Source organism: Silene latifolia, chromosome 11, assembly GCF_048544455.1.
Source record: "Silene latifolia isolate original U9 population chromosome 11, ASM4854445v1, whole genome shotgun sequence".
NCBI classification, from domain to species: domain Eukaryota; kingdom Viridiplantae; phylum Streptophyta; class Magnoliopsida; order Caryophyllales; family Caryophyllaceae; genus Silene; species Silene latifolia.
This window is the reverse complement of record NC_133536.1, coordinates 56,763,152-56,835,240: the sequence shown is the minus strand read 5'-3', so window position 1 is coordinate 56,835,240 and position 72,089 is coordinate 56,763,152.

The following is a 72,089-nucleotide window of genomic DNA, read 5'->3' as shown; positions in this document are numbered from 1 at the left end:
TTCAAACAAGGTACTCCATATTCTAACTTCTTCCCAGAAAGGAGTCAGAATGCCTATGCTAAAGATCCTCAACAAAATACTTATGTTATTCCTCCTAATCATGGTAACCAACCACAAGGAGGTTATCAAAGGCAAAATCAAGGAGGTTTTCAACAAGTGCAACCTGCTCCTCAAGCTCCATGTAATGAAGTGTCGGAGTTAAAAGCTCTCTTACATCAAACTTTGATGATACAACAAAAGCAAACAGCTCAAATCTCCAAACTCATGGCTCACAACAAGATGTTGGATACTCAAGTTGCTCAAATGGCGGCTCAAAATCCATCAAAACAGTCTGGTCTTCCTCCTTAAGGTAAATAAGCTCATGAGCAAGTCAATTCTATTTCTTTGAGGAGTGGTACTTCTTATCTAGGTCCGGACATGCCCATTAATGATGATGAAGTTCCTTACATGTATCCTAAGGGATTGGGTAACTTGGAGTTGAGCGATGATGAGAAAGAAACTTGCAAGATCAAACATGGGATTTGAAGAAAAGCGAAAAAACGAGAATTGCACAAGATCCTCGATCGAGCAACACAAGTTTCGATCGAGGAACCAAGCTACTCGATCGAGCACACCTTAGGCTTGATCGAGGAACCCCCTCTGACGGTGATTTTTCGCGTGTTTCAGCTGCGGTATTAGATAAAAATAGGTTCTTTGATTGAGTGACTACTAGGCTCGATCGAGTCACATCTAGAACTAACGATGATGCTTCTAAACGTACTCCTAATATAAAAGAAGTCGAGCCAATAAAAATTCAACTACCTTTTTCACCAAAGATTGCAGAAATCTTAGCTCGAATAATAACTTGGGAGGTTCATGGAGGTAGTGAAGAATCTTCAAGTGACAGTACCATTTACTGAATTGGTAACTAAAGTGCTGGCTTATGCTATGTTCTTAACAGAAATTTTGTCAAAGAAGTGGTTTTTTGATGAAGTGGATACTTTCGTGTTCACTCTACGCTGCATTACAAGCAGATTCTCCACCTAAGCTGAAGGATCCATGGAGTTTTTTATTACTTGTACTATAGGTCGTTTAACTATTGACAATGCTTTATGTGATTTAGGAGCGAGCGTTAGTGTCATGCCGTATAAAATTTGTAATCAATTAAATATGACTAAGCTTAAATATACTAACATGACTATTCCATTGGCTGCCAGGTCTATTAAGCACCCTATGGGTATTTTAGAGGATGTGCCAGTTAATATAGGAAAATTTTTCATTCCAGTCGACTTTATAGTGATAGATATAGTTGAGGATTCTCGTGTCCCTATTTTCAAGGGTGCCCATTCTTGCATACTGCAGGGCCGGTTATATATGTTAAACATGGGAGTCTTACATTCAACATTGGAGATGATATTATCACTTTTGGTCTTTACAAAGAATCACGTCCTCCTGATTTAAAAGCTTCTTGTCATATGATTAATGCCCTTGATCCTTCTGTTGATGATTGTCTTGCTTTGTGTTTTGACAGGAATCCACCTGACGCCCCTGCTGCTGCGTCATATCCATGGAGCAATGAAGTGGATGAGTTAGAGAAGTTGATATATGGAGATTAACCTCCTCCTAAGATGGTTTAAAGCTGTGATGAGAGCATTGACATAGAAGCCGAGTTGTATGCTTTGGATGCTGAGATATTCAAAGAGGGGCCAGTCAAAGTTTTTGATGAAGCTCCTACGACGGATGAAGTTCTCTATTGATGTGACCATAATTAGCGCATATTTAGACCCCGAATTAGCCTTGTTCCCATGCTTTTTAGTGCATATTTGGGTCATTTATTGTCTTTAGTTCTTTGTTTTGCATATTCTTTGAGGTTTTGTTGTTGGAATATGTGTCCTCCGACAATAATGCGATCACGACTGTTGATCATGATGATCACATGTTTAAATCTCATTATAAAGAATACAATTGGGAAGTAATTTTGTTCTTGTCAAGCAACTCGGTCAACATATATCGGTAATGATTGGTGACTAGAGTTTGACATTACGTAGGTCGTGACGGTGGTGATCAGTTGACCCCCTAGGTCATACCTATAGGGCAACACTCTTAATTGATTATTTAATTAATCGTATAATGTTACGAGTTAATTAAATTACTTGAAAATTGACGGACGATTTTGGAAGTGAAATTTACGTATCAAATTGAAATGTGATTAAATGAGATACGATCTGAGTAATTGAATTGTCTCATTACTCGGATGAAATTAATGTTTAAAGAAACAATCGAAATTGAATGAATTATTATAAATACAATCGGTTGTAATTTATAAATGGTAAAATATTTTGGCACAAGTAATTATGAAATTACTAAGTCGATTTTTGTATGTGACGTATTTTTATTAATACGTTGATTTTTAATATGTTAAAAATACATAACAAATTTATATCACATATGACATGTGACATATTGACAATTGACAAAAATAATATGGAATCCATATTATCAAGTGGGCCGAAAATTAGAGGGTTTTTGAGCTAATTATATGTTGATTGTAATTAGTGGAAGGCATGATGATTACACTAGTCACTAGCCATGCAAGCCTATTGTTCATTGTGAAGAACAATTTTTCCATGCATTGGCTCCCCTAAAGCCCTCCTCTTACACGGTTTTGAGAAGACAAAACCTATGATGGTTTTTTCCATAATTTTTACCTAATAATATACAAAAGGTTGTAAAAATATATTATCATTCATTCACTCATCCAAAAATACAAATTCTAGAGAGAACAAAATCCTCCTCTTCTTCTCTCTAAAACCGAAATATTTAAGAGTTTATAAATATTTTTGGTTCAATTTTCTACTAATTAATATTATACTAGTTCTTGTAATATTAATTAAATTAAGAGAAAGCTTTGGGTATTAATCCTAAGGAGAGATCCTATACTTGGATCTTTGTTCTTCCATAAGGGAAAGCTCAAGAACAAGAGAGAAAGGTGATCTCTCTTGTGCCCATTAAACCGAAATCATCAATGTAAGGACATGATTTCTCCTCTATTTTTAATATTGTTTGCATGCATAAAATCCACATTTAATTTTATGACAAATTAGTTTTGACATATATGAGTATGTTAGTATGTATATGAATCTTCATTTCCTTCAATCGGTATCAAGAGCCACGGTTGTTTGCATGCAAATCGGTTAAAATTTTTTCCGAGTTATAAGAATAACAAATAAAACTTGTAAAATTTGTGTTATTATGAGATATCACGAAATTAATCCATGCATGTTAATATTTCTGGTCCTAAAATGTTTTAGGATATTTTGGTTAATTTTACGGATTTTTATTGTTCATATTTCACTATAATGGCATTTAAATATGATTTTATGAGTAAAAATGTCGTTTTTGGTCTAAAATTAGCTATACTTTGAATTTTCAGTTGGTTTTTGGATATGTTGTCACATATATTATTTTGAGATAACCTGTAAATTTTCATAATTTTTGGACTTGTTATGCTCGAAAAATGAATTTTTCATTATTAAATTCGGATTTAGGTGAAAAATAGGTTAATATGAGTTAAATTTCGAATCTGGTCATAGAAAATTAATATGTTGTCACATGCAATTTTACAAGATGTGTTTAAAATAATTGGCTATAAAGAAGTCTTTTTGCATGATTTATGGATTTTTGAAGAAAAATAGCATAAATAGTGACATTATTAGTGGAAAATTAATAAAACATAATCTATGACTTAGGGAAAACGTCTAATGTTGCATTTTATTATCATTTTCAGATCTAAAATTGAAAAGTTAATGAAATTAATTTTTCCATGTTTTTATGATTATTTTATTAAAAATCGATAAACCGCAACATTGTTTTTCCGGAAAATTTTTGAAATTTTTTAACCTAAGATTTTGAACATTATGAGTGTCATGGAATTTTTCCAGAATGTTCATGAGTTTAAATTTCAAATTTCAAATTTATTTGAAATTTAGTGATTTATTTGAAGTATATGGCTTATTTTTGTAATTTTTGGTCCATTTATGAACAATTTTATAAAATAAGGGTTAATTATGGTCAAATTATTAGTGAAGACTAAATTTTGAGTCCAAAGAGGTTAGGGTAATTAACTTATGCATAAATATGAGTTTATGTATTTTTGTGATTATAAAATGTTGAAATCACGCAAATCCGTAAAAACCGAGTAATATACGATATTGGCTATTTAAAGGCGATTTAGCATTAAAATTGAGCATGTTCATACATATTATAATGCTGCATTTTCTTTATGATTGTCATAATTTTAATTTATGTAATTTTGAATTATGTAATTTTACTTAGTATGGCCTTAGATTTTAATTGGTATTTCCCAAAATGTATGGGAATACCGATTCGGTTGTAATTTTTATTGTGATCTCGTATCACCGTTTTGTAATTTAATAGATTTATTTTATTTTAGTTACAAATGTATAATAGGAAATTATGTAATTTACTATGTAATTTTATTTATCTCGGAGTTCCCAAAGACGGATTTCTTCAAGATGGCGATACATAAAGACGGTGTTACCTCGAGATGCGTGCCACAACCGAAGTTCAAGGGACCAATGGAGTTGGTTTCCGAATATGTAATAGTTAAATAGTTTTTCTATTTTAGGAAAGGCCATACTAGGATTTATTTATCTTTATGCTTGCATTTTATTTTATGTCGCATGCATCGCTAAATCGCCATAACTAAAACATGCATCTTTTTTTTATCGAGTTTATCGACCGTGTCAATTCGAATTATCGTAGTTCACCGCTTTAGTTCACTTAAAACGTGATAGATAATAAATTGACATGACCTCTCGCTAAAACAAACAATTGAGACATAGCCTTACCAAATAGTAGAAACCAAGAAAACCTATTTCGCGAGGGAGTGCACTCGGCCCTACCGGGGTACAAACCTTGTTACGTAGGGGAAGTGGGTGATAAGTGTTAATCCACCGAGTTCATGTTAATGAGGGTTTCATCGGCCATACCGTGCCCAAGTTGATGTGGATTTGGATAATGGACACATTTATTCGAAATTTGGATTGAGCTCAACGGAAGTATTCGCGACCGTAGTTGCATGTGTTCCGGGCTATAGATAATTATTAGAGTAATTTTATCGACCAAGATTTATAGAAGTAGAATCGATTAAAACGTTAATCCACCGAGTTATATTGATAAAGGTTTCATCGGCCATACCGTGCCTAAGTCGATATGAATTTGGGTCTTGGAATCATTTATCTAGTTGGGTAGAGGTCACTAGAAAAATGCATAAAACTTGTTTAAATCATACATTTTACAAGTATTATTAAAACGACATTTGTTTTACTCCTTATATATTTTTGTTTTGTAGACCACTTCTTTTTCATAACAAATGGCAACATCAACACCAACTCCTAATGCTACACCACTCGCTAGTTCGTCTTGGCTCCGATCCTTTATGGATCGATGTAAACTTGAAAAGAATGGGTCAAATTTCTCCGAATGGGATGCCCAACTCAAATTAGCCGCCGAAGGTGACGACAAGCTTCGTTACCTTACCGAGGCCTCTCCACCCGAACCCTCCACTAGGTCCACCGCGGCCACTAGGGAAGCATATGAGGCTTACCAAAAGGAGTCCGCCGCAATGAAAAATGTCTTAATATTTGCGATGGAGGCGGACCTCCAAAGGAGAGCCTTTAAAATGGGCAATGCTAATGAGATTTACTCCAAACTTGTGACCATGTTTTCACAAACTCCGCGGATCGTCCAATATGAGGCGGCCACGACATTCTTTGATCTCAACTTCAAAGAGGGCCAAAATGTTAGCCCTCATGTGCTCAAACTCATGGAGCTTGTCGAGACCTTGAAAATTCAAAAGGTTGAAATCCCCAAAGAACTCATCGTAGATAGGATTCTACACTCCTTGTCTAAAGTCAAGGCATATGTGCAATTCCGGGTGAATTTTAACATGCAAGACAAGGACGTGTCTCTTGAGGAGTTGCACAAGTTACTTGTGCAAGCCGAAAGGGACATGGGGTTAAATGTGAACCCTCCCAAGGATGTGCTTAATATAAGCACTAAGAGTAAGGGGAAGTTCAAGAAGAATGGGAGAAAGGGCAAGAAGCAAGCTCCCACATTCACCAAAGCTAAGTCTTGTGAAGCTAGCACCTCCAAAGTCAAGAAGGGTCCTCTTGATAAGTGCCATTATTATAATGGCATGGGACATTGGAAAAGAAATTGTTCCAAATACCTTGGTGATATCAAAGCTGGAAAGATCACTCCAGTAGGTAAATGACTATCCTTCTTTTATGTTTCAAATTCAACTATGGTAATATGATGCAAAGTTGTGATAATGTATCTCCCTTTTTATTGTAAATAGGGCCTCCACCAAGCAAAGACAAAGGAAAGGAAAAGCAAGCATGAGAAACCATGGAGAAGCTAAGGATAGCTTTTATGGAGCTTTGCTTTTCATTGTCTTATTTTAAGTTGTGTTTTGGATTTTTAGAACTTTAAGTTTCCGTGTTCGACATGGAAAGGTATTTTGGATAATGGTTTGTATTTTGGATGATGGTGACTTGGTTTGCAACCCAAGTCACCCGTTTTATCATTTATCCTTTTATGTTCTAAAAATTCATCTTTAAATGCTTGCACTTTGAAACATAAGATTAGTCACTTAAAGTGATCTAATAGACAAATATAATGACGGGTTTCATTATATGCCCACATGCTTAAGGCTTGTGTATGATCATTTATAAAGCGATTTTGAGTCTATGAACTCTCATAAAGGAATGTCAATCACCAAGTACACATATGATATCAATAACTATTAGTCTATATATGAGATAATTCTCCTTATACTTCAACATCATTAATTTGTGTCTCATATGCTATCTTTGAATATATAGTGTATTTATTCTAAAGATAGAGTGGGAGAAAAAATGAGGACACAAGAGGGCACAACACACAAGGCAAGATAAAATTGTGTACTTGTGTAAATGAAGATCTACGCAAGAGAGAATGATTTGAGTGAAGGTATATTTATTTACATAGTATGCCGAATAGATGAGATCTATGGTCTCAAGTTAGTTCTATATAACTAAAGAGACCCAGTGAAGTAATCATAAGAGTATATTCTCAAGATAACTACACGAGGAGACCAAAAGAAAGTTTTGGAAGAAAAATGACTAATGTAAAGTCTTAACAAGTTTTTGACTAAGTTTATGAAACATTTGACCAATAGTTTCAACCTTGAGATTTACTTAAGAGCCTAAATGAATCAAAGTTACATACTAGTTGTGATCGAGTTGCAAAGAATGATATACCGATATCTTCAAATGGCCAAAGTTTTAACCACGCAAAAGTCATTGCTTAACCTCCCTATGAAATGGTTAAACCTCCTTCCAAAAGGGTATTTGCGAAGGACATATTCTAGATATTGCTTATATTTTTGAATAATGACATTACTACACATCATTATGACATGAGTGTGTTGGAGATTTAAAAATCTCTTTCTGTAAGGTTTAAAATAAGACCACTTCAAAATAGGTATTTTGAAAGGATATGATGGGAACATATATGGTTTTATCCTAATAACTTGGCAATGCAATTTATATTTCAATCCTTGAATAAATTTCGATTGAGAAGTCAATTTCGAAATGTGTAGAATTGAGTGGGAGTTAGGAAATTCTCATGTGAAGACATGGAATTTAGTGGGAGTTATCATTCTTAAATGTATAAAACTCATTACTCATTAAGGAATGACGAGCTAATATCTTCTTCACAAAGAAGCATTTGAGTTTTCAATTCTGGATGAACATGGACTATGATGAATCCAATTACATCAAGGGATGTTGGATTAGTATTAAGAGATACACATCGTATCAACATTCACATAGGTTGTTCATGTAGATGAAAATGGAATTGCCATTAGCAATCATGGTTGTTCATTGAATCTATGAACGGTTGATCTCATGATTATTAGTAACTAATGTTTCCGCCATTAGAATGATCATGTACATGTCCAATTATGAATCATATGCATAAGAGCAAGATGATTGATTGGTAAGCCATAATAGAAACGTCATGAATTCTCAAGTAGAATCCGATGAGCGATTTCATTGTTTGACGGAATGTTCCATTGTGTGTTAAGAGGTTGCACATATTATAGAAAATCCGAGCACATATGAGGATTTATGAGAATCCCAATTCTTTCAAGCCTAGAAAGAGAAATGAGAAGTTTTTGGAAAAATGCTTGGTTGAATAAGAGGTTATTCAAAAATCAATCTTTCCTAGTCAAGCTAGGACTTGTGAGAAGTGCTAAGCTAAATAATCTTGTAAATTGTTACAAGATTCTACAAAACATATACCTAGTGCATTGTGTGTGGATGGAGTACTTGATCAGTACAAGTTATATCATTCATCACAAATTCGTTCGCTGTGTGATAGTCGATAAGAAAGTTCTTCCAAGATTAAAGAACCGAAACCAAGGTCGGGAACCTTGATGTGTACTTGGTAAGATTCATGCTATGAGAGAGAACATGAATGTGAAGGAAATTGCAAGTGTAAGAAGTTTGAACACATGGACACATGGGATGTCAAACTTCTGTTGCAATCAATAAGTGTTTACACTGATGATATACATCACAAGGTTGTAATATGATATTGACTACCCGAGTGTGATGTCGACATTTGTCGTTTGAGTTATTATTAACTCACCTTGTACATTGTTATATCCAAACAGGTTGTAGAGACAATTGAACCCCGTTAAAGTGAACATGGATTAACATTGTAATTGCCCATAGTTACTTATATGAGGTGACGTCTCGAAGTGACTAGAGTGTGATGCGATTGATGGCAAGTTCAAGTGCCATAAAGTCATGTGAGATGACTAGTCGATCACATAGGCAGACTTTTAGGAACATTTTGTCGGGCCTAATGACCGCTTATAGAGTTCTGGCAAATTTATATAGCCTGGTCGTGGCGAGAGCTACTATAGTATTCAAATGAGTCGATTCTTTTGACTAAAGACTATTCGCTTAAGATGGCACAGTTTCAGATTAACTTTGATTTGTGTTACTACGACCTTCGTAAATGGGGTCAAATGGGCATATTTTGGGTTATGATGGCTGTGGCTAGTCGAAGGGAATGAGTGCGATAGGACTTTTCCACCCCTAGTCAGGGTTATAACAATATCTCAGGGCCACTCGAGGAGTAATGAACTGGAAATGCGTGGCCACGCTCGGAAAGTATCTATGATAGATAAGTCCGGTCAATCAGTTATTCTCCAGATCGAGGAAACCACTCTCGATATGATCACTTGCAAGTACGACCTGAAAGACACCTTGCATTGAGTGGGAGATAGTAATAGGACAAGAGAATTGGTGACGCACACTTGTCGAGGACAAGTGGGAGATTGTTGGAATATGTGTCCTCCGACAATAATGCGATCACGACTGTTGATCATGATGATCACATGTTTAAATCTCATTATAAAGAATACAATTGGGAAGTAATTTTGTTATCACAACTGGTCAACATATATCGGTAATGATTGGTGACTAGAGTTTGACATTACTTTGTCGTGCGGCGACGGTGGTGATCGATTGACCCCTATGTCATACCTATAGGGCAACACTCTTAATTGATTATTTAATTAATCGTATAATGTTACGAGTTAATTAAATTACTTGAAAATTGACGGACGATTTTGGAAGTGAAATTTACGTATCAAATTGAAATGTGATTAAATGAGATACGGTCTGAGTAATTGAATTGTATCATTACTCGGATGAAATTAATGTTTAAAGAAACAATCGAAATTGAATGAATTATTATAAATACATTCGGTTGTAATTTATAAATGGTAAAATATTTTGGCACAAGTAATTATGAAATTACTAAGTCGATTTTTGTATGTGACGTATTTTTATTAATACGTTGATTTTTAATATGTTAAAAATACATAACAAATTTATATCACATATGACATGTGACATATTGACAATTGACAAAAATAATATGGAATCCATATTATCAAGTGGGCCGAAAATTAGAGGGTTTTTGAGCTAATTATATGTTGATTGTAATTAGTGGAAGGCATGATGATTACACTAGTCACTAGCCATGCAAGCCTATTGTTCATTTTGAAGAAAAAATTTTCCATGCATTGGCTCCCCTAAAGCCCTCCTCTTACACGGTTTTGAGAAGACAAAACCTATGATGGTTTTTTCCATAATTTTTACCTAATAATATACAAAAGGTTGTAAAAATATATTATCATTCATTCACTCATCCAAAAAAACAAATTCTAGAGAGAACAAAATCCTCCTCTTCTTCTCTCTAAAACCGAAATATTTAAGAGTTTATAAATATTTTTGGTTCAATTTTCTACTAATTAATATTATACTAGTTCTTGTAATATTAATTAAATTAAGAGAAAGCTTTGGGTATTAATCCTAAGGAGAGATCCTATACTTGGATCTTTGTTCTTCCATAAGGGAAAGCTCAAGAACAAGAGAGAAAGGTGATCTCTCTTGTGCCCATTAAACCGAAATCATCAATGTAAGGACATGATTTCTCCTCTATTTTTAATATTGTTTGCATGCATAAAATCCACATTTAATTTTATAACAAATTAATTTCGACATATATGAGTATGTTAGTATGTATATGAATCTTCATTTCCTTCAATCGGTATCAAGAGCCACGGTTGTTTGCATGCAAATCGGTTAAAAGTTTTTCCGAGTTATAAGAATAACAAATAAAACTTGTAAAATTTGTGTTATTATGAGATATCACGAAATTAATCCATGCATGTTAATATTTCTGGTCCTAAAATGTTTTAGGATATTTTGGTTAATTTTACGGATTTTTATTGTTCATATTTCACTATAATGGCATTTAAATATGATTTTATGAGTAAAAATGTCGTTTTTGGTCTAAAATTAGCTATACTTTGAATTTTCAGTTGGTTTTTGGATATGTTGTCACATATATTATTTTGAGATAACCTGTAAATTTTCATAATTTTTGGACTTGTTATGCTCGAAAAATGAATTTTTCATTATTAAATTCGGATTTAGGTGAAAAATAGGTTAATATGAGTTAAATTTCGAATCTGGTCATAGAAAATTAATATGTTGTCACATGCAATTTTACAAGATGTGTTTAAAATAATTGGCTATAAAGAAGTCTTTTTGCATGATTTATGGATTTTTGAAGAAAAATAGCATAAATAGTGACATTATTAGTGGAAAATTAATAAAACATAATCTATGACTTAGGGAAAACGTCTAATGTTGCATTTTATTATCATTTTCAGATCTAAAATTGAAAAGTTAATGAAATTAATTTTTCCATGTTTTTATGATTATTTTATTAAAAATCGATAAACCGCAACATTGTTTTTCCGGAAAATTTTCGAAATTTTTTAACCTAAGATTTTGAACATTATGAGTGTCATGGAATTTTTCCAGAATGTTCATGAGTTTAAATTTCAAATTTCAAATTTATTTGAAATTTAGTGATTTATTTGCGATATGGCTTATTTTTGTAATTTTTGGTCCATTTATGAACAATTTTATAAAATAAGGGTTAATTATGGTCAAATTATTAGTGAAGACTAAATTTTGAGTCCTAAGAGGTTAGGGTAATTAACTTATGCATAAATATGAGTTTATGTATTTTTGTGATTATAAAATGTTGAAATCACGCAAATCCGTAAAAACCGAGTAATATACGATATTGGCTATTTAAAGGCGATTTAGCATTAAAATTGAGCATGTTCATACATATTATAATACTGCATTTTCTTTATGATTGTCATAATTTTAATTTATGTAATTTTGAATTATGTAATTTTACTTAGTATGGCCTTAGATTTTAATTGGTATTTCCCGAAATGTATAGGAATATCGATTCGTTGTAATTTTTATTGTGATCTCGTATCACCGTTTTGTAATTTAATAGATTTATTTTATTTTAGTTACAAATGTATAATAGGAAATTATGTAATTTATTATGTAATTTTATTTATCTCGGAGTTCCCAAAGACGGATTTCTTCAAGATGGCGATACATAAAGACGGTGTTACCTCGAGATGCGTGCCACAACCGAAGTTCAAGGGACCAATGGAGTTGGTTTCCGAATATGTAATAGTTAAATAGTTTTTCTATTTTAGGAAAGGCCATACTAGGATTTATTTATCTTTATGCTTGCATTTTATTTTATGTCGCATGCATCGCTAAATCGCCATAACTAAAACATGCATCTTTTTTTTATCGAGTTTATCGACCGTCTCAATTCGAATTATCGTAGTTCACCGCTTTAGTTCACTTAAAACGTGATAGATAATAAATTGACATGACCTCTCGCTAAAACAAACAATTGAGACATAGCCTTACCAAATAGTAGAAACCATGAAAACCTATTTCGCGAGGGAGTGCACTCGGCCCTACCGGGGTACAAACCTTGTTACGTAGGGGAAGTGGGTGATAAGTGTTAATCCACCGAGTTCATGTTAATGAGGGTTTCATCGGCCATACCGTGCCCAAGTTGATGTGGATTTGGATAATGGACACATTTATTCGAAATTTGGATTGAGCTCAACGGAAGTATTCGCGACCGTAGTTGCATGTGTTCCGGGCTATAGATAATTATTAGAGTAATTTTATCGACCAAGATTTATAGAAGTAGAATCGATTAAAACGTTAATCCACCGAGTTATATTGATAAAGGTTTCATCGGCCATACTGTGCCTAAGTCGATATGAATTTGGGTCTTGGAATCATTTATCTAGTTGGGTAGAGGTCACTAGAAAAATGCATAAAACTTGTTTAAATCATACATTTTACAAGTATTATTAAAACGACATTTGTTTTACTTCTTATATATTTTTGTTTTGTAGACCACTTCTTTTTCATAACAAATGGCAACATCAACACCAACTCCTAATGCTACACCACTCGCTAGTTCGTCTTGGCTCCGATCCTTTATGGATCGATGTAAACTTGAAAAGAATGGGTCAAATTTCTCCGAATGGGATGCCCAACTCAAATTAGCCGCCGAAGGTGACGACAAGCTTCGTTACCTTACCGAGGCCTCTCCACCCGAACCCTCCACTAGGTCCACCGCGGCCACTAGGGAAGCATATGAGGCTTACCAAAAGGAGTCTGCCGCAATGAAAAATGTCTTAATATTTGCGATGGAGGTGGACCTCCAAAGGAGAGCCTTTAAAATGGGCAATGCTAATGAGATTTACTCCAAACTTGTGACCATGTTTTCACAAACTCCGCGGATCGTCCAATATGAGGCGGCCGCGGCATTCTTTGATCTCGACTTCAAAGAGGGCCAAAAGGTTAGCCCTCATGTGCTCAAACTCATGGAGCTTGTCGAGACCTTGAATATTCAAAAGGTTGAAATCCCCAAAGAACTCATCGTAGATAGGATTCTACACTCCTTGTCTAAAGTCAAGGCATATGTGCAATTCCGGGTGAATTTTAACATGCAAGACAAGGACGTGTCTCTTGAGGAGTTGCACAAGTTACTTGTGCAAGCCGAAAGGGACATGGGGTTAAATGTGAACCCTCCCAAGGATGTGCTTAATATAAGCACTAAGAGTAAGGGGAAGTTCAAGAAGAATGGGAGAAAGGGCAAGAAGCAAGCTCCCACATTCACCAAAGCTAAGTCTTGTGAAGCTAGCACCTCCAAAGTCAAGAAGGGTCCTCTTGATAAGTGCCATTATTGTAATGGCATGGGACATTGGAAAAGAAATTGTTCCAAATACCTTGGTGATATCAAAGCTGGAAAGATCACTCCAGTAGGTAAATGACTATCCTTCTTTTATGTTTCAAATTCAACTATGGTAATATGATGCAAAGTTGTGATAATGTATCTCCCTTTTTATTGTAAATAGGGCCTCCACCAAGCAAAGACAAAGGAAAGGAAAAGCAAGCATGAGAAACCATGGAGAAGCTAAGGATAGCTTTTATGGAGCTTTGCTTTTCATTGTCTAATTTTAAGTTGTGTTTTGGATTTTTAGAACTTTAAGTTTCCGTGTTCGACATGGAAAGGTATTTTGGATAATGGTTTGTATTTTGGATGATGGTGACTTGGTTTGCAACCCAAGTAACGCTTTTTATCATTTATCCTTTTATGTTCTAAAAATTCATCTTTAAATGCTTGCACTTTGAAACATAAGATTAGTCACTTAAAGTGATCTAATAGAAAAATATAATGACGGGTTTCATTATATGCCCACATGCTTAAGGCTTGTGTATGATTAATTATAAAGCGATTTTGAGTCTATGAACTCTCATAAAGGAATGTCAATCACCAAGTACACATATGATATCAATAACTATTAGTCTATATATGAGATAATTCTCCTTATACTTCAACATCATTAATTTGTGTCTCATATGCTATCTTTGAATATATAGTGTATTTATTCTAAAGATAGAGTGGGAGAAAAAATGAGGACACAAGAGGGCACAACACACAAGGCAAGATAAAATTGTGTACTTGTGTATATGAAGATCTACGCAAGAGAGAATGATTTGAGTGAAGGTATATTTATTTACATAGTATGCCGAATAGATGAGATCTATGGTCTCAAGTTAGTTCTATATAACTAAAGAGACCAAGTGAAGTAATCATAAGAGTATATTCTCAAGATAACTACACGAGGAGACCAAAAGAAAGTTTTGGAAGAAAAATGACTAATGTAAAGTCTTAACAAGTTTTTGACTAAGTTTATGAAACATTTGACCAATAGTTTCAATCTTGAGATTTACTTAAGAGCCTAAATGAATCAAAGTTACATACTGGTTGTGATCGAGTTGCAAAGAATGATATACCGATATCTTCAAATGGCCAAAGTTTTAACCACGCAAAAGTCATTGCTTAACCTCCCTATGAAATGGTTAAACCTCCTTCCAAAAGGGTATTTGCGAAGGACGTATTCTAGATATTGCTTATATTTTTGAATAATGACATTACTACACATCATTATGACATGAGTGTGTTGGAGATTTAAAAATCTCTTTCTGTAAGGTTTAAAATAAGACCACTTCAAAATAGGTATTTTGAAAGGATATGATGGGAACATATATGGTTTTATCCTAATAACTTGGCAATGCAATTTATATTTCAATCCTTGAATAAATTTCGATTGAGAAGTCAATTTCGAAATGTGTAGAATTGAGTGGGAGTTAGGAAATTCTCATGTGAAGACATGGAATTTAGTGGGAGTTATCATCCTTGAATGTATAAAACTCATTACTCATTAAGGAATGACGAGCTAATATCTTCTTCACAAAGAAGCATTTGAGTTTTCAATTCTGGATGAACATGGACTATGATGAATCCAATTATATCAAGGGATGTTGGATTAGTATTAAGAGATACACATCGTATCAACATTCACATAGGTTGTTCATGTAGATGAAAATGGAATTGCCATTAGCAGTCATGGTTGTTCATTGAATCTATGAACGGTTGATCTCATGATTATTAGTAACTAATGTTTCCGCCATTAGAATGATCATGTACATGTCCAATTATGAATCATATGCATAAGAGCATGATGATTGATTGGTAAGCCATAATAGAAACGTCATGAATTCTCAAGTAGAATCCGATGAGCGATTTCAGTGTTTGACGGAATGTTCCATTGTGTGTTAAGAGGTTGCACATATTATAGAAAATCCGAGCACATATGAGGATTTATGAGAATCCCAAATCTTTCAAGCCTAGAAAGAGAAATGAGAAGTTTTTGGAAAAATGCTTGGTTGAATAAGAGGTTATTCAAAAATCAATCTTTCCTAGTCAAGCTAGGACTTGTGAGAAGTGCTAAGCTAAATAATCTTGTCAATTGTTACAAGATTCTACAAAACATATACCTAGTGCATTGTGTGTGGATGGAGTATTTGATCAGTACAAGTTATATCATTCATCACAAATTCGTTCGCTGTGTGATAGTCGATAAGAAAGTTCTTCCAAGATTAAAGAACCGAAACCAAGGTCGGGAACCTTGATGTGTACTTGGTAAGATTCATGCTATGAGAGAGAACATGAATGTGAAGGAAATTGCAAGTGTAAGAAGTTTGAACACATGGACACATGGGATGTCAAACTTCTGTTGCAATCAATAAGTGTTTACACTGATGATATACATCACAAGGTTGTAATATGATATTGACTACCCGAGTGTGATGTCGACATTTGTCGTTTGAGTTATTATTAACTCACCTTGTACATTGTTATATCCAAACAGGTTGTAGAGACAATTGAACCCCGTTAGAGTGAACATGGATTAACATTGTAATTGCCCATAGTTACTTATATGAGGTGACGTCTCGAAGTGACTAGAGTGTGATGCGATTGATGGCAAGTTCAAGTGCCATAAAGTCATGTGAGATGACTAGTCGATCACATAGGCAGACTTTTAGGAACATTTTGTCGGGCCTAATGACCGCTTATAGAGTTCTGGCAAATTTATATAGCCTGGTCGTGGCGAGAGCTACTATAGTATTCAAATGAGTCGATTCTTTTGACCAAAGACTATTCACTTAAGATGGCACAGTTTCAGATTAACTTTGATTTGTGTTACTACGACCTTCGTAAATGGGGTCAAATGGGCATATTTTGGGTTATGATGGCTGTGGCTAGTCGAAGGGAATGAGTGCGATAGGAATTTTCCACCCCTAGTCTGGGTTGTAACAATATCTCAGGGCCACTCGAGGAGTAATGAACTGGAAATGCGTGGCCACGCTCGGAAAGTATCTATGATAGATAAGTCCGGTCAATCAGTTATTCTCAAGATCGAGTAAACCACTCTCGATATGATCACTTGCAAGTACGACCTGAAAGACACCTTGCATTGAGTGGGAGATACTAATAGGACAAGAGAATTGGTGACGCACACTTGTCGAGGACAAGTGGGAGATTGTTGGAATATGTGTCCTCCGACAATAATGCGATCCCGACTGTTGATCATGATGATCACATGTTTAAATCTCATTATAAAGAATACAATTGGGAAGTAATTTTGTTATCACAACTCGGTCAACATATATCGGTAATGATTGGGTGACTAGAGTTTGACCTTCTTGTCGTGCGACGGTGGTGATCGATTGACCCCTAGGTCATACCTATAGGGCAACACTCTTAATTGATTATTTAATTAATCGTATAATGTTACGAGTTAATTAAATTACTTGAAAATTGACGGACGATTTTGGAAGTGAAATTTACGTATCAAATTGAAATGTGATTAAATGAGATACGGTCTGAGTAATTGAATTGTATCATTACTCGGATGAAATTAATGTTTAAAGAAACAATCGAAATTGAATGAATTATTATAAATACATTCGGTTGTAATTTATAAATGGTAAAATATTTTGGCACAAGTAATTATGAAATTACTAAGTCGATTTTTGTATGTGACGTATTTTTATTAATACGTTGATTTTTAATATGTTAAAAATACATAACAAATTTATATCACATATGACATGTGACATATTGACAATTGACAAAAATAATATGGAATCCATATTATCAAGTGGGCCGAAAATTAGAGGGTTTTTGAGCTAATTATATGTTGATTGTAATTAGTGGAAGGCATGATGATTACACTAGTCACTAGCCATGCAAGCCTATTGTTCATTGTGAAGAAAAAATTTTCCATGCATTGGCTCCCCTAAAGCCCTCCTCTTACACGGTTTTGAGAAGACAAAACCTATGATGGGTTTTTCCATAATTTTTACCTAATAATATACAAAAGGTTGTAAAAATATATTATCATTCATTCACTCATCCAAAAATACAAATTCTAGAGAGAACAAAATCCTCCTCTTCTTCTCTCTAAAACCGAAATATTTAAGAGTTTATAAATATTTTTGGTTCAATTTTCTACTAATTAATATTATACTAGTTCTTGTAATATTAATTAAATTAAGAGAAAGCTTTGGGTATTAATCCTAAGGAGAGATCCTATACTTGGATCTTTGTTCTTCCATAAGGGAAAGCTCAAGAACAAGAGAGAAAGGTGATCTCTCTTGTGCCCATTAAACCGAAATCATCAATGTAAGGACATGATTTCTCCTCTATTTTTAATATTGTTTGCATGCATAAAATCCACATTTAATTTTATGACAAATTAATTTCGGCATATATGAGTATGTTAGTATGTATATGAATCTTCATTTCCTTCAATCGGTATCAAGAGCCACGGTTGCTTGCATGCAAATCGGTTAAAAGTTTTTCTGAGTTATAAGAATAACAAATAAAACTTGTAAAATTTGTGTTATTATGAGATATCACGAAATTAATCCATGCATGTTAATATTTCTGGTCCTAAAATGTTTTAGGATATTTTGGTTAATTTTACGGATTTTTATTGTTCATATTTCACTATAATGGCATTTAAATATGATTTTATGAGTAAAAATGTCGTTTTTGGTCTAAAATTAGCTATACTTTGAATTTTCAGTTGGTTTTTGGATATGTTGTCACATATATTATTTTGAGATAACCTGTAAATTTTCATAAGTTTTGGACTTGTTATGCTCGAAAAATGAATTTTTCATTATTAAATTCGGATTTAGGTGAAAAATAGGTTAATATGAGTTAAATTTCGAATCTGGTCATAGAAAATTAATATGTTGTCACATGCAATTTTACAAGATGTGTTTAAAATAATTGGCTATAAAGAAGTCTTTTTGCATGATTTATGGATTTTTGAAGAAAAATAGCATAAATAGTGACATTATTAGTGGAAAATTAATAAAACATAATCTATGACTTAGGGAAAACGTCTAATGTTTCATTTTATTATCATTTTCAGATCTAAAATTGAAAAGTTAATGAAATTAATTTTTCCATGTTTTTATGATTATTTTATTAAAAATCGATAAACCGACACATTGTTTTTCCGGAAAATTTTCGAAATTTTTTAACCTAAGATTTTGAACATTATGAGTGTCATGGAATTTTTCCAGAATGTTCATGAGTTTAAATTTCAAATTTCAAATTTATTTGAAATTTAGTGATTTATTTGAAGTATATGGCTTATTTTTGTAATTTTTGGTCCATTTATAAACAATTTTATAAAATAAGGGTTAATTATGGTCAAATTATTAGTGAAGACTAAATTTTGAGTCCTAAGAGGTTAGGGTAATTAACTTATGCATAAATATGAGTTTATGTATTTTTGTGATTATAAAATGTTGAAATCACGCAAATCCGTAAAAACCGAGTAATATACGATATTGGCTATTTAAAGGCGATTTAGCATTAAAATTGAGCATGTTCATACATATTTTAATGCTGCATTTTCTTTATGATTGTCATAATTTTAATTTATGTAATTTTACTTAGTATGGCCTTAGATTTTAATTGGTATTTCCCGAAATGTATGGGAATACCGATTCGGTTGTAATTTTTATTGTGATCTCGTATCACCGTTTTGTAATTTAATAGATTTATTTTATTTTAGTTACAAATGTATAATAGGAAATTATGTAATTTATTATGTAATTTTATTTATCTCGGAGTTCCCAAAGACGGATTTCTTCAAGATGGCGATACATAAAGACGGTGTTACCTCGAGATGCGTGCCACAACCGAAGTTCAAGGGACCAATGGAGTTGGTTTCCGAATATGTAATAGTTAAATAGTTTTTCTATTTTAGGAAAGGCCATACTAGGATTTATTTATCTTTATGCTTGCATTTTATTTTATGTCGCATGCATCGCTAAATCGCCATAACTAAAACATGCATCTTTTTTTTATCGAGTTTATCGACCGTGTCAATTCGAATTATCGTAGTTCACCGCTTTAGTTCACTTAAAACGTGATAGATAATAAATTGACATGACCTCTCGCTAAAACAAACAATTGAGACATAGCCTTACCAAATAGTAGAAACCATGAAAACCTATTTCGCGAGGGAGTGCACTCGACCCTACCGGGGTACAAACCTTGTTACGTAGGGGAAGTGGGTGATAAGTGTTAATCCACCGAGTTCATGTTAATGAGGGTTTCATCGGCCATACCGTGCCCAAGTTGATGTGGATTTGGATAATGGACACATTTATTCGAAATTTGGATTGAGCTCAACGGAAGTATTCGCGACCGTAGTTGCATGTGTTCCGGGCTATAGATAATTATTAGAGTAATTTTATCGACCAAGAGTTATAGAAGTAGAATCGATTAAAACGTTAATCCACCGAGTTATATTGATAAAGGTTTCATCGGCCATACCGTGCCTAAGTCGATATGAATTTGGGTCTTGGAATCATTTATCTAGTTGGGTAGAGGTCACTAGAAAAATGCATAAAACTTGTTTAAATCATACATTTTACAAGTATTATTAAAACGACATTTGTTTTACTCCTTATATATTTTTGTTTTGTAGACCACTTCTTTTTCATAACAAATGGCAACATCAACACCAACTCCTAATGCTACACCACTCGCTAGTTCGTCTTGGCTCCGATCCTTTATGGATCGATGTAAATTTGAAAAGAATGGGTCAAATTTCTCCGAATGGGATGCCCAACTCAAATTAGCCGCCGAAGGTGACGACAAGCTTCGTTACCTTACCGAGGCCTCTCCACCCGAACCCTCCACTAGGTCCACTGCGGCCACTAGGGAAGCATATGAGGCTTACCAAAAGGAGTCCGCCGCAATGAAAAATGTCTTAATATTTGCGATGGAGGCGGACCTCCAAAGGAGAGCCTTTAAAATGGGCAATGCTAATGAGATTTACTCCAAACTTGTGACCATGTTTTCACAAACTCTGCGGATCGTCCAATATGAGGCGGCCGCGGCATTCTTTGATCTCGACTTCAAAGAGGGCCAAAAGGTTAGCCCTCATGTGCTCAAACTCATGGAGCTTGTCGAGACCTTGAAAATTCAAAAGGTTGAAATCCCCAAAGAACTCATCGTAGATAGGATTCTACACTCCTTGTCTAAAGTCAAGGCATATGTGCAATTCCGGGTGAATTTTAACATGCAAGACAAGGACGTGTCTCTTGAGGAGTTGCACAAGTTACTTGTGCAAGCCGAAAGGGACATGGGGTTAAATGTGAACCCTCCCAAGGATGTGCTTAATATAAGCACTAAGAGTAAGGGGAAGTTCAAGAAGAATGGGAGAAAGGGCAAGAAGCAAGCTCCTACATTCACCAAAGCTAAGTCTTGTGAAGCTAGCACCTCCAAAGTCAAGAAGGGTCCTCTTGATAAGTGCCATTATTGTAATGGCATGGGACATTGGAAAAGAAATTGTTCCAAATACCTTGGTGATATCAAAGCTGGAAAGATCACTCCAGTAGGTAAATGACTATCCTTCTTTTATGTTTCAAATTCAACTATGGTAATATGATGCAAAGTTGTGATAATGTATCTCCCTTTTTATTGTAAATAGGGCCTCCACCAAGCAAAGACAAAGGAAAGGAAAAGCAAGCATGAGAAACCATGGAGAAGCTAAGGATAGCTTTTATGGAGCTTTGCTTTTCATTGTCTTATTTTAAGTTGTGTTTTGGATTTTTAGAACTTTAAGTTTCCGTGTTCGACATGGAAAGGTATTTTGGATAATGGTTTGTATTTTGGATTATGGTGACTTGGTTTGCAACCCAAGTCACCTGTTTTATCATTTATCCTTTTATGTTCTAAAAATTCATCTTTAAATGCTTGCACTTTGAAACATAAGATTAGTCACTTAAAGTGATCTAATAGACAAATATAATGACGGGTTTCATTATATGCCCACATGCTTAAGGCTTGTGTATGATCATTTATAAAGCGATTTTGAGTCTATGAACTCTCATAAAGGAATGTCAATCACCAAGTACACATATGATATCAATAACTATTAGTCTATATATGAGATAATTCTCCTTATACTTCAACATCATTAATTTGTGTCTCATATGCTATCTTTGAATATATAGTGTATTTATTCTAAAGATAGAGTGGGAGAAAAAATGAGGACACAAGAGGGCACAACACACAAGGCAAGATAAAATTGTGTACTTGTGTATATGAAGATCTACGCAAGAGAGAATGATTTGAGTGAAGGTATATTTATTTACATAGTATGCCGAATAGATGAGATCTATGGTCTCAAGTTATTTCTATATAACTAAAGAGACCAAGTGAAGTAATCATAAGAGTATATTCTCAAGATAACTACACGAGGAGACCAAAAGAAAGTTTTGGAAGAAAAATGACTAATGTAAAGTCTTAACAAGTTTTTGACTAAGTTTATGAAACATTTGACCAATAGTTTCAACCTTGAGATTTACTTAAGAGCCTAAATGAATCAAAGTTACATACTAGTTGTGATCGAGTTGCAAAGAATGATATACCGATATCTTCAAATGGCCAAAGTTTTAACCACGCAAAAGTCATTGCTTAACCTCCCTATGAAATGGTTAAACCTCCTTCCAAAAGGGTATTTGCGAAGGACGTATTCTAGATATTGCTTATATTTTTGAATAATGACATTACTACACATCATTATGACATGAGTGTGTTGGAGATTTAAAAATCTCTTTCTGTAAGGTTTAAAATAAGACCATTTCAAAATAGGTATTTTGAAAGGATATGATGGGAACATATATGGTTTTATCCTAATAACTTGGCAATGCAATTTATATTTCAATCCTTGAATAAATTTCGATTGAGAAGTCAATTTCGAAATGTGTAGAATTGAGTGGGAGTTAGGAAATTCTCATGTGAAGACATGGAATTTAGTGGGAGTTATCATCCTTGAATGTATAAAACTCATTACTCATTAAGGAATGACGAGCTAATATCTTCTTCACAAAGAAGCATTTGAGTTTTCAATTCTGGATGAACATGGACTATGATGAATCCAATTATATCAAGGGATGTTGGATTAGTATTAAGAGATACACATCGTATCAACATTCACATAGGTTGTTCACGTAGATGAAAATGGAATTGCCATTAGCAGTCATGGTTGTTCATTGAATCTATGAACGGTTGATCTCATGATTATTAGTAACTAATGTTTCCGCCATTAGAATGATCTTGTACATGTCCAATTATGAATCATATGCATAAGAGCATGATGATTGATTGGTAAGCCATAATAGAAACGTCATGAATTCTCAAGTAGAATCCGATGAGCGATTTCAGTGTTTGACGGAATGTTCCATTGTGTGTTAAGAGGTTGCACATATTATAGAAAATCGGAGCACATATGAGGATTTATGAGAATCCCAATTCTTTCAAGCCTAGAAAGAGAAATGAGAAGTTTTTGGAAAAATGCTTGGTTGAATAAGAGGTTATTCAAAAATCAATCTTTCCTAGTCAAGCTAGGACTTGTGAGAAGTGCTAAGCTAAATAATCTTGTCAATTGTTACAAGATTCTAAAAAACATATACCTAGTGCATTGTGTGTGGATGGAGTACTTGATCAGTACAAGTTATATCATTCATCACAAATTCGTTCGCTGTGTGATAGTCGATAAGAAAGTTCTTCCAAGATTAAAGAACCGAAACCAAGGTCGGGAACCTTGATGTGTACTTGGTAAGATTCATGCTATGAGAGAGAACATGAATGTGAAGGAAATTGCAAGTGTAAGAAGTTTGAACACATGGACACATGGGATGTCAAACTTCAGTTGCAATCAATAAGTGTTTACACTGATGATATACATCACAAGGTTGTAATATGATATTGACTACCCGAGTGTGATGTCGACATTTGTCGTTTGAGTTATTATTAACTCACCTTGTACATTGTTATATCCAAACGAGTTGTAGAGACAATTGAACCCCGTTAAAGTGAACATGGATTAACATTGTAATTGCCCATAGTTACTTATATGAGGTGATGTCTCGAAGTGACTAGAGTGTGATGCGATTGATGGCAAGTTCAAGTGCCATAAAGTCATGTGAGATGACTAGTCGATCACATAGGCAGACTGTTAGGAACATTTTGTCGGGCCTAATGACCGCTTATAGAGTTCTGGCAAATTTATATAGCCTGGTCGTGGCGAGAGCTACTATAGTATTCAAATGAGTCGATTCTTTTGACTAAAGACTATTCGCTTAAGATGGCACAGTTTCAGATTAACTTTGATTTGTGTTACTACGACCTTCGTAAATGGGGTCAAATGGGCATATTTTGGGTTATGATGGCTGTGGCTAGTCGAAGGGAATGAGTGCGATAGGAATTTTCCACCCCTAGTCAGGGTTATAACAATATCTCAGGGTCACTCGAGGAGTAATGAACTGGAAATGCGTGGCCACGCTCGGAAAGTATCTATGATAGATAAGTCCGGTCAATCAGTTATTCTCCAGATCGAGGAAACCACTCTCGATATGATCACTTGCAAGTACGACCTGAAAGACACCTTGCATTGAGTGGGAGATAGTAATAGGACAAGATAATTGGTGACGCACACTTGTCGAGGACAAGTGGGAGATTGTTGGAATATGTGTCCTCCGACAATAATGCGATCACGACTGATGATCATGATGATCACATGTTTAAATCTCATTATAAAGACTACAATTGGGAAGTAATTTTGTTACTGTCAACTGGTCAACATATATCGGTAATAATTGGCTTACTAGAGTTTGACATTACTGTCGTGCGACGGTGGTGATCAGTTGACGCCCTAGGTCATACCTATAGGGCAACACTCTTAATTGATTATTTAATTAATCGTATAATGTTACGAGTTAAATAAATTACTTGAAAATTGACGGACGATTTTGGAAGTGAAATTTACGTATCAAATTGAAATGTGATTAAATGAGATACGGTCTGAGTAATTGAATTGTATCATTACTCGGATGAAATTAATGTTTAAAGAAACAATCGAAATTGAATGAATTATTATAAATACAATTGGTTGTAATTTATAAATGGTAAAATATTTTGGCACAAGTAATTATGAAATTACTAAGTCGATTTTTGTATGTGACGTATTTTTATTAATACGTTGATTTTTAATATGTTAAAAATACATAACAAATTTATATCACATATGACATGTGACATATTGACAATTGACAAAAATAATATGGAATCCATATTATCAAGTGGGCCGAAAATTAGAGGGTTTTTGAGCTAATTATATGTTGATTGTAATTAGTGGAAGGCATGATGATTACACTAGTCACTAGCCATGCAAGCCTATTGTTCATTGTGAAGAACAAGTTTTCCATGCATTGGCTCCCCTAAAGCCCTCCTCTTACATTGTTTTGAGAAGACAAAACCTATGATGGTTTTTTCCATAATTTTTACCTAATAATATACAAAAGGTTATAAAAATATATTATCATTCATTCACTCATCCAAAAATACAAATTCTAGAGAGAACAAAATCCTCCTCTTCTTCTCTCTAAAACCGAAATATTTAAGAGTTTATAAATATTTTTGGTTCAATTTTCTACTAATTAATATTATACTAGTTCTTGTAATATTAATTAAATTAAGAGAAAGCTTTGGGTATTAATCCTAAGGAGAGATCCTATACTTGGATCTTTGTTCTTCCATAAGGGAAAGCTCAAGAACAAGAGAGAAAGGTGATCTCTCTTGTGCCCATTAAACCGAAATCATCAATGTAAGGACATGATTTCTCCTCTATTTTTAATATTGTTTGCATGCATAAAATCCACATTTAATTTTATGACAAATTAATTTCGACATATATGAGTATGTTAGTATGTATATGAATCTTCATTTCCTTCATTTGTGTCCTTGGTCGGAAAGGAGTGCAAACCTTGCACTTTCATGGCAAAATGAGAATAAATTGATTGAATTCAATGACCAAGCATCAAGGAGAGACAAGATTAGAAGGCCTTTGTACATATTATAGTAGATGGGCAATGTTGAGGAAAGATCCTTGCATCCCCGAGGAAATACCCAAGGAATTTATGAAGAAAAGGGAAGAAAAGAAGAAGAAACTAAGCTGAGCAGCAATCCGTGCGGATTGCTTTGAATCCGCCCGTCCTCCACAGCACAATCCGTGCGTCTTCCTTCAAAGACGCCCGGGCAGCAAGCCCAGAAGACGCCCGTGCCCAGCCTCACAAATCCGGCCGTCCCGTGCCTAGGATGCACGGATTCCAAGACAGCAAGATTTCGTTTCTTCAAGCCTCCGTGAAAGATGCCCTTCCTTCGAGAAATACCGGCGTTTCCCTGATCAAATCTAAAAAGTGTAATTACTAGTTTAGCCCTTAGTTAACCCTAATGCATCCTCCTAATTTCCACTATAAATACCCCATTAGTCTAATTAGAAGAGGATGTTCTTCTTATCAATTCTTAGAGTAGTTAATATCAATCAAATCTCTCTTTAGTTTTGTAATCAACAATTAATCAAGTTCTAATACAAGTTTTATTTCCTTAATCTCTCTTTTGTTCATCCTTTATTTTGGGTAATTGAAGATTATTTGGGTTATTATTGGGAGATTGGCAACCTCTCAATCAAGCATCAAGTACTTCTTTTATCTTTGCTTTATTATTGGATCATTAGTAGGTATAATTCTCTTAATCCCTTTTTAATTATTGCTAATTACTTTCATTTATTCATCATGTTTTACTTTGTTGGTATGATTGACAACCTTGCTAGCATGATCAACATGATAATGAGTGAGTAGTCACCTAGCTAGGGTTAATGGGTAATTAGGGGAAACCAACATGGGGAATGATTCATGCTTAAATTAATATGCTTTCATGGTTTATTTGCTTGCTTGTTTTGATCTCGACTCATGCACATGTTATGTTTGATGAAATGCGAGCCTATGAATCCTTACATTTTTTACCCATCTCCTATCTTTTCAATGAGACTTGTAAGACATAAACCAACTCGAGTCTCATTAGACCATGCATGTTGTTGAGTAGGGAAGACCAAGTCGACTTGTAGGTGTTGTACAATCTAATCGATTCGGCTCCGGGACCCAAACTTTCCTAGGATTGTAAGATATAACCCAACTCAATCCATCACAACAATAATTGCTTGCTTATAATTTGAGAACATGTTTGTATGATCAATTCCCATGATTCCCCTATGACCCCATGACACCCTAGTGCTTTTTATCAATTGTTTACAACCCTTTTAATTCATCTTGCTTGTTTACTTTCATTGCTTTTTAGTTTAGTGACCTTCTACATCAACCCAAATTGTGACACCTCTAAGACACCACGAGTTTCAATAGAAATCTCATCTCAATTCCCGTCCCTTGGGATCCGACCTTTACTTGCCTCTTTACTAATTGTAGAGTTGTTTGTGAAGTTATAAATTGTGTTTTGGTCTAGGTGCTCCTAACGACAAGTTACCGAAAAGATTTAGTATTTCATCCTGACCAAAAATGGCGCCGTTGCCGGGGACGGTGATAGTTTGATTTAGATTTTCTTATATTGATATTAGTTGTGTCTTTCTTTGCCTTGGGGAAGTAAAACTCCTCAAGGTTTGTTCTAATTGTTTTCAAGTTGTTCGATATTTTGCAAGATGGACCTTATAGATTGTTTTGTAGAAGACCACTTAAGTATACCTTTCCTCAAAGATCCCATGCAAGCATTGGAAGCCTTAGAAGCAAGTGAGGCTAAAAATATGTATTGGGAATTGGAGGTGGATCTTTTTGAGGCCGCTTTAGCTAACAAAGAACTTACTCATGCACAATCCGAATTAGTGCATAACATCCTTGTAGAAGCATGTCAACCCATAGAAGATGAGCAATCTGTCCTAGAAGATATTTTACAAGCTCAAGAGCAAGAGAAACCCATCATGGAGTTTGAATATGATGTGGTTGATGAGAATGAAGAACAAGTTGAATATGCTATGAGAATGGAATGTCTAATGGAGATGGAGTAAATTCTCAATGAAACTCCAAAGGAGGAAAGTGAGGTACAAACTCCTACTTTAAAACCCCTTCCCCCAAATTTGAAATATGCTTACCTTGATGAATCAAATACCAAACCCGTGATTGTTAATGATAGACTTGATGAGAACCAATTGGGAAAATTGCTTGATGTGTTGAAACAACATGAAAAGGCTATAGGTTATAGTCTAGATGACCTTAAGGGGATAAGTCCCAACTTTTGCATGCATAGAATTCATCTAGAGGAAGACCATAGACCTACCATTCAACCTCAAAGAAGATTGAACCCCCACATGCAAGAAGTTGTCAAAGGAGAAGTTATGAAATTACTTGATGCGGGAATCATATATCCCATATCGGACTCTTTGTGGGTTAGCCCCGTCCAAGTGGTACCTAAGAAAGGAGGTACCACGATAGTGACAAATGAAAAGAATGAACTAATTGTTGGAGCCGGTGTCCTCCAGCTAGTGCGGATAACGTTATTGCACATACACTTGTACGGACAAGTGGGAGCTTGTTGGGGCTGGTGTCCTCCACAGTTAGTGTAATGACATATAAATCTCTAAAAGGATCAAAGGGTATACTTTTGTATTATTATCAGTTGGTCCACGTTTATCAATAACGGTTGGCTTGCTAGATAAGTTTGACATTATTGTCATACAGTTGGCGGTGATCAACTGGTCCCTAAAAGTCACACCTATAGGATACGTTTGAGAGATGTGACGGTATGAAAATACAGTCATGTTGATGCCTAATATGACTAAGCAGTTAGTCGGAGTTATTGACTAATAATTAGTCAAACGCGATGTTGAGATAATTATTTAATACGGATTAAATAATAATGGCTAAAGTGAATTAAGCGGTTAATTCATAAATTGAATATAAACGATTATATTTAATTAATGTATATTGAATTAATTAATTATACAATATTGTCATTGTCGGACATGTATTAATATGTCTACTAATTCATGTTACTAGTCGATATTTTATTATCCGATATCGAGTGACGATTTATAATTAAAACCCGTTATATACATTTAGCGATTCGAGTCGGACCACGAGTTAAATAAGGAGAAAGTGGAAAGCCCACTCCCTCCCCTTGCAAACCCACGGCCGAACCAAAGAGAACAAAAGGAGAGTCTTTCTCTCCTTATGACCTAATCATCTCATTTGAAAGAAAATTAGGGTTTTTGGAGCATTTTTCTCTGAAAATCCTAGATCTCTCATCAAAACTTCACAAAAGATTCTCTCAATATTGCAAATCAATTAGAGAGCAATTTCTAGTACAAGGGGCATAGTCTCAGACAATCTTGGGTGCAACGATTAAGAGGAAATCTATATTGATTTCTGTTCTTAGGCCGATTTGCATAAGGACCCGAGAATGATTTTATTCTCTTATAATTTTCTCTTGTTTTTCGTTTATGACAATTAATCACATGTAAAAAATTGCGTTATAATCCTTAATTTTAAGGGGTTTTATACGGATATTACCCTACAAGTGGTATCAGAGCGAGGCCACGTAAATTTTTCATTGTGATTTTCATAAAACGATTTGAATCGATATTGTTTTGCCTTGAAAACCGTGCCATGTTATACACGGCTGCTTTATTTTTTTTTTAGCATTGAAAGGCGTGACATGCTAGCTTTCGGCTGATCAGTCTCAATCGACTGATTTTGTTTTCGTTTTGTTTTTGCATATTGTTATTATAAACGATTATTAAAAGCAATATGTTTAAGGTTTTGTCAATTGGAGTTTTAATTTAATACGGATTATATCAAAATTGCAATTGGTTTTTTTGTCCAATTGTTGTTCTTGGATGCCGCGCTGAAAATTGAGCCGCTGAAATTTTTTTTGCTCTCGGCAAAAACCGCTGAAAAAAAAAAAAAAATTTTCGTGTTTTTCCTTCTTTTGGCCGAGCTGAAATTTTTTTTTTGTTCGAAATTTTTCCTCTTTTGGCCATAAAATGTACATTATACGGATGTTGTACACTCGCTTGATTGTGAAACGGTTCACACACGTACCATTTAGTTATTTTAAAGTGATTTAAAGTAACGAATTGTAATAGATTAAAAATTTAGATGATAAAAGCGGTTTTGTCACATAATTTTAATCGTTAAAAGGTGGTTTGGATAAATTTAACATAATTACAGAATTATGCCACGGATAAATTTTGTTTTAGTTGATGCATTTTTATTTATCGTTACTTTTGAATGCCATGAATGTTTTTTTTTATTACGTATATAATTTTACAAACGGTTGTAACTTAGTGTGGCCTTAGTAGAACGTGTTACCGTAATGATGAAAAACGGTCTTGGTTGTATTTTGAGATCTCGCATCTCCGTTTTGGATTTGTTTTGTAATTACAGTTTTAATTTAGAATGTAAATAGGTTTGTATTTTGTAAATTTTAAATTGTAATTTTGAGAAGACCAAAGATGGAGAATCGGATGCTCACTCCCGCTACATGGATCAAGATGGAACATCAAGACAAGCTTCTCGGGTCCAACAGTGGATTCCAAAGTTGTATTATGTTCATTTTGCTAGGATAGGCCACACTAGGACTTTTATTTACGTTTTGCATTTTTTTTTTATGTTTTCATCGTAACGATAGTTTGCATCATATTCCGCCTAAAACCAAACCACCTAATATTTGCATGAAAACTGACTCATATAGAGGTTACGCGTTAGTTTTCTTTGATATACAGATATCACATGTTTTTATATAAGCCATCACCTAAGTTAATTCATTCACGTAATGCTAGATTTTTGTTCACTTAAAATGAATTAAAACTAAGTTGATGGGATCTTCCTCGTATAACCAAAAATTAAGAATAGTCTTTATAGGTCAAACTCCAATGAATCCCTTCTTCGTCGGTAGGCATAATATGACCCCTTCTACGTCGGGTAAGTTGGAACTGATTGACCTATTTTATCTCAACACTGTGGTCACTCGTACGATCCTGTGATTATGGTGGACTATAGATAGGATTTACGGAAATCTATCGACCGAGAGTTCTAACGGTAGAACTAGCTAAACAGTTGGCTTATCAATTTACGGAAATTGAGTCTTGGGATCATTTGTATAGTTCTTGAGGTAGATCGATTATACAAGTGCAATGAGTCTACACGTTAAAATGAACTTTAATTAGACTTAAATCACCTCGATGAGTTGCTTATTTCATTTTGTTTTTCTTTCTTTTTCAGTGTAGAACACGATCATTTAAACTGCTAATAACAAAATGGCTGGCCGTATAAACGACCCAATGCCAAGTGCCACATTGGATCGTGAGTTCTGGCTTCGGATCTTCATGAATAAGATGAATCAGTCTAGTCGACTGAAGAATGATGGATCAAACTTCGCGGACTGGGAGGCGGCATTACGGAATGCTGCCATTGCTGACGGGAAACTCAAATATCTGGTAGAGCCCATCCCGCCAAACCCAAGCCCCACGGCTGGAGCTAACGAGATCGCCACGTATAGCGATTTCGTCATGGAAGCGGGTGCGATAAAGAACGTACTCATTTTTGCAATGGAATCCAATTTGCAGAAACGCTTTATAGCCCAAGGTGCAAACAAGATTTTCACCACGCTCACTAAGGAATTCTCGAAAGCACCGAGAATCGTGACCTATGAGCATACCTGTCGCTTCTTTGAGGCGAAACTCCAGAAGGGCAAACCGGTTAGCCCACACATTCTCAGCATGATTGAGAATGTCGAGAAACTGGAGGCACTTGATTGTAAGATCAGTGAGAACATCGTGATTGAACGCATGCTTCATTCACTCCACGATGGTTTTGCGCTCTTTAGAGCCAATTACTATATGAATGATTTGAAGAAAAGTCCTCATGCACTACACTCCCTTCTCGTATGCACCGAGAAGGACATAAAGTTTAGTGGGAGCCTGAAACAGGATGTTCTCGTTGTGTCAAACAAGGGCAAGGGTAAGGGCAAAGCTCGAGCGGACCTAGCGAGAGGCAAGCCGAAGTTTAAGAAGTCGGGATCAGGTAAGAGTGGGCCTGGTGAGTCGAGCACCTCATCAGGCGCGACAAAGAGCAAGACCGGTAACATGGAATGCCACCATTGCCACAAGACTAGGCATTGGAGGTGTACATGTCCTGTATACCATGAGGACATAAACATGTCGCGTTACTCCTGTTGGTATGTCTTCTTCTTCATCTTCTTTTATTCATATGATTGAGATTACCCACGCAAGTTACGGAACTTGGGTACTAGATACTGGTTGTGGTTCTCATCTGTGCAATCATGTGCAGGGGCTCCGAAACATCGAACCCCTCGTAAAGGGTGAGGTGGACCTGCGTGTCGGGAATGGAGCACGAGTGGCTGCCGTCTCGAGGGGAACATATGTGATCCAGCTTCCTAGCGGATTTGAGTTATTTTTATATAACTGCTATTATGTACCCAGTCTATCCAAAAACATTATTTCAGTTTCTGCACTTGACAAACTTGGTTTTTCATTTGTAATAGAGAATAATAGCTGCATTTTCTCATTACACGATATGATTTATGGCAAGGCAGTCTCCATGAAAGGAACTTATGTTTTAGATCAGACCACTGAAAAATTGCACGTAATGAATAAAAGGTTAAAGGTTGGTGACAAAGATCAAACTTATCTATGGCACTGCCGTATGGGACACATTAATGAGAAACGCGTTAAACAGCTCATAAAGAATGGAGCTATCTCAGCCTTTGATTTTCAATCATTTGGCACGTGTGAATCATGTCTCATTGGTAAGATGACTCGAATTTCCTTCAAAGGTGTTGGAATGCGCGCTGCTGACCTATTAGGACTCATACATACGGATGTGTGTGGACCTATGTCAATCACCGCACGAGAAGGCTATAGGTATTTCATCACTTTCACGGACGATTTAAGTAGATATGGCTATGTCTACTTAATGAAGCATAAAAGTGAGTCCTTTGAGAAATTCAAAGAATACCGAGAATCGGGTCAAACCAACTGGGTAGAAAGATTAAAACACTACGATCGGGACCGTGGTGGCGAGTATCTTTCACACGAGTTTGATCAACACTTTAAGGACTGTGGGATTGTCTTACAGTTAACTCCACCTGGAACACCTCAGTTGAATGGTGTGTCCGAACGGAGAAATCGAACACTACTTGATATGGTTCGATCCATGATGAGTCACACCGTATTGCCTGATTCATTATGGGGTTATGCTCTTCGTCACCGCTCTAATACTTAACCGAAGTCCGTCTAAAGCTGTTGACAAGACTCCATATGAACTATGGAAGGGAACGGTCCCTAGCTTGTCCTTTATACGGGTTTGGGGCTGCGAGGCTTATGTCAAGTGGAGACACGAGAATAAGCTCGGCCCGCGATCGGTCAAGACATACTTTATAGGTTATCCTAAAGGAACATTTGGTCATTACTTTTATTCGCCAACCGAACAACGTGTTTTTGTTGCGGCTAGTGCGACATTCTTAGAGAAGGAGTTTCTCGAGAACGCGAAGAGTAATAGAACCTTCGAGCTGTCGGAGATTCCAGAACCAAATGCCGAGCAACCATTGGAGGAACCAGTTCCTTCAATCCCAGCTACGGTTAATATTCCTGAGGAACCTAGGAGGTCGGGAAGAGTCTCTATTCCTCCGGACAGATACATTGGTATGGTCGAGGAACATGACATAGATGACATTCTGCTCTTAACGAGTAGTGAACCCGCAACCTATAAAGATGCCATGACTAGTTCCGACTCAAAGCTATGGCTTGAGGCCATGCAATCCGAGATGGACTCCATGTATGAGAACAACGTATGGGATCTTGTTGACTTGCCTGCTAAGGTTCGTCCCCTTCAATGCAAATGGCTTTACAAGATAAAGCATTCTGTAGAAGGTCAACAAGATATCTATAAAGCACGACTAGTTGCTAAAGGTTTCACCCAAGTGCCAGGTTTGCACTACGATGAAATTTTTGCACCCGTAGTCATGCTGCATTCCATTCGGATTATCTTAGGGATTGCCGCTTTTCATGACTATGAAATCTGGCAGATGGATGTGAAAACCGCCTTCTTAAACGGTTATTTGGAGGAAGAGTTGTACATGGTACAACCCGAAGGTTTCATCGATCCTGAACATCCTAAGAAAGTGTGCAAGCTTAAGCGTTCCATTTATGGACTTAAGCAAGCTTCTCGGAGTTGGAATCATCGTTTCGACCAAGTGATTAAAGAAAATGGATTTACTCGATCGGTCGAGGAACCATGTCTATATATAAGGTCGAGTGGGAGCAAGATTGTCTTCCTAATATTGTATGTCGATGACATACTCCTGATTGGGAATGACATACCTCTCTTAACTTCGGTAAAAGTATGGTTGAAGAACCATTTCCAGATGAAAGATCTGGGTGAGGCACAAAGAATTTTGGGCATCCGTATCTATCGAGATAGATCACGTCGGATGTTATCTCTCGATCAGAGTCTTATATAGACAAGATTCTAGAGAGATTCAGCATGACTAACTCCAAAAAGGGGTTTCTTCCTATGGCTCCAGGGGTGCATTTGAGCAAGTCTCAGGCACCAGAGACACCGGAAGAGAAAGAGCGCATGACCTGGATTCCTTATGCTTCGGCTATAGAATCAATCATGTATGCCATGATATGCACACGTCCGGACGTGGCATATGCATTGAGTATGACAAGTCGATTCCAACAAAGATCCGGTGAATCACATTGGATGGTCATCAATAACATTCTTAAGTACCTACGGAGGACTAAAGATTGGGCGTTGACTTATGGAGGCGATCAAAAGCTATGCGCAACCGATACGCAGATGCTAGCTTTCAAACGGATCGAGATGACTCGAAATCTCGGTCTTGATTCGTTTTTACTCTTAATGGCGCTGATCACGGAAGAGTTCCAAACAAAGTGTTACAAAGAGATTGTACGACCGAGTCCGAGTACTATGCCGCGTCTGAAGCTGCAAAGGAAGCGATATGGAGGCGTCAATTCTTACAAGGACTATCTGTAGTGCCTAGTTCGAATGACCCGATCACCATCTATTGCGACAATAGAGGTGCCATCTTCCAAGCTAAGGAGCCTAAGTCTAGCAACAAGTTTAGACATGTACAACGGAAAGCTCATCTAATCCGAGATTACGTGGAGCAAAAGGAGGTAGTGATAGAAAAGATTGCTACAGATGATAATATATCAGATCCTCTCACTAAACCATTATGACAAGATAAGCATGAAAGGCATGTTAATTCCATGGGAATTAAACGTGTTCCTGAGTTGTAGTACTCTTTTATGGATTAGATTCATTTTCTTGTGTACTCTATACGACATCATCGTTTTGATATTTATATATTTTGTTTTTCATGTGGAGTTGTACGACAATTTTGAACACCACAAAGTGAACCGAACAAACATTATATTTTAGTCCTTAATTGCCCACGTGAGCTGATAACTCTGGCAATTATTTTGTGACATTGGTTGATGGTGGGTTCAACGAGCCATAAGTCAAACGGTTGACTGACCAATCACAGAGGCGAGTTATACGGATATCTCGTAGGACATAATTGTGACAACGACGTGGAGTCCTAAATGTTTTATAACATTCGGTGCCAGGTCGTGGATATGACCTCCATGGTGATCCTAAGAGTCGATTCTTTTGACTATCGACTGTCTCTTGAGACTAAGGCAGATTTTGGGTGACTTTGGTTTCTTTCTCACGGTCATCCGTAACAGGGGGCCAAGTAGATTTTTTCTGGGTCATTTCATGCTTTGTGCTTAGATCGGCGAGAGTCGAGTTGAAGGAAATATTCAGCCTTTATCAGTACTCGATATTTCTCGGGGCCACTCGAGGAGTCAGAATCGAAATGCATGGCCATGCTCGAATACGGATTCGTTTTATCAGTTAAGTTACTCTCTAGTCGGGGAAACCACTCTTGATACAGATCGATTGTAAAATACGACCTTTGCGGATACGGATCTGCAAATTGTTTTACATTGAGTGGGAGAAATTTTAAATGGATATGAGAATCGGTTATCGCACATACACTTGTACGGACAAGTGGGAGTTTGTTGGAGCCGGTGTCCTCCAGTTAGTGCGGATAACGTTATTGCACATACACTTGTACGGACAAGTGGGAGCTTGTTGGGGCTGGTGTCCTCCAGAGTTAGTGCACTGACATATAAATCTCTAAAAGGATCAAAGGGTATACTTTTGTATTATTATCAGTTGGTCCACGTTTATCAATAACGGTTGGCTTGCTAGATAAGTTTGACGTTATTGTCATACAGATGGCGGTGATCAACTGGTCCGTAAAAGTCACACCTATAGGATACGTTTGAGAGATGTGACGGTATGAAAATACAGTCATGTTGATGCCTAATATGACTAAGCAGTTAGTCGGAGTTATTGACTAATAATTAGTCAAACGCGATGTTGAGATAATTATTTAATACGGATTAAATAATAATGGCTAAAGTGAATTAAGCGGTTAATTCATAAATTGAATATAAACGATTATATTTAATTAATGTATATTGAATTAATTAATTATACAATATTGTCATTGTCGGACATGTATTAATATGTCGACTAATTCATGTTACTAGTCAATATTTTATTATCCGATATCGAGTGACGATTTATAATTAAAACCCGTCATATACATTTAGCGATTCGAGTCGGACCACGAGTTAAATAAGGAGAAAGTGGAAAGCCCACTCCCTCCCCTTGCAAACCCACGGCCGAACCAAAGAGAACAAAAGGAGAGTCTTTCTCTCCTTTTGACCTAATCATCTCATTTGAAAGAAAATTAGGGTTTTTGGAGCATTTTTCTTTGAAAATCCTAGATCTCTCATCAAAACTTCACAAAAGGTTCTCTCAATATTGCAAGGCAATTAGAGAGCAATTTCTAGCACAAGGGGCATAGTCTCAGACGATCTTGGGTGCAACGATTAGGAGGAAATCTATATTGATTTCTGTTCTTAGGCCGATTTGCATAAGGACCCGAGGTTGATTTTATTCTCTTATCGTTTTCTCTTGTTTTTCGTTTATGACAATTAATCACATGTTAAAATTGCGTTATAATCCTTAATTTTAAGGGGTTTTATACGGATATTACCCTACACTAATACCCACAAGAATGATCACCGGTTGGCGTATGTGCATTGACTATCGAAAATTAAACTCCGCAACAAGAAAGGATCACTTCCCCCTACCATTCATTGACCAAATGCTTGAGAGGTTAGCCTCCAAAAAATTCTTTTGTTACCTTGACGGGTATTCGGGATTCTTCCAAATCCCTATACACCCGGATGACCAACATAAGACCACCTCACATGCCCTTATGGTACTTTTGCATATAGGAGGATGCCTTTTGGTTTATGTAATGCCCCCGCCACTTTCCAAAGATGCATGATGAGTGTCTTCTCCGATTACTTAGAGACCATAATGGAAGTTTTTATGGATGATTTTAGTGTTTATGGAAAGGACTTTGACTCATGTTTGCATAATCTTTCTCTTGTGTTGCAAAAATGTGAAGATATTAGTCTTGTTTTAAATTGGGAAAAGTGTCACTTCATGGGCAATGAAGGAATTGTTTTGGGTCATTTGATTTCGGAAAAGGGCATCGAGGTCGATAAAGCTAAAGTTGAGGTGATAGAGAAACTACCACCTCCCGTGAATGTTAGAGGGGTGAGAAGTTTTCTCGGTCACGCGGGTTTTTATCGCCTTTTCATAAAGGATTTTTCAAAAATAGCGAAACCCCTCACTCAACTTTTGCTTAAAGATGCCCAATTCTAATTCACTGATGAGTGTGTTGAAGCCTTTAATAGAATCAAGGAAGCACTAATCTCGGCACCGATCATCCAACCTCCAAATTGGGAACTACCATTCGAGATTATGTGTGATGCTAGCAACTACGCCGTTGGAGCGGTTCTTGGCCAACGGGTAGGAAGAGATATTCATGCCATCTATTATATAAGCAAGACTCTTGACCCCTCCCAAGTGAACTATGATACCACCGAGAAGGAGCTTCTCGCCATTGTCTATGCTTTGGACAAATTCCGTTCCTACTTGCTTGGATCCAAGGTGATTGTATTTTCGGATCACCATGCTCTCCGACACCTCTTGATAAAAAAGGAGGCAAAACCAAGATTGTTGAGATGGATTTTGCTGCTTCAAGAATTTGACTTGGAAATAAGAGACAAGAAAGGAGCCGAGAATGTAGTGGCGGATCATTTGTCAAGGATCCGGTTTCATGATGAAAATGGAGAAACCCCGATCAATGACTCATTTCCCGACGATATTTTGATGGCCATTCAAACACAACTTGAAAGGCACATCACCCCATGGTTTGCCGATTATGCTAACTATATTGTTGGAAGAGTACTCCCTCCAAATTTGAACCACAACCAAAGGAAGAGATTCCTATTCGAAGTGAAGAGGTACTTTTGGGGTGACCCAAACCTCTACAAGGAGTGTAGTGATGGGCTCTACCGGAGATGCATCCCTCAATGGGAAGTCCAAGGAATCTTGGAAGGGTGTCACTCATCACCCTACGGTGGGCACCATGGAGCAAGGAGGACCGTTGCTAAAATTCTTCAATTGGGCTTCTATTAGCCTACGATGTTTCAAGACACAAGAGAATTCATCATTCATTGCGAAGCTTGTCAAAGAACGGGGAATATCTCTTGGAGGAACGAAATGCCACAAATGGGCATTCTAGAGGTGGAGATCTTCGATGTTTGGGGAATCGACTACCAAGGTCCCTTTGTGACATCCAATGGGAATAAATACATCCTTGTGGCCGTAGACTACGTCTCAAAGTGGGTTGAGGCAATTGCCACTCCAAATGATGATGCAAAAACGGTCACCAAGCTCTTCAAGAAAATAATCTTCCCAAGATTTGGAGTTCCTAGAGCAATCATAAGTGATGGAGGAACGCATTTCCATGAGAAGAAACTTGCATCTCTTTTGACCAAATATGGTGTTCAACATAGAACCGGCTTGGGATATCATCCTCAAACAAGCGGTCAAGTTGAAGTTTAAAATAGAGAGATCAAACAAATCCTTGAGAAAGTTGTGAACAAGACCCGGAAAGATTGGAGCACAAAGCTTGATGATGCTCTTTGGGCTTATAGGACGGCCTATAAGACTCCCATAGGAGCCTCCCCTTACAAGCTTGTCTATGGAAAAGCATGTCATTTACCAATCGAATTGGAGTACAAAGCTTTTTGGGCAATCCGAGCACTTAATCTTGATCTCAAATTGAGTGGGCAAAAGAGGATGATTAAAATTCAAGAGTTGGAGGAATTACGACTACAATCCTATGAAAATGCAAAGATTTACAAAGAAAGAACGAAATTACTCCATGACCAGAGAATTAGACAAAAGGCCTTGCACAAAGGGGACAAAGTCCTTCTATTCAATTCCCGCTACCGACTTTTTCCGGGAAAGTTGAACTCTAGATGGATGGGTCCCTATGTGATAACCGAAGTTGGAAAATATGGAGATTTTGAACTCAAGGCGGAAGATGGAAGAAAGTTCAAGGTCAATGGTCAAAGGTTGAAGCCATACTATGAGAAAGCGTTTATTGGAGAGGTCGAGGTCACCTACCTCGGGCCTCCTCACCCTTGAAAGAATTATCAAAAGGGAGAGTTTGGTGGAGTCCTCCCTAAACCACCATTTGTAAATATACGAAACCTTTAACTTGTATTTATTGTTTTATTGCATTTCTTTAATAATAAACATGAACTCTTTTCATGAGCGTAAGTGAGGGAGGGTCGCTAATGAATTTTGAATGAAGGAAGGAACCAATTTTCAAGTGTGGGGAAGCGTCTATGAGAGGAAAGGAAGTCAAAGGAAGAATTCACAGCTTGAACTCGTGCGTTTTCCCTGGAATCCGGCCGTCTTGCTGGAATCCGGGCGTCCTAAGAAGAATCCGTCCGTCCTGCTAAGCTGCGAATTTGAAGATTTTGGGACTGAAGAAGAATCCGAGCGTCTCAGAAGGAAAGACGCTCGTCGTGAAGAATCCGGCCGGCTTTGCGGAAAGCCGCCCGTCTTTCTACCTTTGCATTTCAAGAAAAATCCCTGGAAAGGAATCCGCCCGTCTTCAGAAGAAGACGCCCGTCCCGATAAGAAAGAATCCGAGCGTCTCATGCTCGGGACGCCCGTCTTTGTGGAGTCATATTTTTGGAAAGATAGCTGTGACAGAATCCGGGCGTCTTACCCAGAATCTGCCCGTCCCGAGAAGCCTGAATCCGAGCGTCTTCTCCTCGAATCCGCCCGTCTTCCCGTGGTGATTTGACCCGTCTTTTCTTAATTAAATTACACCCCACCACACATTTAGTGACACATCACTCTTCCTTCCACTTGAATTATAAAACCCACCTCCTTATGACTCCCAAGCATATCCAAATCACTCTCTTAACCCACAAAATCAAAAAGCCCCAATTTTCTAGGGTTTCCAAAGGCAACACTCAATCAACAAGGAGCATCCTTATCCTTTCACAAATCAAAAGAATCTAGCTCAATAATCAAAGAATGGCACCAAGGAGATCCTCTTTTAGGAATGGGAGAAGACCAAGGATGAGGGGAAGTTCTTCCACCTCCCATGTCAACACATTAAGAAGGGAGCATGAAGAGATTGTAGATCTCACAAGGCTTGATAACTTCTCAAATGTGGAATTTGTCAATGATGTGCAAAGATTAGTCTTCCACCGGCTTCTATGTAAGAATATTCTTCCCACTAAGTTTCTATGTCATGCTACCTTGAGGAAACTTGGGATTTATCACCAAGTGGAAGCTCTCTTTGAAGTATTTGGTCTCTCAACCCTTTTTCGCATGTATGAACAAACTTATCGATCTCTTGTGCTTGAATTTTTGAGCTTTTTGAAGATTACAACCTTGAACAAAACAATATGTATAGAATTTAGGTTGGATAATGTTTCTAGGATGATGACCCTTGTAGAATTCGCAAATGTACTCGGTCTCGATGTTTCGCCTACCCGAACATCGAAGCCAAAGAAGTATAGTGTTGAACCTTTGTGGAGGGCCATGACCGGCCGGGATTTCATACACACCAAGGAATGTCTCGCTTTTCATATCCAAATCCTATCTTGAGGCTTACTTATCGATTCCTTTCGGGCACTCTACTTGCCCGCCGAGATCCGGCCATAGTGAATCAACTTGACCTTGTCTTTATGGAATCCTACCTCAATATTCAAGGAAGAAATGTGTACCACTTCAATGCACCTCTAGTATTACTAGAGAAATGGGCAAAGTTTAGGAATGGTGACGATGATGGAATGAAACACATTGTGAATGGAGGACTCATTACTAGGCTTGCGAAGCATTTCAACCCGAGATTCAATGAGAATAATGAGTATGCTCCTCTTTTGGGAAACACAAGGATAAACGAAGATCTTCTTCTTATTCATCACCATTGGATAACCCTTGAGGGGGTCGATAAGCGGATCAAGTGGTTAACGAAAGGAAGCGATCCGATTTATCTTCCAATGGCCGACTTACCACGTATCTCCCCAAGAAGAGGACCTTTAGCTCCAATTCCATCCTACCTCATCCCGAATCAAACAAGGCAAGCACCACCACCTCCAAATCCACCACAACAACAACAAGAACAACAAGCTCAAGATGAGAAGATCAAAGTGCCTCCCTACCCATTTCCCTATCAACCGTATAACCATCCAAACCCTTTCATCCTTTCCCGTGACGACTTTGTCACGGGAATCTTACAAGATTTGCACTACCGTCAATACGAAACCTCCGTGGACAATTACTATGCACTATATCCTCACTACCACGAGATGGTTCGAAGAGGACGGATTAGTGAGGAAGGAGCATTTCCCTTATGGGCTCAATTGGATTTGCTCTTCCCCAATTCGGAGAGGGCTAATGAAGGGGCAAACGGGAGACAAGAGGAGGGGAGCAACAATTCTTGTGGAGGAGACACGGTGGAGCTTGAAAGTGAAGAGGACGAATTCATGGACCCGAGTATGAGTGATGCATCAAAGGAGATATGGGATAGTGATCTAGAAGGAGATGATGCCGATCTCTAGAGGATTACTTCATAGCTAGGTGGAGCGGGCGAGAGGCACCCACCTAAGTTTAAGTGAAGTTTCCTCATCTCCTCTCTTTATTTTTCAAAGTTTCATGAAAAGAAGTTTGAGTTTTGTTAACTTGTATTTTATTTTTCTTGATCATTGTTGGAGTAGTCCTTGCACCATAGAGGACTAACACCTCGGTCCCATTGAGGTGTTCTCATTTTATTGTTCCCACTTTCAAAATCCAAAATGACAAATTAGTTTCATGCATTGCATAGTGTGTGCATGAACTACACCCATCCTTAGGACATTAGCAATAATGTCTAGCTCGGTTTGGGGAAGTCAATGCATACACAACGGGAGGTAATCTAAATTATCCTCTCCGTCATAAACAAAAAAAAAACCATGCATCATGTAGTGTAGATTAGTGTAGCTTGCATTTAGTGTAGAAATCATGCATCATGTTTGCATAATTTCCCATCATTTTGGCCATTGAGGACAATGCCCATATTAGTGTGGGGATGGGGAATTCTAACTTAACTTTTATTCAAAAATCCAAAAAAATTGAAAAATTTCGAAAAATCCATAAAAATTTGAAAATTGAAAAACCAAAAACAAGTACATTTCCTTTGTAGTGTAGTCTTGTATATATTATTGTATATATTGTGTTTGTTCTATCCTTGTTCACATTGATCGACTACGCCACATCCGAGACATGAGGATCATGAAGACCGCATGGTATGATCTTTCCAATCTCCTTTTTCCTCTTTATGCTAATGACTATGTGGCTTTATTTTGATTGATGCGGTATAAAAATGTGAACTTAGGACTTGCATTTAGTTTATATGTCATATTAGTTGGTAGAATCACTTGCATTAGGATGTATATAATAGTTGCATCATGGCATATAGTTGCATTTAGATAAAATGTTTTGAAAAGTGCCTAATTAGGAACTTTGACAAGAGAAACTAAGCCATTACAAATACTTTTTCAACTTAAGACTTTGCCTACTAGAATGGTTGTAAAACACCCTAGATTGTGTCATACTAGTGTCTTTTGACCCACGACCCAAAGCCTAGTCAAGGGTTTGCATGTGAGTCACCTATTCCAACCCCGTGATGCGATGTGGACTTGGTTAACTTGTCTAGGTGACCTTGATTGACCTTGTGGTAAGGCAACCCAAAAATACTTTCTATCAATAAGTTTGAAGTGCTCATTTCAAAGATTTTGTCATGTGGAAGTAATTTATTGCTAAGGACACCTCAAATGTTATGAAATGTTGAAATGTTGAGAATTTAGTTATTTTGATGGTGGCGTACCACTTCGATGTGCTTTGGAGAGGGATCCATTGAATTGGGCCCTCACACGGTTGTGAATTCAACCGCCCAGAGACAGAGTGACTATCACCCCGAAAAGCTATTGTCTAGAGGTTAACCGGTTGCCTAATAAGTGATTGGCGAAAGCAAAGGACATTAGCCCGGAAGGGACAAACCCCATCTTAAATTTTTGATGTGAAAGTTAAATGAGGATAATTTTTGAATACTAGTCATATCCACCCTTGTATACAACGATTTGAGCATTTCATTCCCATAAAGCCTTTTTATCAAGCCACTTTGTCGAGCTTGGGACGATCCATGACCTTTACTTTTGTAGAGAATTCGAGACTTGTCATGTCATATGCTACTAGCATCATAGGGATCATCATTCCATAACCATCCGATCGCTCTTGACGAAAGCATTTGGAAATTGAGGACGAAAGTAGTCTAGTTTAACACCATTTGGAGGTGATTTAGTGCCATCCTCTTAGCCTTAGTAATTTGTTGAACTAGTATTTGTGAAGGATTATATGCTCTTAAATTTGTTCCTCTTTAGTGCCTCCGCCACTTGATGAGGAAGTGGCTATTCCTTTTGTAGATGCATCCATTATTTGATTTTGTGTGCTTAATGTTTGGATGTGTCGCCATTTTGGCAAGACCCACCTTGCCTTGCAAGAAGGCATCCTACCTCATGGTTGTCTTGTTGTGAGTTGAAGGGGCGGAGTGAGACCCGCTAATTGTCTCATATCGGCTATGTTATTAGGATAGTTTAAATAATGGTCCTAGTCTTTGTTACCTCTTTACTCGGGACGAGCAAAGGTTCGGTTTGGGGATATTTGATGTGACCATAATTAGCGCATATTTAGATCCCGAATTAGCCTTGTTCCCATGCTTTTTAGTGCATATTTGGGTCATTTATTGTCTTTAGTTCTTTGTTTTGCATATTCTTTGAGGTTTTGTGTCCTTGGTAGGAAAGGAGTGCAAACCTTGCACTTTTTTGGCAAAATGAGACTAAATTGATTGAATTCAATGACCAAGCATCAAGGAGAGACAAGATTAGAAGGCCTTTGTACATATTATAGTAGATGGGAAATGTTGAGGAAAGATCCTTGCATCTCCGAGGAAATCCCCAAGGATTTTATGAAGAAAAGGGAAGAAAAGAAGAAGAAACTAAGCTGAGCAGCAATCCGTGCGGATTGCCATGAATCCGCCCGTCCTCCACAGCACAATCCGTGCGTCTTCCTTCAAAGACGCCCGGGCAGCAAGCCCAGAAGACGCCCGGATTCCCTTGAAGACGCCCGTGCCCAACCTCACAAATCCGGCCGTCCCGTGCCTAGGACGCACGGATTCCATGACAACAAGATTTCGTTTCTTCAAGCCTCCGTGAAAGATGCCCTTCCTTCGAGAAATACTAGCGTTTCCCTGCTCAAATCTAAAAAGTGTAATTACTAGTTTAGCCCTTAGTTAACCCTAATGCATCCTCCTAATTTCCACTATAAATACCCCATTAGTCTAATTAGAAGAGGATGTTCTTCTTATCAATTCTTAGAGTAGTTAATATCAATCAAATCTCTCTTTAGTTTTGTAATCAACAATTAATCAAGTTCTAATACAAGTTTTATTTCCTTAATCTCTCTTTTGTTCATCCTTTATTTTGGGTAATTGAAGATTATTTGGGTTATTATTGGGAGATTGACAACCTCTCAATCAAGCATCAAGTACTTCTTTTATCTTTGCTTTATTATTGGATCATTAGTAGATATAATTATCTTAATCCCTTTTTAATTATTGCTAATTACTTTCATTTATTCATCATGTTTTACTTTGTTGGTATGATTGACAACCTTGCTAATATGATCAACATGATAATGAGTGAGTAGTCACCTAGCTAGGTTTAATGGGTAATTAGGGGAAACCAACATGGGGAATGATTCATGCTTAAATTAATATGCTTTCATGGTTTATTTGCTTGCTTGTTTTGATCTCGACTCATGCACATGTTATGTTTGATGAATTGCGAGCCTATGAATCCTTGCATTTTTTACCCATCTCCTATCTTTTCAATGAGACTTGTAAGACATAAACCAACTCGAGTCTCATTAGACCATGCATGTTGTTGAGTAGGGAAGACTAAATCGACTTGTAGGTGTTGTACAATCTAATCGATTCGGCTCCGGGACCCAAACTTTCCTAGGATTTTAAGATATAACCCAACTCAATCCATCACAACAATAATTGGTTGCTTATAATTTGAGAACATGTTTGTATGATCAATTCCCATGATTCCCCTATGACCCCATGACACCCTAGTGCTTTTTATCAATTGTTTACAACCCTTTTAATTCATCTTGCTTGTTTACTTTCATTGCTTTTTAGTTTAGTGACCTTCTACATCAACCCAAATTGTGACACCCCTAAGACACCACTAGTTTCAATAGAAATATCATCTCAATTCCCGTCCCTTGGGATCCGACCTTTACTTGCCTCTTTACTAATTGTAGAGTTGTTTGTGAAGTTATAAATTGTGTTTTGGTCTAGGTGCTCCTAACGACAAGTTACCGAAAAGATTTAGTATTTCATCCCGACCATCTATCTCCTACCAAGTGATGATGACTTGAAGAACAATGAGCATTGCTCATAGTTTACATTAGACTTTGAGTTTGATGAGAAAGAACTTTATTTGTCGTTTATTTCCTCTTTAGAGATACTTGTGATCATCTCGTATTCGAAGCTTGGATCCTTTGGGAAGCGATGTTAGATACTTCGAGATTGATGTTTGGTTATTTGAGGTTGAGAACTTAGTAACATAGTTGTATGCGAGTTTGAATTGGGATAACATATAAAGTTTTGGAGAATGAGTATTAAAGATCTTATATGAGCTTTGAAAGTTTGAGGATGTTTTACTTTGATGGTACATAGATTTTTGTTTGTTTTATCTGAGATAAAGCGTTTTATTAAGAGTATGAGTGCGTATTTGAAGGACATAGATTTATGCAGTCTTGTGGTAGATTTGTGTTGTTGAGATGATATTCATGGATAGGAAACTGTGATTAGAAATTGAGGTTATAAGCGGCGTTGTTATATGGACACGGATGATAAGATTTGTATGTTGTTGTTATTATTATTATGCTTTGATGAAAATGCGTTATTGTTGGCAAGTGTGATGTGGTACAATAGGTACTAGCTTGACTAAAGGTGTATGGTTCCTTGGGTGCCTAGGAACGTTATGAATATAAGTGTTCAAAGGAAATAATTGTGTCTTGTGAGTGCGACTGATGATGTTGCCATGAGTTTGAGGTTGGATCGGATTTTGACAGCTTAGTCAGAGTTTGAGGATTGAGATTGATGACTTTGGAAACTAGATATATATCGAGAACCAATGAGATTTGTTGAAGCCTTTTTTAGCTTAAGAGTTGTGGGTGGTATTAAGCACTACTCTCTTTGAGGATATTTGAGTAGGAGTTATTTTAATGGCACTTGCGAATGGAAGAGTTTTCTCATTCGAAAGATTTTCCCTGTTTAAAGATTATCTATTTTGAGGTTTTGGTCAATGCCAGATCTTGTGGTGAATGATGAGCTGGAATTGAAGTGGTTGTTGAAAGTTATCTGACTTGGAGTAATAGTCATAAGTTCTAACAAAGTATGAGAGAGCATATATGTTTGGAATTATGGTTAATGGTAGTGGGATGAGTGTTTGAAATATGAGGACTAGATGTTAACTTAACGATCATTTTGGGTTGTGATAGTATGAGTTTCATGTGACTTTTGAGATTGTAAAGTGAATGGAGATAATAATAACATTGAGGATTTGGGATACTTTATTTGGTTTGAGCTTGGATAAGGATCAGAGTGCGCAACGGTTAGGATTCCGCGATGACCTTTGTTGATGATCACTTATAATTCTTACCTTCTTTTGATCTTATCTTTGAAATTCAAGTTTTGAGGACGAAACTTCCTTTTAGGGGGTTGGATTGTAACACCTCGTATCTTATAATAATATTTTATTATAAAAGTATTTTATTAAATTAATTATTTCGAAATGTATGGATGTATTTTGGAAATATTTATATTTATCGTCTTCGTTCTCTATTTTATTATTTCTCGTTTTAATCTACTTTTGATTGGATTAAAATGTCCATGCACGATTTTACTATTTTAATATAATAGCTACTTTTCTATTATAAGTTCTCCAAGCGTTTTAATATGGTTCAATCCAATTTCTGATGAGATAATCCATTGTATGAATTAATGGACTCAAAGCCCACTTGTTAACTCTCTCTTATAAATACAAAACCCTAACTAAGCAGGCAAGCTGCTCTCTTTTCTTTCCACGTGAAACCAGCCGCACGTCCTTCTCTCTTTCTCTCTTTTGTTCTCCTTTTCTCCCTTTGACTCCATTGTTTTATATCTTTCCTTCTTCTAAACTCATACACAAATTATATTTTCATAATCCTTGCTCTTATCTTTGCAACATATTCATCTCCAAATAATTTTATGGGGATTATTTGTATGAACCTTTAGACCTACCTTTATGGTCTCTTATTTTAATGGGTAAAGAAGAACATGAGTTTTTTTTATATGGTTGTTTCATGGATTTGGACTTGGGTATTCTTTAATGTTGATTTTTGGGGACGTTGACACGTGTTGGAGACAAGGATTTATTTGACGTTTCTTTCATAGAGGTTTTCATTAATTTGCATCATTGATTTGCTAATAAGGTAACTAGGTGTTTCTCTTTTAATTGTGTTTATGCCTATTGATGTAATTAATATGATTTAATGATTGTTTTGCATGATTGATGCATGTTTGATTATTTGTTATCATGATTAAATATGTTTCACATGTTTGTATATGTTTTTATGCATTAATTATATATCATATGTTGCTTATGCATTAAATTATGGGTGTCATGAGCTCAATTAGGGTTTACGAATAAACCCTAGTGGCGGCATGATAGATGGCCAAGAGTGATCTCCAAAGTTATAGCTAAAGCTAGTATAACCTTGATGATGATTCAAGTGTTATAGCTGAAGTTAGTACAACTTTGGGTTGTTACTCAAATTATGGCTGTTTGAGGCATAACCTTGGAAATATGATTCAAGGTTATAGCTTATGCTACTATAACATTGAAGTACGAGTTAAGGTTATAGCTGGAACTAACGTACCCTGAGATTTATGGCTCAAGGTTATGGTTGGAACTGGTATAACTTTGAGTTTCGTGTCAAGGTTATAGTGGAGGTAAGTATAACTTCAAGTCGTATATGTTGAAGTTATAGTCGAGGTTACTATAACCTCGCATCCAGAGTTCATGTTATGGTTAGGGTTACTATAACATTGAATTGTTAATGTTAAAAGTTATAGCTAGAGTACTATAACATTGAATGGTTGATAATTGTTTCACATGTTATGTGGTGTTTATTTTCATTATATAGCACTATGTTTGCATATATCGTTTATTACTCTTGTTCATATAATCGTAGGATGTTCAACTATATTATTATATGATTTGATAGTGATGTTATTCACATGTATGTATGGTCAGTTATACTGTGCATTGTTTATGGGCTAGTTATATAGATGAGGTGAGGTATCAGTTACATACCGAACGGAATGAGCAAACGCTACCCCTTGTGGGACTTGCCTCTATGTTCGGCATTGGCTAGAGGCAGTTGTTATACGCTCTGGTCCCCGTGTGTCGTTCGGTGTACAATTATTGCACCGAGAGTCTGGCCAGCTCTTAGACATATAGGCATTTGATATACGCTATACATAGTACCGTGGATGCAGTTGTTATACGATCCACACCAATGGAGGGAGTTGTTATACGCTCCGTCCATTTCGAGGCAGTTGTTATACGCTCTGACAGTTAGAGGCAGTTGTTATATGCTCTAACGGTGTTCGTTCTGTACACTATGCTTGGGTAAGTGGAGGCAGTTGTTATACGCTCCGTGGTTGGTTATTTGGTTCTTTCGTTGTTGATTTGTATGGTCAAGCAATGTTGTTACGTTGTGCTTATATCTTCGTATATCGTTGATCTATGATAAGTTGGTGTCGAGTTTTTCATGAGTATAGATGGTCTCACATGTTTACTAGTTTCGCATTTCAATTGTTATTGATTGTTGGTTATATTCGATTGTTGTAAACATGACTAGGAGAGCATCTAGTTACTCCCGACTGATTGTCGACCCCCGTTCTCAGGTTGAATGCTCGTCGCTGTTAGGAGGATGTTTGGGATGCATCGAGGGGCGAGACGAATAATAAATTTGGAGTTTATTTTTATGTTTTGAAGATCTTTAATAATGTATTAGTTTGGTTTTTGGATTTAGTATCGATCCGGATTGGTCAGGTATTTCCGCCACCTAGACGCATGTGTTATCACATACTCTGATAATATCTTTATATCATATGTTTTTCCTTTGTTTTATAATCCGGGTTGTTACGTAACGTGCTTTAGCACAAACAATTTCTATCCCTTTAACCCATTTTCCACCCTTATTGTCCTTGATACATGTACTTTGGTCTATACATTGTGATTGCATATTAGTTGGGAAAATCTCTATCACATTAAATTGCATGCATATTTCATAAGTTGAATGAGTGTTTCTACTTCTTTCTATCTTCGCATATAACTCACCCTTACATACATACTTGTGAGTGCATGAGCGAAATCCGTAAGAATCCGACTAATTTGTCTCGAAAAGATCGAAAGGTATTTGGCATTTGTCTATAGTATGGTGACTTGAGACTTGAGCTAATTTTTCTATTTCCCGTAGCTTTGAATTTGTTTTATTGGTACACTTTGGTCATTGCTTTGTTACAGATATGTTTAGCTTGGGATTTGTATGCACTAACCATTAGCTCTGAGTTGTTTATTCGCCATTTGTATGTTTGTCTTATGTAATGTGTGATGCTTTGCTTGAGGACAAGCAAAGAGATGGTTTGGAGGAGTTTGATGAGTCATAATTATATACATATTTATGCCTCCCCTTAATTTTTTTAATACGGTTTTCGTGCTAAATTATATTATTTACATGCCTTTTATATTAGAACGTTGATACTTCCGCCTTTTGATGTTTAATGTAGGAATGATGCATTTAAGGAGCAAAGGAATGAAATGGCATCGTAGAAGTAGTCATGAAGGAACACACGCAGCACGGCACGGAAATCTATAAGAATGAAGGAAGATAAGTTAAGAATAAAACACAAAGACAAGTGATGCCTCGATCGAGTACAATGGGGCTCGATCGAAGAACTAGCATGCTCGATCGAGTGCACCAAGGGCTGGATTGAGGAACCTCCAGTTTCCATATTTTCCGCAAATTCCTTAAGTCGGTTATGTTTTACTATAAATACCTAAACTCGTATCCTAGGTTAAGGATGCTTTTAATTCCGTAGTTTCGTATAGCTACCTTAGAAAGGTCTCTCAAATACTTAGTTTAGTTTAATTATTGTTCTTATTTCCAGATCTAGCTATTTACGGTATTGTTCTTAATCTTTCCTCGTTAATTATTAATTCAGTTCATGCTATTATTTCTTTGTTCTTATTTATAGTCTTTGATTATGTCTTCATCAATTATTGTTGTTATTGTTATCATCTTGAGTAGCTAAGTTTATCATCTAGGGTGAAAGGGGACCTTGGTTGTTAGAAAAGGGGTTATTATGAATTGATTGTTAAATTGCTTTCTATTGTTGTTTAATTATCGTTTTACATCTAGTTAATTGATTACTGATCAAAATTGGTTAATTTAGTCTTGCATAAACTTGGATTTTCACCGATCGGGTTAAGACTAGTATAGGCCACGATAATTGAATACAGATAATTTAATGATAGCAATCACATGTTAAATTAGATCTAAAAGGAATATTGAATCGACTGATCATATGACTTTCAACAATATAAATTCCTCAATCAATGAATTAAATCTACCCTTCGACAACTACCTAGTGAACCCGAATCCCTAGACTCTTTAATATTATTGTTATTCATCTTTTATTTACTTGCAATTAGTTGTTAGATCTCAAATCAACAAACCCCCAAAATTGTTACTTTAAGACAAAATTAGATATAAACAACCTAGATAAATTAACTAGCCTCCCTGTGGATTTGACCCTGACTTACCGCTAGCTATCTTGTTCGTAGTAATATAGGATTTATTTTGACTAAGGCAAACGACTGAAAATAACCTTATCAAATTTGGCGTCGTTGCCGGGGAGGCAAAAATTCTCTTGTTTGTTATTGTTTATTTTTCTCTTTTGTCTCAGGGAGCATCAGTTCGTTGAGACAGTTTTATCTTTTCTTGTTGTTTTCATGTATGCCCAGGTCTAAAAGGTTAGAGATTATACCATTTGATCTCGAGCCAAAAAAGACTTTTCGCTACAGACAAAAGTTTCAATGAGAAGTAAGTCAAGTGGAAGACTTGAGTACACTTGACTACGAGCGGTATACTTTTGCAGAAGATTCGTCCTTTAAAGAGGACACACTTATTTATTTACCTGTGGTTTCTACAACACCAAAGATGCCGAACTTTTCAAGTCACTCCGAACCCACGGTTGCTTCTATTCCAAAAGGCTTCAAGCTCCCTACTACTGATAAAGGGGCTTTTGAGATCAAGCCTTCTTACATAAGCTTGGTAGAGATGAATATGTCTGGAGCAAAAGCTGGAGAGGACCCCGCAAAGCATATGGAAAAGTTTGTTACTTATTACTGTTCTTTTCCTTTAAGAGCTGGGGTGACTCAAGATCAGGTGAAGCAAACTTTATTCCCTTTCCTTAAGAGATGATGCAGCTGAATGGTTGAGGGACTTAGACATGGAGACCGACGCAATTACCAACTGGACTTCATTGGCTCTTGCATTCTACAAGAGGTATTTTCCACCACAGAAAACCAATGCATTGGGAAGTCAGATTACAAGTTTTAAACAGGGTCCTACTGAGGATTTTAATGAAGCTTGGATATGGTTCAAAAGACTAGTTTGGTCCGTCCCTCACCATGATTTCGAAATTTGGTTCCTTTGCAACCAGTTTTACAACGAGTTGTATGATGATCATAGAGCCTTTCTTAATTCAGCTACCAATGGGATATTCTAAGATAAATTAATGATGGTAATGCTTGGAAGTTGATTGATCATATAGCTACTCACACAGCTGAGTACGGTAATCCCAGAGGAAGTAAGAGAGGAAATGGCTCATATAGTGCGGTCGCGGAACAGGTGGAGGCCATACTAGCTCAAATATCAGAATTGAAGACTACTCAGTCTTTGGGTAAGCAGGAAATGGTTCACATGGTTCAACAAGAAGTGTCCTGCATGAGATATGGGATAGATAGCCACGCTGCGGCAAAGTCTATGATTTTTGCTTAACAAGTTTATGCCTTCCAATCTTTCAAACAAGGTAGTCTATATTCTAACTTCTTCCCATAAAGGAGTCAGAATGCCTATGTTCAAGTTCCTCAACAAAATACTTATGTTATTCCTCCTAATCATGGTAACCAACCACAAGGAGGTTATCAAAGGCCAAATCAAGGAGGTTTTCAACAAGTGCAACCTCCTCCTCAAGCTCCAAGTAATGAAGTGTCGGAGTTAAAAGCCCTCTTACATCAAACTTTGATGATGCAACAAAAGCAAACGGCTCAAATCTCATAACTTATGGCTCACAATAAGATGTTGGATACTCAAGTTGCTCAAATGGCGGCTCAAAATCCATCAAAACAGTCTGGTCTTCCTCCTCAAGTTAAACAAACTCATGAGCAAGTCAATTCTATTTATTTGAGGAGTGGTACTTCTTATCCAGGTCCTGACATAACCATTAATGATGATGAAGTTTCCTAAATGCATCCTAAGGTATTGGGTACCTTGGAGTTGAGCGATGACAAGAAATAAACTTGCAAAGATCAAACACGTGATTTGAAGAAAAGCGAAAAAACGAGAACTGCACAAGATCCTCGATCGAGCAGCACAAGGCTCGATCGAGGAACCAAACTACTCGATCGAGTACACCTTGGGCTCGATCGAGGAACCCCCTCTGACGGTTATTTTTCACGTGTTTCAGCTACGGTATTGGATAAAAATAGGTTCCTTGATCGAGTGACTACTTGGCTCGATCGAGTCACATCTAGAACTGACGATGATGCTTCTAACGTACTTCTAATGCAAAAGAAGTCGAGCCAATAAAAATTCAACTACCTTTTCCCCAAAGATTGCAGAAATATTAGCTTGAAAAACAATTTGGGAGGTTCATGGAGGTAGTGAAGAATCTTCAAGTGACACTGCCATTTACTGAATTGGTAACTCAAGTGTCGGCTTATGCTAAGTTCTTTAGAGAAATTTTGTCAAAGAAGTGGATTTTTGATGAAGTGGAGATTATCGCGTTCACTCATGAATACTATGCTGCATTACAAGCCGAGTCTCCACCTATGCTTAAGGATCCAGGGAGTTTTTTATTCCTTGTACTATAGGTCGTTTAACTATTGACAATGCTTTATGTGATTTAGGAGCAAGCGTTAGTGTCATGCCGTATAAAATTTGCAATCAATTAAACATGACTAAGCTTAAATGTACTAACATGACTATTCAATTGGCTGACAGGTCTATTAAGCACCCTATAGGTATTTTAGAGGATGTGCCAGTTAAGATAGGAAAATTTTTCATTCCAGTCGACTTTATAGTGATAGATATAGCCGAGGATTATCGTGTCCCTATTATTCTAGGACGACCATTCTTGCATACTGCAGGGGCGGTTATATATGTTAGACATGGGAGTCTTACATTCAACATTGGAGATGATACTATCACTTTTGGTCTTGACAAAGAATCACGTCCTCCCGATTTAAAAGCTTCTTGTCATATAATTAATGCTCTTGATCCTTCTTTTGATGATTGTCTTGCTTTGTGTTTTGACAGGAATCCACCTGACGCCCCTGCTGTTGCGTCATATCCATGGAGCAAGGTAGTGGATGAGTTAGAGAAGTTGATATATGGAGATGAACCTCCTCCTGAGATGGTTTACAGCTTTGATGAGAGCATTAACATAGAAGGCGAGTTGGATGCTTTGGAAGCTGAGATTTTCAAAGAGGAGCCAGTCAAATTTTTTGATGAAGCTTCTACGACGGATGAAGTTCCCTATCTCCTACCAAGTGATGATGACTTGAAGAACAATGACCGTTGCTCATATTTTACATTAGACTTTGGGTTTGATGAGCAAGAACTTTATTTGTCGTTTATTTTCTCTTGGAGTATTTATTGGTGCTACTTATGCTTGTGTGTAGCACATGCACTGCTTTTTGATTTACTGTTACGAGCTTTAAGTTATATTGATAAAGCTTTGGTTGAGCATTTTTTAAAATGCAGGAAATTTGCTCGGCAGAATGGATCCTCGATCGAGTGTTATGGGACTCGATCGAGTACCCATGTCTTTTTGGGTACAAACGTCGCTGGCTTGCTGTGGAATTGCGCGATTGCTATTTTCCCCTGTTTTTGCAGCTGGTTTTGGGTAATTTCTACGCTCTTACCCGGTATTCTTTTCCCTTGTACCTTCTTTAATTGTATTATCTATTTATTTTCCAATCCTATTGTTAGTTGTATCCTCTATGTTGCTGGATTTGCATGTGATTGCTCTGTTGTAGGCGTCACAATGAGGACACTGTGACATTTAGGTTTGGGGAAGGAATCTTATTATGTTGTGTGATTTATTTCTGTTGTGTGCATTTATATCAAAAAACCATAAAAATAAAAAAAATTATAAAATACAAAAACATGTTTTTCCTTTATTTTGAGTTGAGTCTTGGTGAATTTAATAACAATGATGTTAAATTGCTTTGATTTTGCATTTGAATCCCATTTAGTTGTTCATGTGCATTGTTTTGACTCGTTAGCCATGAAAACAAAGCTCATAATTCAAGTCTTAACCATATTGACATGCCTAATATTGATTAGATTTGACACAATTATGTTGGTAAACTACTTAAATTCTGAGATCAATAGAGCTTCCTAGGCCAGGAACATCAATAAACTGGTCTCATTGTCAATTAGGCTTGAGTGTGGTTTCTCCTTGTGGAATATGTAATATGAATCTGCATAAGTGTGACATTGATTTCTTGATATTTTTATTGCTTTTATTTGACTAAGTACATGTGGATAGGCGGTTCTTACCGTTCAAATAAGCCTTACAATTATCCTTTTTGTTAGCCCGTTTGAACCCTTGTAGCCAATCTTAAAATGCATCCTATTAGCTACAATCTAGAATTTGCCTACCTTTTGAGGACAGTCGCAGTTGCTTGTTTATCATGTTTATTTTGCTATTATGGTTGGGTTGGGACTTATTGTTGTCAGGTGGGTATAGCAAGATAATTATTTAGCAATTGTGTTGTATCCTTGTGTTGGAAAAAAGAAAAAAAATATGAAGCAAAAGAAAAAGAAAAAAAAAAAGAAAGAAAACTCAAAAAAAATATAGAAAAAGAAGAAAAGAAAGGAAAAGAGATTGCTTCATTTGGTTTTGTCAAAGATCAAAAGGATGGTTGTTAGAGTCTAATGCATAATTAGAGATTAATTTATTAGCTCTCATATGTTGTAAAGTTGAGATCATTTCTCTAAGTTGGGTTCATTTGTTATTTTATGATTTGGTTTTGGTTAGCGCTGCGACTACCGTCTTAGCTCCACATTTCCATTAGGTGCTTTATCACAAACAATTTTTATCCCTTTAACCCATTTGCCAACCTTATTGTCCTTGATACATGTACTTTTGTCTATAGATTGTGATTGCATATTAGTTGGGGAAATCTCTATCACATTAAATTGCATGCATATTTCATAAGTTTAGTGAGTGTTTCTACTTCTTTCCATCTTCACATAAAACTCACCCTTATATACATACTTATGAGTGCATGAGTGAAATCCGCAAGAATCCGACTAATTTGTCTTGCAAGATCGAAAGGTATTTGGCATTTATCTATAGTATGGTGACTTGAGACTTGAGCTACGTTTTCTATTTCCCGTACCTTTGAATTTGTTTTATTGGTACACTTTGGTCATTGCTTTGTTAAAGATATGTTTAGCTTGGGATTTGTATGCATTAAACATTAGTTCAGAGTTATTTATTTGCAATTTGTATGTTTGTCTTATCTAATGTGTGATGCTTTGCTTGAGGACAAGCAAAGAGATGGTTTGGGGGAGTTTGATGTGTCATAATTATATACATATTTTGCCTCCCCTTAACTATTTTTGATACGGTTTTCGTGTTAAATTATATTATTTACATGCCTTTTATATTAGAACGTTGATACTTCCGCCTTTTGATGTTTAACGTAGGAATGATCAATTTGAGGACCAAAGCAATGAAATGGGCATCGCGGAAGTAGGCATGAAGGAACACACGAAGCACGGCACGGAAATCCATAAGAATGAAGGAAGAGAAGTTAAGAATAAAACACGAAGAAAAGAGCTGAAGACAAGTGATGCCTCGATCGAGTACAATGGGGCTCGATCGAGGAACTAGCATGCTCGATCGATTGCACCAAGGGCTCGATCGAGGAACCTTCAATTCCATATTTTCCGCAAATTCCTTAAGTCGGTTATGTTTTACTATAAATATCAAAACTTGTATCATAGGTTAAGGACGCTTTTAATTCCGTAGTTTTGTATAGCTACCTTAGAAAACTCTCTCAAATACTTAGTTTAGTTTAATTATTGTTCTTATTTCCGGATCTAGCTATTTACGGTATTGTTCTTATTCTTTCCTCGTTAATTATTAATTTAGTTCATGCTATTATTTCTTTGTTCTTATTTATTGTCTTTGATTATGTCTTCATCAATTATTGTTGTTATTGTTATCATCATGAGTAGCTAAGTTTATCATCTAGGGTGAAAGGGGATCTAGGTTATTAGAAAAGGGGTTATTATGAATTGATTGTTAAATTGCTTTATATTGTTGTTTAATTATCATTTTACTTCTAGTTAATTGATTGCTGATAAAAAATGGTTAATTTACTCTTGCATAACATAGGATTTTCACCGATCAGTTTAAGACTAGTATATGCCATGATAATTGAATAGAGATAATTTAATGATAGCAATCGCATGTTAAATTAGATCTAAAAGGAATATTGAATCGACTGATCATATGACTTTCAACAATATAAATTGCTCAATCAATGAATTAAATCCTACCCTTCGATAACTACCTAGTGAACTCGAATCCCTAGACTCTTTAATATTATTGCTATTCATCTTTTATTTACTTGCAATTAGTTGTTAGATATCAAATCAACAAACCCCCAAAATTATTACTTTAAGACAAAATTAGATATAAACAAACTAGATAAATTAACTAGCCTCCCTATGGATTCGACCTTGACTTACCGCTAGCTATCTTGTTAGTAGTAGTATAGGATTTATGTTGACTAAGACAAACGACTTAAAATAACCTTATCAAAAACTGTGGTGATCCATTTGGGGATGGTAAGCAGTTGTTTAGTAGGTAACCATATGGATAGCTCGCGGATTTGGCTTGGATTGTGTAGATACCCAATATCTGCTGAGACTCCAACAAATACCCGATGATTATCGGACTACAACATGTTTTGGGATCGCAGCGTTTGATCGACAGTTTGTGTACAACTTTACGTCGGAAAACTTAAAACGATTTCGAAAACAAAATATTTCAAAACATTTCAAAAATACCTGGAGTGTTTAATGCACGACGACGGGGTCGCGACGACACTAACTAGAGTCAAAACCGACACCGGACCAAAAACCGACTCGAAAATTCAAAATCCCGACTCCAACAACGAGTCAAACCGAGTCAATCACAAAAACCAAAAATATCTCAAGCCTTCTACCTTAAGTTTTCCCGGATTCATGTTGGTCAAGTACCAAACATGTGACTACAAAACCTAGGATAGAACAAATCATGATTGCGTTTGTTGTGATAGTGACAACACGACTCGAAGTGCCGCGACGTGGCTCGCGCCTCTTTGAGCAGCCCAGGTGGCCACGTCGCTCAAAACTCAAACAACCACTCATTCTCCTATAAATACCCCTCAAATGCCACCCATTTGAGACTCACGCGAGTGTCCGCCCCCTCTTTTCTCCCTTAAAATTCTCGACTCGACTTCTTAAGTCACAATCCGACGCGTGTTTACGACCCACCGATCGTAAACACGAGCCTTACACATTTTTTGGTACCGTCATCGTGCATTAAATCACTTGTCCGACCACTTTGACCACTACACCATCACTAAACTTTTAAAACGCTCTTTACTTACCAAAACGGTTTTAAACCGAGTTTTTTCCGATCAAACGAGTTGTTACACTTACGTCGGTCACTCGCCAGAACCAAACATGTAAGTATGAGGGTGTAAAAATCCTCTTTTATTATGTTTTCATTTGTTTCATGACTTTAACATGCTAAAACATGCATAACATGAACCAAAAAATTAAATAAACGAGCCAAAACTGGTTTTTGGTCTGAGGCAGAAGCCCCTTAGGTTGCCGACTGGCTCGCGCCTAAATGAGGTGCTCAGACCAGAGATCAACCGTGTTTGTTCTCGTCATTTCCCTCAATCCATTTTTCATATTTGTAATCGGTTCTTACCATTTCAAGTATTTTCGAAACCTTTTTGTTTCATTTCACATGTTTTAACCACAAAGCATTTTTCACCCTTGGTTCTTCATACCATGACGGTTAAATCCGTGTTTCGGTGGTAATATTTGGTTAATGACATTTAAAAGGTATTTTAAAGCCTTTTATTTCATTTCTTTACATTTTCAAACAACATATTAGTCACCAACACAAAATCATCCTTGGTTCTACATACCATGCCGGATTTTAACCCGGGTACGATGATGAGTATCGACTAATTACATTCAAAATGGACTTAAAACAATTAGTCCATAATCATTTTCAAAACTATTCATGTTAAGTTTGCCAAATCGGACCCGACACCGAATATTATAAAATAATGATGATTATTCGGGTCTAGTCCTTCAAATCAACAAATGCGGTCTAAACGACCCTTTCAAAACCAAACCGGGTTCAAAAGCCCATTTTTAACACGTTTTAACACGTTTTCTAAACAGTCAGAACACGGCATGCAACCGTTGGCTAACCCGCGCCTCAAGCAGGCCTTTTCTTTCTCATTTTCAAAACCAGAGGGAGGCCCCTTACACCGCCGGCTGGCTCGCGCCTCTTATAGCCGTCTGGTACAGGGCCTATTCCCCTCCAGCATCAGTCTAGGACGATCTTGACTCCGGTTGACCCGGATATAGGACGGATCAGATGACTGTTCAATTATTCAAACCATATTTGCAAAATGCCTTACTAAGACAAATGGATCATGTTATGCACCCTAAACCTAATACGGTAAATGGATGTTTAATTTCCGTCTTGCATGCAAATATATCATTAATCCAACTCGACATCTTATACTTGATACGTGGATTAAATCAACCGACTTAGAAAGCTCTCACATGTTAGGTTTAAATCATTGGATGCGCATTCATGCATTTAAACCGTTTTATCAACCTTTGCATTCAACCAACGAAGATCGATCAGTAAAGGCCGCTAAACGCGGGCGGGATTTGGTGTCTGATTAAAGGGCTTCCCAATACATACCTTCACCTCTTACTCAGAAACTTTGGATAGTGGACGACCTTATCCAGGGCGTACGAGAGTCATTCTAGAGATAGGATGCTAAAGAGGGACGATTTCCTTATCTTTAGTACCTATGTCAAAACGCTGCTTTGTGCTTCGATTTGACCGAGGTATAAAGTGGAATTCGAACGGGTTCCAGGCATCCCACAAATGCTTGGTGGCGACTCCGAACATCTCTAATCGTTTCGAGACCCTTACCGAGACGGAACCGACCGATCTAAAACGATCCGGTCGAAGGCATTTTTACGCCGCCGAGCGTGGCTTTCAAAAGACCGCTGCACGTCCACAGATCGACTGGGCTTGCAGGTGGCCCATGACCACAGATTGGCGACTCCGCTGGGGAGAACTAGGACACTTACGTCTTTGTGATCCCTAGATGGTGAGACTCGAACGAGGTCTTGGTTGGAATGCATTGATTAACATTACGGTCACGGTCGGGTTCCTTGTCCGGGCCCACAACCTAACCCTTTTCGACCAATTGGCTCGTCTCTTCGGCGTGAGTTTTCTCATCCCCGTGTTTCGAATCCCGATTGAGTCAAGCCGACCATTGACGTTACACATTTTTGTTTCGTCAAAGTGCTTTCATTACTTTCGAGCACGAGGCTAGGGCACCCTCCTTACACATTTTGTTTGGATTGGTAACCCTCTCGCAAATCGGGGTTTGATCGCTTGGTGTGTAACCCACCATTCTAAGCCAAAACCCGTGTCAGCATAATGCATAATATAATGAACTGTGAGTGCTTATGTGCTATCTGATTGATAGGACAAGAGTTGGTCGTCACACATCCAATCAAACACAATTTATAGCTTCACAAACAACTCTACAATTAGTAAAGAGGCAAGTAAAGGTCGGATCCCAAGGGACGGGAATTGAGATGAGATTTCTATTGAAACTAGTGGTGTCTTAGAGGTGTCACAATTTGGGTTGATGTAGAAGGTCACTAAAATAAGTAGCAATAAAAGTAAACAAGCAAGATGAATTAAAAGGATTGTAAACAATTGATAAAAAACACTAGGGTGTCATGGGGTCATAGGGGAATCATGGGAATTGATCATACAAACATGTTCTCAAATTATAAGCAACCAATTATTGTTGTGATGGATTGAGTTGGGTTATATCTTACAATCCTAGGAAAGTTTTGGTCCCGGAGCCGAATCGATTAGATTGTACAACACCTACAAGTCGACTTAGTCTTCCCTACTCAACAACATGCATGGTCTAATGAGACTCGAGTTGGTTTATGTCTTACAAATCTCATTGAAAAGATAGGTGATGGGTAAAAAATGCAAGGATTCATAGGCTCGCATTTCATCAAACATAACATGTGCATGAGTTGAGATCAAAACAAGCAAGCAAATAAACCATGAAAGCATATTAATTTAAGCATGAATCATTTCCCATGTTGGTTTCCCCTAATTACCCATTAACCCTAGCTAGGTGACTACTCACTCATTATTATGTTGATCATGCTAGCAAGGTTGTCAATCATACCAAAAAAGTAAAACATGATGAATAAATGAAAGTAATTAACAATAATTAAAAAGGGGTTAAGAGGATTATACCTACTAATGATTCCAATAATAAAGCAAGAATAAAAGAAGTACTTGATGCTCGATTGAGAGGTTGTCAATCTCCCAATAATAACCCAAATAATATTCAATTACCCAAATAAAGGATGAACAAAAGAGAGATTAAGGAAATAAAACTTGTATTAAAACTTGATTAATTGTTGATTACAAAACTAAAGAGAGATTTGATTGATATTAACTACTCTAAGAATTGATAAGAAGAATATGCTCTTCTAATTAGACTAATGGGGTATTTATAGTGGAAATTAGGTGGATGCATTAGGGTTAACTAAGGGCTAAACTAGTAATTACACTTTTGAGATTTGAGCAGGGAAACGCCGATATTTTTCGAAGGAAGGGCATCTTTCACGGAGGTTTGAAGAAGACGAAATTGTGCTGGACTGGAATCCGTGCGTCTTAGGCTCGGGACGGGCGGATTCAAGGTCTGGGCACGGGCGTCTTTGGGAGAAGACGGCCGGATTCTCGGTGGGCTTTGCCCGGCGTCTTTGAAGGAAGACGCACGGATTGTCTTTGTGGAGGACGGGCGGATTCGGGGCAATCCGCACGGATTCTTTGCTCGCTTTGTTCCTTCTTCTTTTCTTCCCTTTTCTTCATAAAATCCTTGGGGATTTCCTCGGGGATGCAAGGATCCTTTCTCGTCATTGCCCAACTACTATAATATGTACAAAGGCCTTCTAATCTTGTCTCTCCTTCATGCTTGGTCATTGAATTCAATCAATTTAGTCTCGTTTTGCCATGAAAATGCAAGATTCTTACTCCTTTCCTACCAAGGGATCAAAATCTCAAAGAATATGCAAAACAAAGAACTAAAGACAATAAATGACCCAAATATGCACTAAAAAGCATGGGAACAAGGCTAATTTGGGGGCTAAATATGCGCTAATTATGGTCACATCAAATATCCCCAAACCGAACCTTTGCTCGTCCCGAGTAAAGAGGTGACAAAGACTAGGACCATTATTTAAACTATCCTAATAACATAGCCGATATGAGACAATTAGCGGGTCTCACTCCGCCCCTTCAACTCACAACAAGACAACCATGAGGTAGGATGCCTTCTTGCAAGGTAAGGTGGGTCTTGCCAAAATGGCGACACATCCAAACATTAAGCACACAAAATCAAATAATGGATGCATCTACAAAAGGAATAGCCACTTCCTCATCAAGTGGCGGAGGCACTAAAGAGGAACAAATTTAAGAGCATATAATCCTTCACAAATACTAGTTCAACAAATTACTAAGGCTAAGAGGATGGCACTAAATCACCTCCAAATGGTGTTAAACTAGACTACTTTCGTCCTCAATTTCCAAATGCTTTTGTCAAGAGCGATCGGATGGTGGTGGAATGATGATCCCTATGATGCTAGTAACATATGACATGACAAGTCTCGAAATCTCTACAAAAGTAAAGGTCATGGATCGTTCCAAGCTTGACAAAGTGGCTTGACAAAAAGGCTTTTTGGGAATGAAATGCTCAAATCGTTATAAACAAAGGGTGGATATGACTAGTATTCAAAAATTGACCTCTTTTAACTTTCACATTTCAAAAATTTAAGATGGGGTTTGTCCCTTCCGGGCTAGTGTCCTTTGCTTTCGCTAAACGCTTATTAGGCAACCGGTTAACCTCTAGACAATAGCTTTTCGGGGTGATAGTCACTCTGTCTCTGGGCGGTTGAATTCAAAACCGTGTGGGGGCCCAATTCAATGGATCCCTCTCCAAAGCACATCGAAGTGGTACGCCTCCATCAAAACAACTAAATTTCTGAACATTTCAACATTTCATAACATTTGAGGTTTCCTTAGCAATAAATTACTTCCACATAACAAAATTTTCGAAATGAGCACTTCAAACTTATTGATAGAAAGTATTTTGGGTTGCCTTACCACAAGGTCAATCAAGGTCACCTAGACAAGTTAACCAAGTCCACATCACATCACGGGGTTGGATAGGTGACTCACATGCAAACCCTTGACTAGGCTTTGGGTCATGGGTCAAAAGACACTAGTATGACACAATCTAGGGTGTTTTACAACCATTCTAGTAGGCAAAGTCTTAAGTTGAAAAAGTATTTGTAATGGCTTAGTTGCTCTTGTTAAAGTTCTCAATTAGGCACTTTTCAAAACTTTTCATCTAAATGCAACTATATGCCATGATGCAACTATTATATACATCCTAATGCAAGTGATTCTACCAACTAATATGACATGTAAACTAAATGCAAGTCCTAAGTTCACATTGTTATACCGCATCAATCAAACTAAAGCCACATAGTCATTAACATAAAGAGGAAAAAGGAGATTGGAAAGATCATACCATGCGGTTTTCATGATCCTCATGTCTCGGATGTGGCGTAGTCGATCAATGTGAACAAGGATAGAACAAACACAATATATACAATATATACAAGAGTACACTACAAAGGAAAAAAACTTGTTTTTGGTTTTTCAATTTTCAAATTTTATGGTTTTTCGAAATTTTTCAATTTTTTTGGATTTTTGAATAAAAGTTAAGTTAGAATTCCCCATCCCCACACTAATATGGGCATTGTCCTCAATGGCCAAAATGATGGGAAATTATGCAAACATGATGCATGATTTCTACACTAAATGCAAGCTACACTAATCTACACTACATGATGCATGATTTTTTTGTTTATGACGGAGAGGATAATTTAGATTACCTTCCGTTGTGTATGCATTAACTTCCCCAAACCGAGTTAGACATTATTGCTAATGTCCTAAGGATGGGTGTAGTTCATGGACACACTATGCAATGCATGAAACTAATTTGTCATTTTGGATTTTTTAAGATGGGAACAATAAAATGAGAACACCTCAATGGGACCGAGGTGTGAGTCCTCTATGGTGCTAGGACTACTCCAACAATGATCAAGATTAATAATTAAAACAAAGAAAGAAGTAGAACAAACCTCGAGAGGGTAGGAGCCTCCAAAGCTTGCTAATCTTCCATCATATCATCACTATCATCATTTTCCTCACTAGAAATGGACTCATTGCCACTTCCCTCTTCAATTTCTTCTTCGCCTTCTTCTTCACCTTACTCATCATCCTCTTCTCCTTCTTCATTAGCTTCCTCATCAATGTTATCATTAACCTCTTCGTTACCGATAACCTCATTGTCACCCGGAAGCTCACCCCTAGATGCACTCGGAAAGAAGACTTCTCTATCCGCCCAACTAGGCAAAGGACATGAAGGATCAAGTAGTCCTTGCCTAGCTAAGTGTAGGAGGGGTGGATATTGAGCTAAGTAATCATCTTTCCGGTCCTCGAAGGCTTGCTTGTGCATCTCTTGCATAAGAAGAGTCAAATAATCATTTCTTGCTTCAACACCTTCGGGCTTGAACTCTTGGTACTCGAAAGGATAGGGTGGTGTGACAATGGAAGAGGAGGGCATTTCAATTTCACCCTTTTGTTGTCGGATAATATACTCGGCCTCTTTTGAAAGGGGAAGGAGATAATTGGTCCGGTGGACGCTTAAACGACAAATCTTCGAAGGCAAAGTAAACGATCTAGCCTCACTAGTGAACTGTGAGTGCTTATGTTTCATCAAAATGATTTCATTTCTTTCTAGCACGAGGCTAGGGCACCCTCCTTACACATTTTGTTTGGATTGGTATCCCTCTCGAAAATCGGGGATTGATCGCTTGGTGTGTAACCACCCTTATTAAGCCAAAACCCATGTCAGCATTATGCATAATATAATGAACTGTGAGTGCTTATGTGTTTTGTGATCATAAGTGTAATACCCCGCATTTAAATAATAATTTATAAGAATAATTTATGTAATTTAATAAGTGATTAAATGACATTTCTAATAACAATTATAAATAAGACGTTAATTAAATAATAAATGAAGTAAGCAAGTCGGGAATTGGGTTTAGCTAATAATTGGACCTTTGGCCGTGTGCCATATTTTGGTGGATCGAAATTTAGTATTATAATATGGATGTGACCGAGATTTGTATCGGGAATTAATAATAAATAATATGGAAATAATAATTATATCAATAATTATCATAATAATAATGTTATGGCAATAATAAGATAATTGGTGGAAATTCTAGTTATGGTAATACTAGTAAATATGATAATAATAATAATAGTAATAATAATAATATAATTTATAATGGTAATTCCTATAATTATTATTAAAAGGTAATTATAATAAGTTTCCTAATTGACCTCACATACTCTTTAATCTTACCCTATAAATACCATACTAAATCTGAAAATAATTCATAAAAGAAGAAGGAAGAGATCTAAAAGAAAGAAGAATAAAATTAAGGAAGAGAACAACAAAGGAATTAATTCATTATCGCCTCAAGGTAATATTTCAGACCGTCTTATGTATACTCTTTGCTATGCTATAACTTGTAATCTAGACTACCATAGATCAGGTAGTAAGTACCGTTGTGACCGTGGAACACTGGGGAGTGACCGGACATTATGTTTGACCACCGTTGACCGCTAGGGTAGGGGTAGTGGTCGGGTTTTTCGTGGGTGTTTAGAGTGGTTGTGTCAGACGGAAATTGCGTGTTTGGGACCCCCACCGTGCATAACTCGAGACCAGACCTGGGGGCATGGAGCGTGGGTGGTGGGTTGACCCTAGAGGTAGCACTAGGGTGGTTTTAGGTGGTGGTTTATGCGGTGGTTTGACCGACTGTGGTGTTAGTTGCTGTTGTAGTTTGAAACCGTGTACATATAGGGGATTATAAACCCACACCTTGACTGAATTGACCACGACCCTTGGCTGGTGGTTCGTGGTGGATGGGTTGGCTGATGGTGGTGGTTACATGGTGGTTAAACCGAGTATATAAATTGTAGTTGGTGTTGTTGTTGGCGTCGTGGAGTAGTAGCTAGGGCGTAGTTTGGGAGGTCGTGTGTGTTGAGGAAGCTGGTGTTTGGGCTGTGGCTGGGCAGCAGGTGGTGGTGGAAGATGGTAGAGCTGGAGTTTAGTAGTGGTGGCTGTCTGTGTTAGTTGTGGTGGTCGTAAGTGGTAGTAGTTTAAACGTTGGTATAAGTCGGGTTTTCGTTATTGGTGGTGTTTGTTGTTGTTGTTGTTGCTAGGCGTGAATAAGACAGCCGTGTAGGGTGTTGCTGCTGGTTATTGGTGCGTGGCTGGGTGGTCGGTGTAGTGGTGGTTCACGGTGGCGTGGGACTTCTAGTGGTTGCCGTGAGGAATGGTGTAGAGGGGGAGTGTTTGTGGGTAGTAGAACATGGTTCAAATCGTGTTATGGGAAGGGAATGTTTGATGAATGATGATCATGAATTCATGAGTGATAGGCAGGTTTGTAGTATTGACTTGGTTAAGAAGACTTTTAATGGTGGATTTAAGAGGACTAAATACTTAGTCTATTAATTATTAATAATACATATATTGCTAATTTACGTAATAATATAATTATTATAATCAATGAATAAGTAGATACAAAATTAGTTCAATTGTTTATATTTCATGTAATTAGAATAATTAGTAATTATAATTATTATTTGTATTAGGTGACGGTTTTATTGAGGAACTTTATTTGTAGATTGGATTGCATAATTGGAGTGCGTAATTGGAGTATTTGCTTGCTAGGTAGGATAACTACCCAACCTGTCTTTCTATTTATTTGATAAGAGGAATTGTGAAACTGTGTGGATAATTGCCATTGGATGAATTGTCGGATGTGAATTATATGTCATGGAATTATATTTTGGTTATTGGTTTATTCATATTATTTATTGGATACCTCAGATTTGGTCTGGGACGAGTTATGGTTATTGTTAGTATTACATATCTTTGAGTGGATACCTCAGCCTCGTGTTATTGTTAGTATTGTTATTGCTATATATCGTAATTGTTGGATACCTCAGTTTTATACTGGGATGGTGGATACCTCAGTTTTATACTGGGACGGTGGATACTCCAACTTCGGTTGGGATGATGGATACTTCAACTTCGGTTGGAATGATGGATACCCCGGGCCAGGGATTGGCGGGATGAATGGGTGTTTCGGGTGATGAGCTCAGTTGTATTGGCATTATATATCATAACATTTCACTTTGACTTGTTGTTGGTTATTCCTAGTCAACCTCGTGGTTGACAATGTATTCGTGAACACCTGCGGTGAACCGTTTTATGGGGAGCAGATTTGACAGGTACCAAAGATTAGCTGACTTGGGAGCATGGGATGAGAGCCAAACTTGGAACCGTAGATGAAGTCTAGATCACATATATAGTTATATCACTTATTTAATTTCCGCTGCGAGTTGTATTTATTTTTGTATTAAGTGTTAGTTGATTAAAATTGTAAAACTTATGTAATCATTAAAGTCTTTATTTAAAGTACTTTGGTGAGTTGGACTTTGTTATCTACTACCTTGGGAAACCGAGATGGTAACGCTGTCATTTACTTGGGAATGTCTAGCTAAAGGCTCCCGAATAAATGGGGGTGTTACAAAGTGGTATCAGAGCATTATGCATAATATAATGAACTGTGAGTGCTTATGTGTTTTGTGATCATAAGTGTAATACCCCGCATTTAAATAATAATTTATAAGAATAATTTATGTAATTTAATAAGTGATTAAATGACATTTCTAATAACAATTATAAATAAGACGTTAATTAAATAATAGATGAAGTAAGCAAGTCGGGAATTGGGTTTAGCTAATAATTGGACCTTGGGCCGTGTGCCATATTTTGGTGGATTGAAATTTAGTATTATAATATGGATGTGATCGGGATTTGTATCAGGAATTAATAATAAATAATATGGAAATAATAATTATATCAATAATTATCATAATAATAATGTTATGGCAATAATAAGATAATTGGTGGAAATTCTAGTTATGGTAAGACTAGTAATATATGATAATAATAATAATAATAATAATAATAATAATAATAATAATAATAATAATAATAATAATAATAATAATAATAATAATAATAATAATAATAATAATAATAATAATAATAATAATAATAATAATAATAATAATAATAATAATAATAATAATAATAATATCTGCTATAGATCTGGTATTTCTGCGGGGAAGGAGGTTGATATCGGTTTGGTTGATGGGCATGGTGGCTCTCTTCGTCCTGCGGATCTATTGCTTTATTCTTGGGACAGAGGACGTGATGTGTGCGTCGACCTGACAGGTTCTTCACCTTTGACTCAGACTGGGTTGGCGGATTTTGTGCCGGGCCGGGTTGTCGCCGATCTTTGCTCGGCGAAAAGTGTGCTAAGTATGGGGATTTGTGCGCGGTAGCGGGTTATGGTTTCCTACCTTTCTCTTTCTCTTCACTTGGGGAGTTGAGTTCGGATGCTGTTGCCTTGCTCAAGCGGATCCAGAAATTCTCGGTATCTCAGGATGCTGGGGCTCGGGTAGCCGCTTACATTTTTACTCGTATTAGCTTTACTATTGCTAAGGGTGTGGGAGCCCAGATTGTTTCTCGGCTCCCCACCAATTTCATGTAAACCTTTTACTTTTATTATAATGAAAGCTGCGCGCATTTTATAATAATAATAATAATAATAATAATAATAATAATAATAATAATATAATTTATAATGGTAATTCCTATAATAATTATAAAAAGGTAATTATAATAAGTTTCCTAATTGACCTCACATACTCTTTAATCTTACCCTATAAATACCATAATAAATCTGAAAATAATTCATAAATGAAGAAGGAAGAGATCTAAAAGAAAGAAGAATAAAATTAAGGAAGAGAACAACAAAGGAATTAATTCATTATCGCCTCAAGGTAATATTTCAGACCGTCTTATGTATACTCTTTGCTATGCTATAACTTGTAATCTAGACCACCATAGATCAGGCCGTAAGTACCGTTGTGACCGTGGAACACTGGGGAGTGACCGGACATTATGTTTGACCACCGTTGACCGCTTGGTTAGGGGTAGTGGTCGGGTTTTTCGTGGGTGTTTAGAGTGGTTGTGTCAGACGGAAATTGCGTGTTTGCGACCCCCACCGTGCATAACTCGAGACCAGACCTGGGGGCATGGAGCGTGGGTGGTGGGTTGACCCTAGGGGTAGCACTAGGGTGGTTTTAGGTGGTGGTTTATGCGGTGGTTTGACCGACTGTGGTGTTAGTTGTTGTTGTAGTTTTAAACCGTGTACATATAGGGGATTATAAACCCATACCTTGACTGAATTGACCACGACCCTTGGCTGGTGGTTCGTGGTGGATGGGTTGGCTGATGGTGGTGGTTACTTGGTGGTTAAACCGAGTATATAAATTGTAGTTGGTGTTGTTGTTGGCGTCGTGGAGTAGTAGCTATGGCGTAGTTTGGGAGGTCGTGTGTGGTGAGGAAGCTGGTGTTTGGGCTGTGGCTGGGCAGCAGGTGGTGGTGGAAGACGGTAGAGCTGGAGTTCAGTAGTGGTGGCTGTCTGTGTTAGTTGTGGTGGTCGTAAGTGGTAGTAGTTTAAACGTTGGTATAAGTCGGGTTTTCGGTATTGGTGGTGTTTGTTGTTGTTGTTGCTAGGCGTGAATAGGACAGCCGTGTAGGGTGTTGCTGCTGGTTGTTGGTGCGTGGCTGGGTGGTTGGTGTAGTGGTGGTTCATGGTGGCGTGGGGCTTCTAGTGGTTGCCGTGAGGAATGGTGTAGAGGGGGAGTGTTTGTGGGTAGTAGAACACGGTTCAAATCGTGTTATGGGAAGGGAATGTTTGATGAATGATGATCATGAATTCATGAGTGATAGGCAGGGTTGTAGTATTGACTTGGTTAAGAAGACTTTTAATGGTGGATTTAAGAGGACTAAATAGTTAGTCTATTAATTATTAATAATACATATATTGTTAATTTACGTACTAATATAATTATTATAATCAATGAATAAGTAGATACAAAATTAGTTCAATTGTTTATATTTCATGTAATTAGAATAATTAGTAATTATAATTATTATTTGTATTAGGTGACGGTTTTATTGAGGAACTTTATTTGTTGATTGGATTGCATAATTAGAGTGCGTAATTGGAGTATTTGCTTGCCAGGTAGGATAACTACCTAACCTGTCTTGCTATTTATTTGATAAGAGGAATTGTGAAACTGTGTGGATAATTGCCATTGGATGAATTGTCGGATGTGAATTATATGTCATGGAATTATATTTTGGTTATTGGTTTATTCATATTGTTTATTGGATACCTCAGATTTGGTCTGGGACGAGTTATGGTTATTGTTAGTATTACATATCTTTGAGTGGATACCTCAGCCTCGTGTTGAGATGGGTTATTGTTATTGTATTGTTATTGCTATATATCGTAATTGTTGGATACCTCAGTTTTATACTGGGATGGTGGATACCTCAGTTTTATACTGGGATGGTGGATACCTCAACTTCGGTTGGGATGATGGATACTTCAACTTCGGTTGGAATGATGGATACCCCGGGCCAGGGATTGGCGGGATGAATGGGTGTTTCGGGTGATGAGCTCAGTTGTATTGTCATTATATATCATAACATTTCACTTTGACTTGTTGTTGGTTATTCCTACTCAACCTCGTGGTTGACAGTGTATTCGTGAACACCTGCGGTGAACCGTTTTATGGGGAGCAGATTTGACAGGTACCAAAGATTAGCTGACTTGGGAGCATGGTATGAGAGCCAAACTTGGAACCGTAGATGAAGTCTAGATCACATATATAGTTCTATCACTTATTTAATTTCCGCTGCGAGTTGTATTTATTTTTCTATTAAGTTTTAGTTGATTAAAATTGTAAAACTTATGTAATCATTAAAGTTTTTATTTAAAGTACTTTCGTGAGTTGGACTTTGTTATCTACTACCTTGGGAAACCGAGATGGTAACGCTCTCATTTACTTGGGAATGTCTAGCTAAAGGCTCCCGAATAAATGGGGGTGTTACAATAAGTCATTCCGTGTCATTTTCAAACTTTCAAAAACACCTTTTTGCACCGTTATAATGGCCGTTTCAAACCTCGGTCTTTCGCCGACCGTTGCAGACCCTTTTTATGTCCTCCTAATGACGAATTTCAAAATCGGTTTTCTACAACCGTTTCAAAAACACATTTCGCGCCGTTATAATGGCCGTTTCAAACCTCGGTCTTCTGCCGACCTTTGCACACCTTTTTACGTCATCGTAATGGCAAATTCAAAACCCGGTTTTTACAACCGTTTTTAAGCACCTTTTTATGTCGTTATAATGTCTATTTCAAAATCCGGTTTTTATAACCATTTCAAATGCACCTCTTCATGCCGTTGTAATGACGATTTCAAACCTTGGTTTTCACAAACCATTTCAAAATACCCTTTTACGTCGTCATAATGGCTATTTCAAACGTCGGTCTGTCGCCGACGATTGTATTCTCAAAGCGCCCTTTTACGCCAACGTAATGATGAATTCTACCCTCGAATTTTCAAAATTCGAAATCGGTTTTCAAACAAAAACGTTTTTCAAACCGTCGTAATGACGATTTCAACCCGCGTAACTTTCCAAATTTCAAATCTCGTTTTCGAAATTAAATTTGGCTTTTCTAAGCCGTTATAATGACGATTTCAATTATCATAATTTTCAATTTCAAATCATTTGAAAACAAAATTAACGGTTTTAAAATTTCAATTCAAAATCAAGTCTTTGAAAA